The following is a 72,089-nucleotide window of genomic DNA, read 5'->3' on the forward strand; positions in this document are numbered from 1 at the left end:
CAAATGCTGGGAAAACAACTGGAAAGCTAGGAATCCATGTCAGAATTCCACTCACTCTCAGCCTCTAACAATTAAAGGATAAGGAGAGGAGCCCCATCAGCTCACCTGAGCTATCAATTCTTTCCCGTGGCACTACTGTACACAAGGAAACACATGAGGATGTGGCCAAGCATCTGTTGAAAACAATTCCCCAACATTCCACTGTAACTTCAACCTTCTTGCCAATCTTTTGCAATGGGAGCTTGTCTGCACCAACACCGATGAGTGTCTGAAGTGTGAGAAACTGCTTAACTCCAAGTGAACCCAAATATCAGTCCTGCAACAGACAAGATACCCCTGCTATTCTTTTTGCTCCAGTTTTAAAAAAAAATCTTTGTAACTTCTGCAAAGCTCTTCATCCTCATCCAAGAATTTCTCCCAGAAGGGATTTCCAATGAGCAGTGTTTACCAGCATACTGTTTTCTCCAAGCTCAGCTCCTAGAGATAATAATACTAGTAATGATGGTTACCAAAGTGGTTGGGCCATGCGGAAATGGGAACACACACACACACACACACACACACACACGTACACACATGCATACACACACAAAACTCAAAGGCGCGCTCCTCTCACCATGGAATAGAACCAGCTCATAAGCCCAGGGCACTGGCCTGAAGTGCAAGTGTTCTAGCAAATTCAGAGACAAACCACAGAGACTAAGCTCTCAGAATGGCTGCCCATAGTCCCTTGTCTAACCCCACCTGTTTCAACAACTGAGTAGCTACGCAGACAACACCTGGCCCTACCAGTTAGGTTCTAAGGGGGAGATCCAAACAGAAAGGGGGCACAGTTTTACTCATAATATCTTGAGGCAAACACCAGACCCAACTGTCCCCACTCCACCCAAGAAGTAAAAAGCTGAATGGATCTAATACACAGTTGTAGAAAAGTTAAAACTTTTCTCTAGGAAACACAAGAAAATCTTGTTGTACACTTAAAATCGACAACTTTTACTGTATGTAAATTACAACTCAATAAAAACTAGTCAGCCCTGAAAAATGAACCTTGCTCCCTTCTACCCCTACCCCTCCATTCCCTTCCAACTCCCAGCTTTTTCCTACTAGATCTGGCCTCTGGCATCCTTTACTTTGCCTCTGAAGCACGTATTATTTGTAATCAAGGACACGTGTGTCTGTTTCTTTACCACATGGCCCTCTCTTTAGGTGTATCTCCATGGGAGATTGCTTGCGCATCACTGATGAGCCCAGTATGCTACCTCTCACCCTGTCCTTGGAAGGTGAAAAGCAGAGGACTCTGAACAAATCCTGGTCTGGCATTTGGGTCAGTTCCCAGAAGGGTCTGTGTTGTCCTTGAGACTCAGGTCTTCTAAGCCCGTCAAGGGGATTTGACAAACTCTGTTTGCCTTCAAAGGATGTATTCATTCACACATTTACTCAAATGTACACAGTGAGGTAGCCCATACCACAGTCAATAAACAGATGTTTCCATCACTTCAAAAAAATTCCCTTGTATCCGTTTGCAATCAATCCCCTTCCTCTGGATCCCCCTTGATCTAGGCCACACTGATCTGCTTTCCGACACTATAATTTTGTCTCTTCTTGACGTTTATGTAAATAGAATCATACAGTATGTAGTCTTTTGCGTCTGACTTCTTTCATTTAGCATAAAGCCTTGGAGAGTCCATCATGTTTTTCTGTGTACTGGTTGTTCATTTCTTTGTGTTGCTGTGTAGTATTCCACAGTGTGGAATGGATGTACCACAATGTGATTATCCATTTACCAACTGATACACATTTGGGCTGCTTCCAGTTTTTGGATATTACCCATAAAGACACTATGAACACACCCGTCTTTGTGTAGACATGTTTTCTCAGGGCTGGGACTAGCTTGAGGCAAGGAAGTCATCTAAGGTACAAAATTTAAGGAGACACCGACTCTTAGGTCCTACTAGTGCAACCCCGAGAGTTAAATTTTGCTTTCTGGGTTCCGATGTTGCTTCACATAATCTCAGCCTTGTTTTTCATTTCCTTAGGACTGTTGAGTCAATATCTAAGAATAGAACACTGAGTCGTGTGGTTAAGTGTACATTTAAAATTACAAGAAATTGCCAAACAAATTCCCAAAGTGGATGTGCCATTTTCACTACCTCCAGCAATGTGGGAGAATTCTAGTTGCTCTAAATCCTCTCCAACAATTGGTATTTTCAGTCTTCTTGTGTTAGCCATGGTAGGGTTGTGTAGTGGTATCTCAGTGTGATTTTCATTTTCATTGCCCTAATGATAAATGATGTTAAGCACTTTTCCACCTTTCATGTGCTTCTTTGCAATTTGTCCTTTAGTGAAGTGTCTTTCAAATTATTTGCTCATTTTTTTAGAGGTTGTTCATCACTGGTTTCCTTGCCTCTCAGTATTCCCTCATTTTTGCCAGTTGCTCTGTCAGATTTGGACTCTGTTCTTCAAGCCCATCTGGCTTCAGCTTTTTACCAACAAGCTGTACAACGTTGGGGTATGAATTCAGTTTTTTTTAAAAAGATTCACAGTTCTAATTTTTTTGTATCTCTATCAATAACAGATTTCTCTTTGCTATACACCTACTTTTCTACGAGGCCCCTTGGTCTTTCTCTCATATGTATAGTCTAGCTGCCACCCAGGGATTTAGACAATTTATTTTGTGACTTGGATCTCACTCCTTCTAGATTGTCATGCTTCCAGATTTTTCCCCTTTAAACTTCCAGCTGCTTGACAGCCCTGAACTCTGATCTCTGGTACCTTTAGCTGGCAAGATGGTGGTTTCTCTTGATGACGTGTTCCATAGTCATAGCTGGGGAATGGGGCTGGGGAGGGGTGTTGGCAGTGCCCTTGGGGGCACTTCTCCCCTCCACTCTGATGACAAATTGAAATTATAATAAAGTAATCACAGTTCACACAAAAATGGAGTCAGGAGGCCATTGAGGATCTGGTGTCAGACACATCTCTGCACCACAGAGAACGTGAACTTTCTTTGAACTGTACCAGACCCAAGGACACCACCAGGGCATTCAGAACAACACCTGCCAGCTGCAACCTTATGGTCTCAAGATTTCCCCTTGTAACTATGCAACAATTTCGGACCCCAACCAATACTTGCTTAACCAGCACCCTTACTTCCTGCCGTCTTTGATTATAACTCTTGAGAACTCACGTAATTAACTGTAACCTTGCAGGTTTTGCCCTCATAAGCCTCCCCCATTTTGTAGTCCCATGGAACACAATTCAAGTACTTCTTGAATCTGTGTCTCCCGGGCTGCAGTTCTAACAAGCCCCCAATAAACACCTTTTTATTTCAGTCAGGTCTCCATTTCTAAAGTTTTGATTAACAACTCTTTCACAGCTTCTGCATCTACCAGCCCAGGCCCAGCATCTTGGTCTGAGGCTCTGAGAGGTGGAAGCCTTGGGAACGCAGGTTAAGCAGCTGCCAATACAGAAGGGTAAAGCCCCCCACTCCTCTTCCTGCTGCTGCATCTGATGCCATGGCCTCATGGTGAGTGACCTTGGAAACTGACAGCCTCCCCTCCTCAACCCAGCCTGCAGCTCTCTGTGTGCCCCGTTCCCAAAGCTGAGCTGAGGTCGGGGCAGGAGAGGAGCTCCTGGTGCCTGTGACTGATTAATAAACCAGCTTTTTCTCTCAAACCCAAACCTTCTATAAACTTCAGCTGTAGGCTAGGTAGGTTCCTCTTAGACAGACTTGGCTTTGCAGGGAACTAGCTGTATGACCTTGGACATTATCTCATCTTTCTGAGCCTCAATTTTCTCAGAATTTCAAAGAGTAGTATCTACCTGTTAGGATGGTTCTAAGGATTAAATGGAAGTAAAGCAATCAGCACAGAGCCTGGCACAGTGTAGTGCTCAAAAAAGGTTACCTACTAGTACCACTATTTTGAAGATAAACTTACATGGATGAGTAATACCTGATTATGAAACAGTGTCTTACATCAAATCCTGGCATCAGTCCTTTTTAGTTGGACTCACTCAGGCAATGTACTTAACCTCCCTGAGCCTCAGTTTCTTCATCTAAAAATAGGGATGACTCTGTCCCCTACCTCACAGGGTCTGCAAGGATAAAATGACATGTTACCTATAAAACACTTAGGAGAGGGCTTGGTACCTAATGAGAGCTAATAAATGTTAGCTATTATTACAGTTAATCCTCTCAAATCCTGCAAGGGTTTTTATCATTCCCCTATTATTGTTGAGGAAACAAAGGCTCAGAGCTTAAGTAACTTGTCCAAGGCCACCCAGCCAGTCACTGGTGAGTCCAGACTGTCTTCCTCATGTCCCCAGTGGAAATGCATCTCTCCAACTCCAAAGCTCTCTGTGCTTCCAGTATAAGACTTATTATAGTGCGACTAACACTGTGGTGACGCCATCGAGGGCAAGGCCTGGGCCTTACTCATCTTTTGTGTACCAGCACCTGACACCAGTCAGGCCCTGGCAGGTGATCAAGAATGTTTGCTGACTTGAGATGAAGTGAGGTGACTGGAGTTGGAGCGCTGGAAAAGGCAGGGCTGGATGTGAGCCTGTATCTGGGCTGTCGGAGGAAGGAGTCAAGATGACTCCAGGTTTCCAGCCTGGGTGGGTGGGAGAAGGGTGGACCTGTTAACTGAAAACCGGAAGTTGGGAGAGGCTGATGGCTTGGGTTTGAGAAGAAAGTGGGGAAAGGGGAGATGCAAAGGTCAGGCTTAGGCAGGTTGTGAGGGAGAGATGGGGACCCTTTAATTAGGATTCGGGGCTGTGAAAATCCACTGGCGGCTCCCCCACACCCTCCCCACATGGACTGGCTTGTGACCTGACGTCAAGGTCCCTGCCCTGGACTTGTTACTAATGGGAGACCCGAGACGCACCCAGGAAACCACAGTGCTTAGAACACTTACACAGCCACCTATCAGCGCCCAGGAGAGAAAAGGGTGTCTGGCCATTGTGGTCGGATTGAAGAAGAGCCTGGAATGAGGGGGTGTGGGGAGGTCAGTCTAGGAGAGCTTCCTGGAGGAGGAGGCTCAGCTTGGTCAGGAGGGCAGTTAGCTGCAAAGGAGGGAGACAGAATGTGGGGTGGGGGTGCTCACTGCAGGGAAGACAAGGCTTCCTGCCCTTGGCTGGGATTCTGGGCCTGGTCCCCTAAGCCGTCAGCAGGGGAGCTGGAGGAGGAATACATCACAGCTGTTGTGAGGGGGCCTGAAGGAGATCTCTAGGGAAACAGGACAAGAATAACCATTCTAATGCCCAGCACCACCCCATGCACTCTGCCTTCTCTCCTGCGGGGGCTTCGCTTTCTGCCACGTGGACACCCCTCTTTCTCACTCTCTCCTTCCTCCCTTCCCCATCTTCCCAGCCCAGCCGACTGTGAAGGGGGGAGGGCGGGACCACCAGTCCCAGCGCCTGGGGAAGAGTGGGCCTTGCCAGCTGTCTCCTCCCTCCCCTTAGCCCATCACGATCCCTTCCTCCTGGTTCTGACAGACAAATCCGGCACCCGCCCCTCCCTGTCTCCAAGCCCCCTCCCCCTCCCTCCACTGTCCGGCCAGCCGTCAGCCCCTCCCCTGAGCGGGATGACAGTGATGCAACCCCATACCCAGAAATGAAGGGGTGAACGAGGTCCCCTCTCCCTCCCTCTTGGGCTTCTGACCCTGTTCCCTGACGTCCCCCCAGCCCCTCTCTCACCCGGTCCCGCCCCAGCCCCTCCCCCCGGGCCCTCAGCCCCTCCCCCCGCCCCCGCCCCCACTCTGCTGTGGGAGGGCCCAGCAGCTCCCCGGCCTGGCCTGGCCGGGTGTGAGTCCCTGGAGGGCAGGGGAAGCTCGGCTTCTGGGACTTCCCCGGCCTCTGGCCAGCAGGAAGTCTTCCTCTGGAGAGGGGAAACCTTGCCCTTGGCCTCGGGCCAGCTGCTGAGCAAGACCAAGGTTCAGGGGAGAAGCCTGTTTCCCTGGTCAGCTGGGGACTCCCGCTGACCTCTGCTCTTCAGGTCTGGGGGTTTAGGCCTCAGAGGCCCAGAGAGCGCGGTCAGGGTGGGGGAAGAGGACGAAGGAGACGCTGGGGACAGTGGGGCAGAGAGACTCGGCGTCGACCCCCCCCTGCATCAGCCGTCCTGGCTTTCCCTCCCGTCCCCGGCCTGTGCAGCGGTGGGGTAGGGGCTCTCTGGACGTTTCTCCTCTCCCCGCTGGGTGTGTGTGCCAGGCGGGTGTGGCCTGGGCACAGGGCGTTGATAAGGGGCCGCGGCAGCACCGCCCGCCGCAGCCCTGCAGGACCCAGGGTGGCCTGGAGCAGAGCGGCGTGCGGGCACAGTCCACCCCGGCCTCGTCCTGACACATCGGGAACCGGGGGCAGGGAAGGAGGGTGCCTGGAAGTTTTTCTCCGGTGCCTCTGTCTCCGCCTCTCCGAGGCTGTGGAAGGCGATAAGCCCTGCGAGTGGGGCTGGGGGGGAGCGGCCTCCTTTCCCAGGGGCTCTGGCGGGCAGAGGCCCCGCTCTCCTCTCCGAATCTCGCCTCTGCCCTTACTCCCCGGTTGCCCTGTTCCCGGGCTCCAAATGAGCCCCTGGGGACCCCTCAGCAGCAAACACAACCGGGAGAGAGCAAGAGCCAGCCCCCGGGGAGCAGGGCAGACAACACTGGTGACCGTGCACATTCCACCCCGCCCCGCCCCGCCCTCAGCCACCCCCTCCTCATCTCCCACTCCTCCGCCCCTCAAAAGCCAGGCGGGGTCCCCTTCTCAGAGCTCTTCTTGGGGCTGGGCTGTCCCACCCGGTAGCTTGGGAAGGGGGGGGGGAGGGGGAGAGGGAGAAGGAGAGGCAGGGAGGTTGGTTGAGACAAAGGGGGCAAGCCTGGGTGGGAAGGAGCCGCTGCGTGGGCTGGAGGTGGGGACAGAGCCAGGTGGCGACAGCCCTGCGGAGCCAAGATCAGGGAGTTTCCGGGGACGAAGGGAGAAGCTGCGCGCTGGGCCAGCGCCCCCTGGTGGACAGTGCTGCAGCGGCAGCCACCCAGTCTCCCTGCCCTGCTGCTGTGGCCACCGGGGTGGTCTCTCCTGGACCGAGTGGAGAGCACAGCCCTGCACAGGACCCAGGCAAGGTCCTCACTAGCAAGACCTGGCTTTGAGAAACTGTACAGGAACCAAGTTCTATTCCAGTGCCCATCGACTCTGTCCACCTCATTTTCTCACCTGACCAGCAAGTGGTGGGTTATCATGCAGTCTTTGAGGCCCCTTCTGGCATGGGCACCCTGAGATTCCAGGTCAGGATGGATCTGATCTGGCTCCTCGTTACCTCTCTGATCTCAGAATCTCCTTCCCCTCTTGCCTACACTCACATCTGCTCCAGCCACGGTGGCCTCCTGTTCCTGGAACACACCAGGCACGGTCCCCCGTGAGGGCCACTACAAGGGTTGTCACCTCCACCAAGAAAGCTATTCCTTAACATGTCCACTCTGTCACCTCCTCCCAGTCTTTTCTCAAAAGTCTTCTCTTTATGTGACAGGGTGAGAGAGTGTCATGGACATATATACACTACCAAATGTACAATAGATAGCTAGTGGGAAGCAGCCGCATAGCACAGGGAGATCAGCTCGGTGCTTTGTGACCACCTAGAGGGGTGGGATGGGGAGGGTGGGAGGGAGGGAGATGCAAGAGGGAAGAGATATGGGAACATATGTATATGTATAACTGATTCACTTTGTTATAAAGCAGAAACTAACACACCATTGTAAAGCAATTATACTTCAATAAAGATGTTTAAAAAAAATAATAATACTCTAAAAAAAAAAAAAAAGTCTTCTCTTTGATGAAGCCTGTTCTGACCTTCTGATGTAAAATTAAAACCACTCTCCCAGGTCTGGATCCGCCCTACCCTGCTTTTCCCAGAGCCCTTATCACCTTCTAACACACTATACCACTTCCTTATTTATCATGACTATTGTAGTGTCTTCTCCTTCTAACAGCATAACAAAGGTAGAGGGTTTGTTGGATACATTCATGGGTGTATCCTAAGCACCTGGAGCAGTGACTGGCACACAGTAGGAGCTCATTAATATTTGTGGAAGGAACGAGTGTGCCACTGAGGAGGGTCTGGGCTGGGGGCAGACGGGTCTACCTCAACCAGCTCATGTTCAGTGCAGAGATGTGGTTGTGCTACTGGCAATAAAATGGGGTTTCATAGAAAGGACCGCACTGCTGATGAGCTGCCATAGGTGGGGAGATGGAGAGGAAGGTGAGGGCTCGTGGGGAGAACAGAGCATAGCTTGGCTCCTGCACTCACTGTACCACAAACTGGCACCCAGTTTACCTACATCAGAAGTTCTCAGTGTGCTCCATGGACCATCAGTTCTGAGAAATGCTCCTCAAAAGGGGGATGGGGCACAAATTCAGAGAAATTTAGGAAATGTAGAGACTGATCCCTTCTGAGATATTCATAGCCCCTACTCCAGTGGGAACACTAATTTAAATTCTTCAGTCTGGTATTTCACAACATATATGACCATGGGATTCTGCGTTGCCTCTTATTTTTTCAAGCCAAAGCCCTGAGCTTCTACTAAATTAGTATCTGGATCATGACATGCTTTGGGAAATGCAGACTAACACGATAAAGCTTAACTCTGAGCATGACATCCAAGCCTAGTCTCAAACGTGCGCAACGTTTCACCCATTCCATGCAGTTCTCTATTTGCTCATAGTTCTTTCAGCTTCCCCCGCCCCCATCCCCCCCCTCCACACTCCTTCCTGGCCCAGCTCAAGTGCTCGTTTCCCCAACGCTGCCTGTGTGTATTGTCTACCCTCCATCACCATGTGTGTTCCATCCAGCCCTGTGTCTCAGTTGTCTTGTTTTCTTTTGTCTGGACCTGCTCCTCTCAGGCAGATATGATGTCTGCTCACTGCATCCCCAGGGCCTGTCCCATGAGCTGCTTCAGGGGACACAGGATGCGCGGAGCCAAACAGAAAGGATTCTCACAGCTCTGCGTCTGCAGCCTGGGGAAGGGCCACCAGCTGCTCCCTCCGGTGACCCCCACCCCTTTGGTATCTTTAGTATCTTCCTCTCCATGGACACCTCTCTGCCTTCAAACTGCTCTGAGTCAGCATCCTAAACATGACTGGATTTGCTTAATGAATAATTTTCAAAGATATGTATAAATAGTTCAGAAAATAAAAATACAAGCAGTTAATGAACATTTGGGCACATGTTTGAACTTACCTGTGCTTGTAGAAATGAAAATGTAATGTGTATCAAGAACTAGAAAACTTTCATGCCATCTGCTTCATTACCCATATCTGGGAATAAATCCTAAGGAAAAAACACCAAAAATATTGGAAACACTTTATGCTCCAAAGTTGCTCACAGTATTCTTTGTTAAAGACCTTCTTAATTGTCAAAAACAACATAGAAAGAACATAACAATTAATGTATAGCTTAATAAAGAAACACCCAACATCAGCACCACGGGTCATGAGATGGCACACCCCAGCACCACAAAGGTCTCTGTGTGTGACTTACAAATCACAAGGTCCTCCTCCCCAGAGATAAGCACTTCCTTGCTTTTCTCCAAAGTCTGACCACCTCAGCAGGCATTCACAAATGTGATGGTTTACCTTGCCTGTTTTGGGGTCCACACAAGTGAAGGCAGAGTTTGTGTTCTCTCCTCTCTGGCTTCTTTCACCCAACATTACAAGAGCCTTTTTCTCATGCCTCTTGGAGGCAGGTGCATGCGTTTGTTTAGACCAGGTAGTTAGGATCCGAATCAGAGTTATAGGGATCGCATGGAAGAACGTATATAAGCTCCTGTCACAGTGGCCTGCACGTGGTGGAGACTTAATACAGTTTCATTCTTTCCCCTCCCTCTATGACATGGGCCCAACTGCATTTTGAAGCAGGATTCTATCTGCTCCCATCCTCAGTACTGATCTGCTTCCCATCCTGCTACCACCACTTCTTACCACCACCCTGAAATTGAATTCTGTCCCCCTGGCCACCAGGGACAGAGCTGTGTCAGCATTTTACCCTCTGTGGTTCACACAGTTCCCACCCTGTGAGGGTTCCTTCAGGTTTTCTTCCAGGAACAGGACAAAGCCGACCCAGGCAGAACCCACCCCCCTGTCTCCCACTCCTCATTCTTCACTAATATCCTTCATCGACAAGACGGTGTTGCTTCACATTTCAGCAAAAATTGTAATGATTTAATGTAGTGATTAAATTTAAATGATTTAATTAAATCATTAAGTAGTAATGATTTAATCTGTATTTCAGAGGAAGAGAATACTCAGGCTTTCGGGACATTTTTTCAAAGAAGTGGAGGCAAGAGAAAAAAATCTGGAAAGTGGAACCAGGTGAATGTGTAGAGGTGAGGCGCAGGGGAGGTGAGGAAGCAGGGAAGCTGCCTGGCTGGGGAGGGGCACTGGTGGGCAGGGTGGGGCCTGGAGAAACAGCCCTGGTGCCTTTGATTCTCTGTCCTTTAAGAAAATCACCGTTGTGTCCCTACTGCTCAGTTTCCAGGGTCTTGTGCCCTTTTGCAAGGTGGGTCTTTTGTGATTGCCACTATTGTATACCAGGTCTCAGGAAGAATTCCTGAAAATTCCTGTGGGTTAGGGAGCAGGCTTTATCATGGAAACTTAGCAAGAGAGGTTGGCAAGAAGGGGAGAGGAAGTGACCCTGGTTCTCTCATCATCACATGGAAAAGAGTGGCCAGGCCTCAGAAATTTGCTGAACACACAGATTGGGGCTGTGCTCCAGAGGAAGGACCCTGAGTCATGTCATTCTCCCTTCTTACAGGGCAAAGGGTGAGAGCAGCCTTGACAGTGAGGGGATAGGCAGTAAGAGTCTAGGTTAGGTGCCAGAAATTTATAAGAGTTTTCTGGGATTGCAGGAAGCCCAGCACCAGTGACTTGGGGGATGTGGGACTTTTGTAAGCCCTCTGCCCCAGGGATAGAGCTAAGGACCTCATGGGATGTTGAGTGTGGGTGCAGACTGTCCAACTGCAAGTTCAGATTGTCATCTGTGCTTCTGACCAACTGGCTAGAAATTGGAAGATCCCATGACCCACTCTTTGGATTCAATTAATTTGTGAGTGGCTCACAAAACTCAGAGAAACATTCTAATTACTAGATTACCAGTTTATTATAGAAAGCTATAACTCAGAATCAGCCAGGTGGAAGAGATGCACAGGGCAAGGTATGTGGGAAGGATGCATGGAGTTTCCATGATCTTGCTGGGCATGCCACTCACCCTGATTTCAATGTGTTCGCCAACCCAGGAGCTCTCTGAACAAGTTTTATTTTGTTTTGTTTTTAGTGGAAGCTTCATCACGTAGTCATAATTGATTAAATCATTGGCCATTGGCAATTGATTCAACCTCCAGTCCCTCTCCCCTCCCCCGATGTTGGGGGGTGGGACTGAAAGTCTCAATGCTTTAATCATATGGTTGGCTCCCCTGGAAATCAGCCCCATACTTAGGTGCTTTCTAAAAGTCACCCCATTAACATAAAACGCCTTCAAAGCTCTCCATACTTAGGAAATTCCAAGGGTTTTAGGAGCTCTGTGCCTGGAATGGGGATGAAGATTAAATATGTACTTAAGTATGTATTATAAATCATAATATCACAGTAATACATCAATACAACAGAATGAAACTAGTATCAATCTGAAGTACAAAAACACATGATCATCTCAATAAATTCAGAAAAAAGCATTTTACAAAATCCAACAGCCTTTCATGGTAAATACACCCAACAAACGAGGAATAGAAAGAAATCCCTCAACCTGATGAAGTGCATCTATGAAAAATCCACAGCTAACATCATACTTAATGATGAAAGACTGGATGATTTCCCCCTACAGTCAAGAACAAGATAAGGATATCTACTCTCACCACTTCTATTCAACATTGTCCTAGAGGTTCTAGCCAGGGCAATTTGGCAAGGAAAAGAAATATAAAGCATCATAAAGGAAGAAGTAAAACTATCACTATTTGCAGATAACATGATTTTCTATACAAAAAAATCGTAAACACTCCACTTAACTATTATAACTAATAAACGAGTTCAGCAAGGTCAGAGAATGCAAGATCAATACACAAAAATTGTGTCTCTATACACTAGTGATGAATAATCCAGAAATGAAATTAGAAAAAATTTAATTCACAATAGCGTCAAGATGAATAAAACACTTAGAAATAAATTTAACAGAACAAGTGCAAAACTTATATCCTGAAAACTACAAATACTGTTGAAAAAGTTAAAGATCTAAATAATGGAAACATGTTCATGTATCAGATGTATATTGTTGTATATTCATGTATATTGTTACGATGGCTATACTCCCCAAACCGATCAACAGATTCAGTGCAATCTTTATGAGAATCCCAGCTGACTTCTCTGTAGCAATTGACAAGCTGATTCTGAATTAGTATAGAATGCCAAGGGACACAGGATAGCCAAAATAATCCTGAAAAATAGGAGTAAGTAGGAGAACTCACACTTTCAGATTTCAAAACTTATAACAAAGCAACAGTAATGAAGATACATGGTACCAGCACAAGGATAGACATATAGATCAATGGAATAAACTGAGAGTCCAGAAAAAAACCCACACATCTATGGTTGACTAATTTTAACAAGGGTGCCAAGACCATTCAGTGGGGAATGAATAATCTTTCCAACAAATAGTGCTGAAACAATTGGAAAGTTTTATGAAAAAGAATGAAGTTGGACCCTTACCTCACACCATGTACAAACATTAACTCAAAATGGTCAAAGACTTAATTTATGAGCAAAACTATCAAATACTTAGAAAACTTAGAGGTAAAATTTTATGATCTTAAATTTGGCAATTGATTCCTAGTTATAGCACCAAAAGCACAAACAATAAAACAAAAATAGATAAATTGGACTTCATTCAAATTCAGAATCATGATGAGATACCACTTCATACCCACAGGGATGGCTAGGAAAAAAGTCACATAACAACCAGCGTTGGAGAAGATCTAGAGAACTTGCAACCCTCATACATGGCTGTATGAGATGTAAAATGGTGCAGCTGTTTTAAAATGCAGTCTGGCAGTTCCTTAAATGATTTCTATGATGAACATAGAGTTACCCTGTAACCCAGCAATTCCACTTCTGGGTAGGTACCTAAGAGAAGTGAAAATACATGTTCTCCAAAACTTGTACATGAATGTTTATAGCAGCATTATTCATAATAACTAAAAGGTGGAAACAACCCAAATATCAAACAATGGACAAATGGATAAACAAAATGTTACATACTCTCTCTCTCTCTCTCACACACACACACACACACACACACACACACTTTGCCACTGCTACCCACCATCTCTAAGTCCTAGAAACTCCAAGGGCTTAGAGATAGTTGGGGGGATGCATGGCAACCTAAATAATTCAACACAGCAAACATAACCACCCGGAAGTCAGCTAGAGACTGAAGAAGAATGAGGAGGTGGACCCCTCTGTTTGGGGTTCTGCACACCCTGGTGGGATGCATCCAGCTTGGCTAAGGACAGGTCTCTCTGGCTGAGTTCTTCACAGACACTCCCATGACACATTTCACAGACCTTGAGCGATAGCTTCATTTCAGTTGGAACAAAGCAGCTTCTTTATGGGGGAGCTGTAGAGGAAATCAATCATTCAAATATATTTTTTAAAGTCCATTCTCACTGAAGGCTTATTTTTATTTACCACATCATCTGAAAAAGAAGTCTCTTAATCAGTTAAACATATTACTCTTGAATATGTAATTCCTGCCTGTGTACACTTTAAATAATCTCTTCCGAATAATTTGCTTACAGCCGTCAGTCTTATTGAAGGACCTCAAAAATGTGTTTCTTGAGGAAACATATGGACTCCTTTTGCCAATGTCAAACTGACCACAAGAGGACATTTCCAGCCCTTTCCCAGCAAAATATTATAGGTGCTGGAGGTATAGTGGTAAACAGAACAGACAGGCATATTCACAGCAACACAAAGAAAGGGAAGAAAATCTAAACTGGAGAAAAATGCAGTGATATGACATATTTTAAGATGGGCCTTAAAAGAAAGCGAATTTGCCATATTATTCTCAAGAGAGTTATGATTTATAATGCACTTTTTAAATTTGCTTTATAGGTTTGCAAAAATATACAGAAAAAATTCTGCTTCACCTCTGCTGAGTGTTCAACAAAAACCAGCTTTAAATTCTAGCATCAAATTCAATTTCAGAAATTATGGGTTTCAGCCTTGGAAGTGTAGGAAGTTCAGCCTACCTGCTTGCATCTTCTATTAAAAAGGGGAATTATATGCACTTTCTGTGACAGGCGAGAGTCTCCTCCTCTTGATTCAGAAAGGGGGTTTGACATCACAAGAAGTTTTTGCTATACTTTTCCCCAAATTCCCCTTAGGCTTGTGCTCAGAAAGAAGGAGCCTCTCTTGGCCTTCTATTCCCCTTTCCAATGGCCCTAGAATCTTTGTCCTTTACATTTTGGTGGTGACCAGCTGCTGAGTTTCCTGTGCATCTTTGTGAAGGCAGGAAACACAGAGGAGGTGCCTTGGAGACTGAGTGGCATGGCCTCTGATCCACCCCACCCAGCCCTCTGCCAAGGGCACTGGGGCAGCCTTGTGACCAAACGTGGTCCTCAGACACACAAAAATCTTCCTTCACACTGTCTTCTTTAAGCTAGTGCTCTCAACCAAGGGAGTTTCACAAAACATCTTCAGCTTTTAATTGCCTTGTTGTGTTCTTAGCCATGGTCTCAAATGAAATAGCAGAAGGTATGAACGTATCTGTTAAAAATTAGTTTGGTTGTATATAGCAGAAATACCTCCAATGATAGTGGCTTACACATAATAGAAGTTTAGTTTTTGCTCAGACAAAACAAAACAAACCCAAGATGTTGTATATCCATACAGTGGAATATTATTTAGTCATAAAAAGGAATGAAATACTGACACATGACATAGCATGGATGAACCTTGCAACATTATACTACGTGAAAGAAGCCAGTTCACAAAAGACAACGTACTATGAGATTCCTGTCAAATGAAAGTCCAGAATAGGAAACTCTATAGAGACGGTAAGTAGATGAACAGTTGCTTAGGGTTTGGAGAGGGTAGAGAAAAGAGGGGAAAGGAGTGATAGCTGAAGAGTGCCAAGTTTCCTTTTGGGGTGATGAAAATGTTCTAAAATTGACACTTCTGATGGCTGCACGTATCTAAGAATATACTCAAAATCACTGAATTGTGTCGTTTAAGTGGGTGAAATGTATATCTCAGTTTTTAAAAAGTGATTGTATTGGAAGTATAGAACAAGAACAAGTGCTTTGGAATCAGGCTGACCTGGGTTTGAATCCTTACTCTGCTATATATCAGCCTTGGATTGTGGACAAGTCATTCTACTCCTCTCAGCCTCACTTTTCTCATCTGTAAAGTGGATATAATGATCGTACTTACCTCATAGACCTGTTTGAGGATTAATGAGATAATGCATAACAAGAGCTTAGCCTCAGTGCCTTGTACATAGGAAGACCTCAATAAATATCAACTGCCTGAAATATATCAGGGAGCACCTGGGCAGGGGAAAACACGTAGAGCAGCTGTCTGAGGCTTACAAGGCCTATTCAGACACCTGAAAATAATCTTTGTTAGAACAGCAGATTTTAGCCTTTAGTGTGGACAGCTATAGGAAATGGGTCAAAAATATCTCAAGGCCCAAAATGTAGTGACACCCAGGCAGAGAAGTTAGAGGTAAATATTTTTCCCAGGTGGAGGTGGGGAAGCTGCTATATTGTTCAGATTCTAATAAACGGGTCTCCCTAGATCTGCCAGCCCTACAGAGAATGAGGAGAGTGAGTTGCCCCACTCCTGCACACATTTCCTAAGCAGAAGGCTCAGGGGGAAAGGAAGGGTGAACAGAACAGCAGAATTATTACATTAATGGAATATGCAGAGGCTAGTTGTCCTTCCAGATCTTGATGAAAATCAGAGGAAGATCTAAGTCAACAGATGGGTTTAGCCTATGGGACAGCCATCTCTGGGAAAGAGAGGTTCTTCCATCACCCATGTGGAGAGATTTTGAGGAGTCTGGCACTAGATACCAACATCATTTGTGGGGTCCCATGGACTCTGAGGGCCAATGGAGAAGAAAGCATTCACTTCTTGATGGAGCTGGTATCAGGTGGTGGTAGAAACAAGACTTCTCTCTCTAAACGAATCCCCAAGTGGGATGGAGTGGACTCTGCCTCATTATTAGTCTATTTTTCTCTGATTGTTGTTTCAGATGGTGAGGCCGGGGGGAAGTATGCATTCACTTAAAACTCTATACCAGAGACTGCAACCCTACAGGCAAGCATATCTTCCATTACCACATTTTTTCTACTGTACATGTGAAACCATTGCAATTCTTGTTTTGTCACCTGTTTATCCCCATCCTTTGACCACAAATATACAGACACATCTTGTTTTATTGCACTTCACTTCATTGCATTTTGCAGGTACTGTGTTTTTTACAAGTTGAAGATTTGTGGCAGCCCTGTATTAAGCAAGTCTATTGGAGCCATTTTCCCAATAGCATTATTTTTTAAATTAATGTATGTACATTGTTTTTAAAGATGTAATGCTATTGAACCTTAATAGGCTACAGTATAGTGTAAACATAACTTTTATACACACTGGAAAACCGAAAAATTTGTGTGACTTGCTTTCTTGAGATATTGGATAGTTGCTTTATTGCAGTGGTCTGATACCTAACCCGCAATATCTCCAAGGTATGCCTGTATAATTCATTTTGCTTATCCATTTGCAAATGTTTAATAGCATTTCTTTCTGGTGAGTGAAGAATCCAGTGTTTGGGAGAGCAAGTGAGTTATTGATACATATCTACATTTTTATTTCATTGTAAACAACTTTCAGTGGCTCAAATTTAAAATGTAGAAATGAGTTGGTGAAAAAATTAGTATCTATCCTCAGTTATTTTCTATCCCCAAGGACAGTCTTACTTTTTAAAAGAAAATTAGAAAAATGTAGTGCCACAAGAGGGCGCTCCTGGAAACCTGGTCTAGTGGTAAAGCCAACCATTCATAAGAGGAAGTATCTCCGGCAGAATGGATTCTGGACAGTAGGCGTGTTTCTTGAGCATTTATGGTCTCACTGGGCACATGCACAGGATCCCACTTACTAAACCCAGAGACTCCTGAAGTAGGAACACACCCCCAATGCTTTGACAGCTCACGGGCTCAGAAAAGTTCAGATATTTATCCAGAGCCACTCAGGTAATAAGTAAATAAGATGAGATTCAGACCTAATGAGTAAATAAGACGTGGCACTGGCTCATCAGGGAGGATTTATAACCTCAAGAACAATGGTCAGCACTGAAACAATACTGGTCACTGTGTGTCCTCAGAATCAGGGTCACAGCAACCTGCCCACCAGCCAGGTGTTTCCAGTTGGGTCAGGAAGTTTCAGGAAGTTCCTGAATGTGGGAGAATAACCCCCACCCTGACCATCGTGGGGTCTTGTCCAGCAAGCCCCCTTGTTGTTAGGGAGAGACCTTGTTAATGGGAAGGGGATATCTAGGGTCCCTGGTTTGACACCCATCCCCAGACTAGGGAGTCTTTTATTACAAATAAATAACTTGGCATTTTATTCTACATATCATCCTTAACATAATACTGTCAGCATGAGTGTATCACCAAGAGTCTGAATGTTATTGAAATACTGTTGCACATGATGCAACCGACAAGGGATTAATTTCCAAAATATACAAACAGCTCATACAGCTCAATATCAAAAAAACAAACAACCCAATCAAACAAATGGGCAGAGGATCTAAATAGACATTTCTCCAAAGAAGACATCCATGTGGCCAAACAGGTACATGAAAAAAATTAGCGGTGCTCAACACCGCTAATTATTAGAGAAATGCATATCAAAACTACAATGAGGTATCACCTCACTCTGGCCAGAATGGCCATCATCAAAAAGTCTACAAATAATAAATGCTGGAGAGGGTGTGGAGAGAAAGAAACCCTCCTACACTGTAGGTGGGAATGTAAATTGGTGCAGCCACTATAGAGAACAATATGGAGGTTCCTTTAAAAATTAAAAATAGAGCTACCATATGATCCTGCAATCCCACTCCTGGGTAAATATCCAGAGACAACTATAATTTGAAAAGATACATGCACCCCAATATTCACTGCAGCACTATTTACAAAAGCCAAGACATAGAAGCAAACTAAATGTTCATCAACAGAAGAATGGATAAAGAAGATGTGGTATATATATACAATGGAATACTACTCAGCTATAAAAAAGTATGAACTAATACCATTTGCAGCAACATGCACGGACCTGGAGATTATCATACTAAGTGAAGTAAGCCAGACAAAGACAAATATAATATTATATCACTTATATGTGGAATCTAAAAAAAAAAGATACAAATGAACTATTTACAAAACAGAAATAGACCCACAGACATAGAAAACAAATTTATGGTTACCAAAGGGAAAAGGAGGGCAGGGATAAATTAGGAAGTTGGGATTAACATATACACACTGCTATATATAAAATAGATAACCAACAAGGAACTACTGTATAACACAGGGAACTATACTCAATATTTTGTAATAACCTATAAGGGAAAAGAATGTGAAAAAGAATATATATATCTATCTGATTCACTGTGCTGTACACCTGAAACTAACACAAAATTGTAAATCAACTATACTTCAATAAAAAATTATATATATGGGTTTCCCTGGTGGCCTAGTGGTTGAGAATCTGCCTGCCAACGCAGGGGACACAGGTTCGAGCCCTGGTCTGGGAAGATCCCACATGCCGCGGAGCAACTGGGCCCGTGAGTCACAATTACTGAACCTGCACATCTGGAGCCTGTGCTCCGCAACGAGAGGTCACGATAGTGAGACGCCCGCGCACCGCGATGAAGAGTGGCCCCCGCTTGCCACAACTAGAAGGAAGACATCGCACGGAAACGAAGACGCAACACAGCCATAAATAAATAAATAAATAATTTTTTAAAAAAAATTATATATATATAGAAAATAAAGAAATATTCTAAAAATTTAGAGTTTGGGGGCATGAAGTACTGAGGATAAGACTGTGGACTTTGAGATTTCCGCCTTAAGAGGTGAGGATCTTTAGAGAAATTAGGCAACATTCCTGAAAACAGCGTTGAGAAAATGTGGCTGGGGAACCACCAAGGAGTTATAAGAGGCAGTGAGATGATATTTATTAGGATCTGGGAAGGGGGGCAGGAAGAGGGGTCAAGAGCAAGGAGAAGGGCAACAAACACTTATAAGTATTTATCTAATGACACAGAAATCATTATGCCCATTTTACAGATGAGGAAACTGAGGCTTAAGAAGCTAAATAAGTTGCCGAAGGTCAAGCAGCTAATATCTGGCAAAACCGTTACCTGATCCTGGTGCAAGTGCCCCATGTCCTTCCATGATACCAGGCAGCCTCTCGGAAACCGTGGTCTTGATTCTCAGCGGACCCCCACCAACCCTTCCCTTCTCTAAGCAGTTTCTCTCAAATCCAGGAACAGCTGCATGCCTTTTGGGCAATTCTAAGCTCAGCTGGTTGTTGATCATTTGTGATGGGACCAGGTCACAGGCTCTTGCCTCCCCCTCTTCTGATGCAGGCCGCAGGCCCTGTGAACAGGGGAGGCAAGGAGACCCCACTCTCAGGCTGGTGCAAGTGCCAGGTCAGCACCTGAGAGTGGGTGTCCTGTTGACTCACCCTGGTCCCAGCCCTCCTAGGAGGACACTGGGGTGTCACGTATGCTCTTGAACAAGACAGGCAGCTCTCAGCTAAGCTGCACATGGCAGCCATGACTGGTTTCCACACAGCAAATATTGACTGAGCACACCTGTGTCTCGGCACAGCCAGGGCCCTCCTTTCCTGTCCAGCCACCATCTGCTGCGGTCACTGAGCCCCGAGATGAGCATCACGTGTGTGCCCTCCCTCCGCAGCTAACCCCACAGCCACTCTGCCCCGTGTGGGCGCCCCACCTCTTCAGGGCCTGGGCAGAGTCCATCACGGGCTGGGTCCAAAGACACAGTCTGTGTTCGCCATCTTGCTTCCAGTGCAGACACAGCTTATGCATGTTTTCTACTCAAAGTCTGTTATTTGCTCTCAGTAGCAATAAAGAAGAGAGAGGAAAATAGCAACTTAAATTGTGCAGCGATTCCACTCTAGGAGAATCTACTCTCTTCACAAACTGAAGGCCTGGAGTGAGCTTGAGATGGAAGCTGTAAATCCATGGGTTCCCTTGGGTCCCTTGGTCCATCTCTCTGCTCCCACCCACCTTCCCCGGGGGCAGGGCTGTGTCAGGAACTGTTTAACAGCTGGCTCTTCAGGAGGACAAGGCCCTGGTCTCTAGCATTTGCCAATCCCTGTGGTGTGGATGCTCCCTCCATGGCTCATTTCAAACCACCACCGTGATGACCCTGAGCACAGACTTGGGAAAAGACGCGTAAAACCAGCTCTCACAAGCCAGCTCCAGGTGTTTCCAGCACATCCCTGTCTGGGGGGGAATCTAACATTTCAATCTGCAGACATACTTTCATGTAGCCTTGCTCGGAAACACAGCCAACTGTCTACCAGGAGGAAAAGGCAGTCTCTTCCAAAGCAGGAGGACAAGTTGCTGAGGGTGATACGCAGAGAGCACCTAAGTCATCTGGGGCAGATGGGGCAGGCTCCCAGGGGGCCATCTGAGCTGCATCTGGAAGCGTCATCGGGCATTGGATGGGAGGGAAGGGTCTTACTCCAGGGAGTGGGAGCTGGTGTGAAGGCTGGAGGCTGATGGGGGTTCTTTCTTAGGCCCATAAGGGATGGGGATTGACCCCTAAAGTGGGGAGGTTTTCCCAGTTATCTGTTCCTCCTGGAGCTCTCCCTCCCTTCTGTGCTCCCAATGGGAGGGTCTTAAAGGTCAGTGGGCACGTTGTCAGGGGTCATGAGTGGGGACCTATCTCTTCCCTGTGGGGAGGTGGGTGTACCCTGAGCCCCTGGGGTGGGTAGAAGGTTGTGCTGGATGTTTTGCTCTGTCTAAACCCTGTTGGTTGCAAGAGAGATGCTGAGAACTTGTCCGGCCAAGAACCACAAGGGAAACCAGTGACAAAGGAAGCCCAGCAGAAAGAGGCCGACCGATGTGGCTGGGGAGAGAGTCACCCACAAACTGAGGTTGGGCAGGAGCCATGCATGGGGGCTGGGCACAAGCTCAGGGTAGGAGCAGTCCCTCCACCAGGGGGGCTTCTCCAGCTTTAAAAAGTAATGTACTTGGCGTGACTGATGGGATGGTTAAGACTAAGGTGAAAAGACCCTGTGAAAGCTGGACCATGAAACTCCCTAGGAGGACAGTTCACTGCCCCAGGAAGAAGGGCAGGTCCACCAGCCTGCAGCTCACAGACAGTGAGGGTCCCCGGGCCCTGCTGGGAGACCAGCTGAGGCTTCCCAGGCCAGCAGCCTTTGCAGGTCTGGGTTGCGGCTGGGGGTGCACGCCTGTTTGTGACACACTGAGTGCAGGGGGAGGCGGCTGTGGTTGACCAAAGGTCACCTTGATCTCAGAGGCTGCTGAGATGCAGCCATAGGTCTTAGCATCAAAGATGGAGCCGCAGAGTGGTGAAGGGTGCAGGAAAAAGGCTCCTGAATGGCCTCAGTGTGACCCCGACAGCCAGAACCCACATCACATACAGGTCCTGGGTGTGCTCTTGACAGGGGAAAATCTTTGGTGTTTGTGAGTGATGGATGTTCCCACCTTTGGGTCACTTCCTCACTGACTTCCACCTCTTCTGATCTCTGGTGGTCCTGCAGACCTCTCACACTCAGGCCCCCAGGCTGGGCTCCCCTTCCTGCCCAGGGTCTCTAAAGGCCCAGCATCCTCTCCACTGGACAGCTGGGTTCCTTCTTGCCTTCACCCCTCACACCCAGTCCTTTGCCAAGTGATTCTACCGCAGCCGTGTCTCTCTATCCTGTCATCTTTGCCCTCCATCACTGCCCTGACTTAGCCCCTCATCTCTTGCCTGGATTTTGCAATGTCTCCTGTCTGGCCCTGTGCCTCCAGTGTCTCCCGATAAGCCATGCTGCCCTGATTAATCCACTTAAAGCATCCTCTGATCCTGCCTCTCTCTTGTTCAAAGAGCTTCACTGATTTCCAATTATCCACAGAATTTACTTCAGATGCCTCAGCCTGGCCTTTAGCATCATATATGGGCCTGCTACTCAGAGTGTGGTCCTCAGACCTGAGGCTTCGGCATCACCCAGGAGCTTGTACGAAATGCAGACTCTCAGCCCACCCAGAGCTACTGAGTCAGAACCTGCTATTGAACAAGATTGCCAAGTGAATCATGTGCATGTTCAAGTTGGACAAGTGCTGCTTTATGGTCTGGTTCTTTTTAATATATATGTAATCATGTATATATTATGTATATTATATGTATAGCATCAGTATATATATCATCAAGTCATACATATATACGGTTTTTAAAAACATACTGAGAAGTCTGTCTCCTGCTGGCCCCAATTCCTCTCCCCAGAGGCAACCACTTCTATTATTTCTGATTTTAGTTTTTCTGTGGTTATTTCTGTGTCTCTAGGTAATGCATCTGATGATTTCTGGAGTTTTCAAACTGAAACATCACCTAATGACTTCCTGTTAATCTAACAGGAAGATTTAACTCACCGCTTCCCCCTCCCTCCCCAACCTGCCTCCTGTTCCACCTGCCAGTAGTTGGAATTGATGCTCATGCTGTTGGCTTTCCTCATGTGTCTGGTGGATCCTTGGTTTTCCTCTTATGTTTAAAAAGGAGCCAGGCAGCTCTGTGGGCAATCAGGCTTCACCTTAGGGTGGGGGCAGGGAGCTGACCTTTATGCTGGGGGACCCTAAATGTCAGAATAAGGAGGCCTTCCTGAGGCCCCAGTATCCACACAAGATGTCAAGTTTTCTCCAGGCCACTCATTCAGGGTTTTGGGGTTTTGTTTTTGTTTTAGAAGAGCCTTCTTGGCAGTGAGGCCCATAGCTGGTTTGCTGGAATTGTGGCAATCAGAGCTCCTAGCACATCACAATCATGTCTAGTATGACCTATAACTGAGGGGCTGTCATGGCCACAAAGGAAAGAACTGTGTGGCCATTGCTTCTGACAGGCTCTTCGGGATCCAGGCCCAGATGGTGACCACAGAATTTCAGAAGATCTTTCCCACAGGCGACCCACTGTACATCTGCCTGGCCAGTCTTGGCACCAATGTCCAGACAGCTGCCAGGTGCCTCAAGTTCTAGCTGAACCTGTATGAGCTGAAGGAAGGTCAGCAGATCAAGCCTTACACCCTCATGAGCATGGTGGCCAACCTCTTGTATGAGAGACGGTTTGGGCCCTACTACACTGAGCTGGTCATTGCCAGGTTAGACCTGAAGACCTCTAAGCCCTTCATTTGCTCTCTAGAACTTATCTGCTGCCCCATGGTGACTGATGACTTTGTGGTCAGTGGCACCTGCACTGAACAAATGTGCGGGACATGTGAGTCTCTCTGCGAGCCCAACATGCATTGAAACCATCTCACAAGCCATGCTGCATGCTGTGGACAGGGAGGCAGTGTCAGGCATGGGAGCCATTGTCCACATCATTGAGAAGGACAAAATCAGCATGAGGGGCTTCCCTGGTGACGCAGTGGTTGAGAATCTGCCTGCCCATGCAGGGGACACGGGTTCGAGCCCTGGTCTGGGAAGATCCCACGTGCCGCGGAGCAGCTGGGCCCGTGAGCCACAATTACTGAGCCTGCGCGTCTGGAGCCTGTGCTCCGCAACAAGAGAGGCCGCGATAGTGAGAGGCCCGCACACCGCGATGAAGAGTGGCCCCCGCTCGCCGCAACTAGAGAAAGCCCTCGCACAGAAACGAAGACCCACCACAGCCATAAATTAATTAATTAATTAATTTTTTTAAAAAAATCACCATGAGGACACTGAAGACCTAAATGGACTAACTCTGTTCCCAGAGTCCTTTTTTTTTTAAATAAAATATTTTCTTTCACTCCTGAAAAAAAAAAAAAAAAGAAGAGCCTTCCTTTGTTGACATCCAAGAAAAAAATGCCTGGCCCCTGGATGGTCATGCCTGGGCTGGGTAAGTGTTGGGAGTTGACTATTTCATGCCCAGACCCTCCAGCAGGCTCCCTGTTTCAGCCCTGTTCTCACCCCACCCTCCTTCCTACCTGGCCGTCTGAGTTCAGAGACCCTGCGGTTCCTCTGGGCAGATGGCTCCATCCTCCGCTGTGCCCCTAGGTGTGTGTTCTAGGTCATTGGTTCTCAAACTTGGCTGCACGTTGGGCTCAGCTGGGTCATTAACAAAGTCCTGTCCCCTGGGCAAGACCCCAGAGATTCTGATGTAATTGGTCTGGGGTCTGGCTCTGCCTTACTAGGCAGCCCTCTTCCTTTTCTCTCTGAGATTCCAGGCATCTCTGGTCTGCTGATTAGTTGCCTCCCTGTCTCTCTTTGATGTGATTGATACACTTAAACAAAATACATTTACTATAGTTTTAAGGTTCCAGGGAAGGAGAGGACACACATGCATTTACTTGGTTCATGAACATCTTGAACAAGAAGTGCAAAACCTAATTTCAATCTACGTGTCCAACTTCATCTCCAGCCTCTCCTTTGCACTCTGTAGTTTAGCAAATACAAACAAACTCCAAAACCATTCCCTTTCACCCATCTTCACGCTGCTCTTTCCCACATCTGTGACATCACTCATGCTGCTCCCCTGGTAACATCTAAGCCCAGAGACAAGCTGTGGATCAGCCTCTGCATCTCCTGATCTTCCCTCTCCTCTGAAATAGTTTCAAGCTCCTCATTCTCACACAGCCACAATCAGAGGCAAGAGCCAGTGGGCAGCGAGAGTTTCTCCTCTCCCTCCTTCCTCTTGTCAGGTGGAAGTCATTCTCAGAAGCTCCCAGGAAACTTTTCTTACCTATCATTGGCCAGAATAGGTCCACATGCCCACCACCAGAGAGCAGGGGAATATCCCCACCTACATCCCTGATCCAGGTATCTCGTCTTGACAGCAGAAGCAGTCAGGGCTCTGTTAGTAAGAAGAGGGGAGGCTCTGGGAGAGGAAGTGGATGCTGTTGATCACAGTATTTTATTTCTCTGTTCCTTCTGTGTCCTCTTTGGGGAACTAGTTATCTACATGTTTGGTCCCCATTGTCAGTCCATTTTGCTCTAATTGCTTCCCTCTTGTTTTCTACGTTATTTCCTCACCCTGTCTTTCCCATCACTGATGGAGTTTTCTGTAGTGTTGATTCTGTTCTTTGTATTTTAAGTTCTGCAAAAGAATTAATTTTCTCCTCGATTATTTTCTTAGATGCCCCACCCCCAACCCCCATGATATTCTGATATTTTCTTTCACCTCTGGTTTCATCAGTCTTTTGCAAACTGCTGTTTCTTTCCTTTATTTTGGAAGGCCAAATATTTGTGTAGGTCTCGTTCGGTTTTTTTTTTCCTGCTTTTTCATCTTTGATTGGAGTCTTTCTATCTGTTCTGCTATTTGCCTCAGCAAACCTGTGTATTTGGATTCCTTTTGACTTTGCTTTCTGTCGGGACCCTGAAGTCTGAGCACATGAGTTAGGGAACTAGATGTGATGCCTTGTATTCTTTGCTTGGTCTCTCAGCTGCCTGGGGAGGGTGGGAAGAGAGCTTGGGCTCTGGGCAATGGGAGCTGGAGAACCCTGTCTGCTCTACCTGCTCCAGTCCTGTGAACACCACAGAGAAACAGTTTCCTCTGAGTGGGGTCTTCCTGTTCCACGAGGAGCGCCCTGTGGGATTGCATTCCCTTCCCCTCCACCCCTTCTGCCTGGGCCGGCCGTGTGGTGTGGCATCGTGTGGTTCATGAGCTTTCCGTCCCCTCACCCCTCCTGCCCCTTTGTCTGCTGCCTTTCCCATCTGGGTCCATTGCTCCTGGGATGGTGTTTCTCAGCCTGGTGTGCTTTGTAGTCTCGGGGTCCTGCAGGTGCTCTGTTAGAATGTTTACATTTCATGCCTTCATTTCAATAATAATCTGACAGTTAATAATCTGGTAATTCATTCTGTGCATATTTGGATCCTACAGGTGCCCACCTTATAACAAAGGCATTTTCAGGGCTGCGTTTGCTTTTGTGTTACAGCATCTTCACGGGGGGACCAGATAACGGCACAGAGCATCGTCCTGATGGGGACCACCTGGTGCAGGGTTTATGTGGAGGAGACAGGTGGGAGGACCGGCCATCAGGCAGGACAGGGCAGAGTGACAATAATAACCTGTGCTTTTGTTGCCGGCCCCGCTCTGAGTGCTGTGAGTGTGTTAAGTCAGTGACTCTGCCGACAGCTCTGTGAGGGAAGACCCTGACTACTGCCCTCTCACAGCTGAGGAGACGGAGGCGCTGGGAGGTCAAGGCCCTGCTTGAGAGTCTGCAGCCGGTAAGTGGACTGAGGGTTTGACGCGGGCAGCTGGGCCCCAAAGCCTAATTTCTTAGCCATTAAGCTGTAAGGCTCACGTACGTTCAACCAAAGGTTAATTCAGCTAAAACCAGTTTGCTGAAAGACAGTTTAGCTAAAAATCCATTTTCTAAATGGGTAAACCACTGAACAACCAATTTGCTGAATTTGATAAATTTATAAAATATTTATTTCTATCAATTCTTGATAAAATTTACAATGCTTTGAGTCAGATGGGTTACCAGAGCCTGTGAGGACTTTGGGGAGCAAAGGCCCCCAGGATCTGGCTTCAGACTGCCTCCCTGGCCTCAGGCCCCCTCCCTCTGCCTGTCAGTCTCCTCATTTCTCTGCCCTCCAGTCTCCCCTCTCAGGCCGTCTTGTGAACTGACTTCTCTTTCTGTCTCCAGCAGGGAGCTGGGTAGAGAGACATGGAACATTGCTTTAGGTGCTCTTAGGAAGAAATAATGAAACCTGTCTACTAAAATGACAGAAATCTTCAAAAGCTGTTAAACCATTTATCCAAAATGAATTGCTTTAAACTTTATACGTAGTTAAAAGAAAGAAGTTTCTGGTACATGGATAGATTTGATAATTTCGATGACTTGATCGATCATTCACTGAATTGGCATTTGGCAAATTGACCGCCTTCCGCCCCTCAGCACCTCTCAAACAGGCATGTCATGTTCAAAAGTTCCTGCCCTATAGCTGTCAGGGGCGTATCTGACTTGTAAGCAGAGGTATGGGATTCTATCCCTGTAGCACCAACTTATAAAAATTTATTAGCAGTAATGTAGTAAATACCCACTATAGGTGCAAATACCCAATGAACAACTTTCTTGTTGTATGATTCCAGTAATAAGTAGATCAGTATTTATTCAATGGAGATTTTAATAATGGTGCAATGTTATTTTTTTTCAGGTCAATAAAGCAATTTACAGATGTATCAATTGTCACCTGGTTGAGTTTTGGTTAAAATGAGCTTGACTATTTTGAATTAGTGAACAAAGACTTTAATCAAGTGTTGTACAACAAATGTATATGAGGTAGCATTCTTTGTATTAAAGTTAAAAAGTAAATTAAACATATAACCTGATGTGAAGCTACAGTTTTTTCCGCCTAACCCCAGCATCAGTGATTTAATTTCAGCAAAACAAAAACACCCATCTCATTACATTGGAGTTGTGCTTGTCTTTTCTCCCTCAAACTCCCAGAAGAGGAATACATTCCAAGAGGGAGAAAGTATGAAGACTCTGGGGTCACCAGACCTCAGAGCATGTTCTACTCTCTGTTTGGGGTGTCCTTTCTTTTCCATTCTCACAACAGCCCTATGAAGTAGATACAATTATTATCTATACTATAGAAAGGCTACAAAAATTAAGTAAGCTGTCCAGGGTCACACAGCCAGCGTGTGGTGAAGTCCACTGCAGTGTAAGTTCCTTGAGGGCAGGGGCTTATCTTATTTTTCACTGAGCCTTCCCCCCATCACCAGCACCTAGTAGGCACTCAATCCAAATGTGATGGTTGAATGCTGAGTTAGTGAGAAACTGAGAAGGAAGATACTGTTCAGAGGAGAACCCCATGTGAGCAAGCAGAGGTCAGGAGGGCATTGGTGGGATGGGGCAGTTGAACTGGTAATTGCACCTCTTTTTTTTTTTTTTTAATTTTATTGGAGTATAGTTGATTTACAATGTGTTAGCTTCAGGTGTACAGCAAAGTCAATCAGTTATACATACACATATATCCACTCTTTTTAGATTCTTTTCCCATATAGGCCATTACAGAGTATTGAATAGAGTTCCTTGTGCTATACAGTAGATCCTTATTAGTTATATATTTTATACATAGTAGTGTGTATATGTCAATCCCAGCCTCCCAGTTTATCCTTCCCTCCCGTCCCCCGCAGTGGAAACCATAAGTTTGTTTTCTACATCCGTGATTCTATTTCTGTTTTGTAAATAAGTTCATTTGTACCATATGATCTTTGTCTTTGTCTGACTGCACCTCCTTTTTAACATCAGTTGTTCCTGCTCTGTAGCCCTCAGGATAGTAGGGGATTTGGTATTTTATGACACCAGGGCCTGGAGTTCTTTCGTAAGGGTTCCCACCCCTGTAACCTACCCAGTACAGTCCCTTTATGAAGCTGAGGTGATGCTCTAGGCTGATGGGGAAGGGTGGTAACTGGGTGTAGTGACCGCAGGTTCTCACGCTGCTCAGAGGAGGGCTGAACTGTGGTTTATGTACTCAGAGGTGGTAGCCATCCTTTGAATGGGCAAGTCTGGTATGCAGCAAAAAATGGGCATCTATCAGCCTGAACGTGCTATGCAAGTCCTGCCCATCCAGGGTTGGGGCCAGAGTCTGGGGCACAGGAGAAGTCCAGGGCTGGGGGCAGGGTACCCTGAGTTCCTCAGTCTTTACTCCTCGAAACCTTCTCCTCCCCTGCTTGGATTCTTATGTGTAATTCAGCCTCCCAGGCTCCTTGATGCTGGGAAAGGGGGTGCACACAAGCCAGTCCCACATTTGTGTTCTGGGTGACGCATTGGTCTCCATATATTGGTCCAACTTCTGGACTTGCAGGTTTGAAGACTACAATGAGACTATGGCCATTCACTGAGGTGGGGACTTTTTGGTTGCATCACATAAACTGCCTTAAAATGTTCCTCAGTCCCCCTGTTTTCCCCAAGTCCTCCCAGTCTTGCTCTCCCCTAGTCTCAGCTGGCCCATTTTCATCACCTTCCTTAGCAGATCGCACTCACCCCTCCGTGGACAGATGTCCTCCAGGTGTAAGGTTGCGTTCTTCTCATCCGCGGGGTTGCTGACCACACAGGTGAGGCGGCTGTTGAAGTGGCTGAGGGGCAGGCTCAGGCTCAGGTTCCTGGAGCTGGGGGCTGGCCCCAGCGTCCCTCTCTGCTCCAGCTCCCTGGGGAGGCCCTGGCTCAGCCAGGTCACTGTCAGGTTCCCTGTGTTTCCTGGGGTCCCACACTCTAGACTGACATTGCACCAGCCTGATGTGTTAGATGATGAATGAATCTGGATCCTGGGGTGGGAGATGCGCTCTGGGGTGAGAGGGGACAGAAGGGGAACTGAGCTTCAAGGTTAGAGACTCATCCAAGTATATCACCTCTCTCACCTATGTGATGCAGCTCTGGGAGGTTTCTAACTACAGACCTGGGGAAGGAACCTACGCTCCCTGCCCTAAGAGGTTCTAACACCCAGCCCACAGCCAGATGGTTGAGTCCCTTCCATGCTTAGTCCAGATAATTAAATAATCATGATTTATATAAAAATTATATAATTTTACATATACATGAAAATTATATATGGCAATTATATAATGTATATAATATGATGTATATAATAACCACAACATGGGATGGGTTGAGAATATAGTGGAAATATATGTTTAAGTTCTTGTTTTGTACAAAGGAAAAACATAATACTGATTATCTTTAAATGTTGAAGTAAAAATTGAAGTTTAGTAACCAGTAGGGTAAAAATACAAGGTGGTATTATTTACAAACTACTAGAGAAGTTTGTGTTGAAGAAAACACTATTAATCTAACAAAAGGCAAGAAAAAAAAGAAGACACTATGGTAAGTAGAAAACATTTTTTAAAAGTCTATTAGGTACCTACATGTAAAAACGGAAATATTTTAATGAATTTCATCCCCCTATTAAAAGGCCAAGATTCTCAGATTAGGTAAAGTCAGCCGTATGCTATTTACATGATCTAATGACACAGAAGGATTACAAGAAAGAGAAGGGAAAATATAGACTAGGAAAATTATCTGTTACAGTTCTTATCCTTAATTTGGGTGCCCATCTCAGGAAAATACAATTCTCCTAGTTAACCTCTTAGTGCTTGGCAGAACTAAAATTTGGATAGTCAGCTAAATAAAGACGTTTTCTGTCTCTGGAGGGTTCTAAGGCCATTCCTCTACACACAGGTTCATGTGACAGAAAGAGGCAATATAATACGTATTTTACTAATTCATATGAAGGAGGGGTCACTGAGCCTTGAGGCGGACTTTGAACTGTTATGCAGAGAGGTTTTTGCACCTTCAGTGCTCAGTCACCTCAAGGGTGAGCTTTTGTTAAGAGCTCAAGTAAAAAAGATTCTGCACAAGTCATTTACAACAGGACTGAAAGCAGTTTCCTCTAAATTTTTGAAAATAAACATAAAATCCTTGAAGCCAAAGCTATTGGATGAATATGAAAATAAACAATCAATAGACCTTCATGAGTGCAGTGAATGAGCCTGGCCTCACATGACATTTTGTTTATAAATTACAGAGTGTAGAAATGATACATGTTGGCTAAAATAATTAAAAGCACCTTCACTGTGAAACAAGTTTCACCACATAGAAAGTAAAGTACACTCGTTCCCTTTATTGTCTAGATATAAAACTCTCAATGCTGGGCTCATAGAAATCATAGGTTTAAATTTTGTTTTAGAGGAAATGTTCCATTCTCTCTTCAGATACAACTTTTAGGTTTGTAGAACAATTGAATTTATGCCAGTAGTTTGGAGCATCTATGTCTGTAGTAGAAAGACAGCACTGTTGTTTGAGCTCAGCATTTGTATTTGGGTCAATAAAATTGTTGGTGAGTCCACTTAAGAAAAAAAAAAGATAGACTAGGAAAATGTCAACAAAATGATTACAGGTGTCGCAATAGTGACTACAGACCAAATAAAATTTAAGAATCTTGTGGCTTTGTATTATTTGTTTTCTAAGTCATATCTTTTTCCCCTCAATTCCTTCAATACAGCTTTCTTTCACGTTTGACTAATTTTTTTCTAGTGTACCATTTTGATTTCATTTAATTGCCCTTTCTATACATTTTTAGTTATTCTCCTAGTGCTTGCCCTGGGGAAAAAGTAAACATTCAAAATATTAACACCCTAAATTTATAATAGTATAAATTGGTAGATTTATAGCATCTTAGCTTCAATAGCATGCATTAATTCTGTTCCTGTCCAGTTCCATCAACTACTTTATTTTGTTATTGTCATGAATTACAGCTTTATACACTGTGTGCTCATTAACATAGGTTTATAATTTTGTTTTATGCATTTTCTTATATATCACATAGCAAACAAAAAGAGGAGCTACATATCAAAAATACAATAACACTAGCTTCTATATTTAACAATACAGTTAAATATAGAAAAGATCACTTTTACTGGTGATCTTTATTTCCTCCTGTGGCTTCTAGTGCCCTTTTGTTTCAACCTGAAGGATCTACTAGCGTTGAGTTCCCTCAACTTTGGTTTATCTGGGAATTTCTTAATTTCTCCTTCATTTTTGGATAGTATTGTAGATAATAAAATTCTTGTTTGGCTATAATTTTACCTTCAGAACTTTAACTATATCATCCCACTATCTTTTGACCTACATGGTTTCTTACGACAAATGAGCTGCTCGTCTTATTGAGGAGCCTTGTAAATATATGTATGTGACAAGTCAGTTCTTTCTTGCTGCTTTCAAGATTCTCTATTTGTCTCTGGTTTTCGATAGTTTGATTATAACATGTCTTGATGTAGGTCTCTGAGTTTATCCTATTTGGAGTTCTTTCAGCTTCTTGGATGTGTAGATGCATGTCTTTCATCACATTTGGGAAGTTCTTGGCTGTTGTTTCTTCAAATATTTGCCTTTTTCTCTCTCTTCTCCTTCTGGGACTCTCAAATGCATATGTTGGTACACTTGGTGATGTTCCACATGGCCCTTAGGCTCTGTTCATTATTTTTTTCATTCTTTTTTCTTTCTGCTCCAGTTTGGGTAATTTCAATTGCCTTATCTTCAAGTTTGCTGATCCTTTCTTCCACCTGCTCAAATTATTGTTGAACCCCTCCAGTGAGTTTTTATTTCAGCCATTGTACTTTTCAACTTCAGAATTTCTGTTTCCTTTCATTTTATAATTTCGATCTCTTTATTGATATTCCCTATTTTTCATACATAGTTCCCTTGGGTTCCCTTAGTTTTTTCATAGTTTCTTTCAGCTCTTTGAGGATATTTAAAACAGCTAATTTAAAGTTGTTGTTTAGTGAGTCCAGGGTCTGGGCTTCCTCAGGGATGTTTTCTGTCAATTTTTTTTTTCTGTGAACAGTCCCACTTTCCTAAGTCTTTGTATGCTTTGTAACTTTTTTGAAAACTGGGCATTTTTAATGCTGTAATTGGGTAATTCTGGAAAGCAGATTCCACCCCTTCCCCAGGGATTGCTGTTGTTGCTTGATGAAAGCTGCAACTGTATGTTTGTTTAGTGAGTTTTCCAAACTATTTTTTCAAATATTTTTTCCATTCCATTATTTCTGTAGGCATCTGGTGACATGACAAAGATTTCCTTAAATGCATGGATCCAATAAAAAAGGAGGGTGGAAAGGTGTTTTGTTTCTTTAAAGCCCCTCAATGGAAGTCACTAGGAAATCTGATTTGGCCTTGCAGGGGTTGAAACTATGGCCAGCTTCTATGATACCACTCAGAAATCTACCAGACAGATTAAAAAATGCAACCAGGAGGACAGTTTCCTGTTGCCCACACTGGCACCAGCAAGTCTCATCAGGAATGTGTATCATGTCCTTATGGCTGCCTGCCATGGGATTTTGGAGTGGGAGATGGTAGCCACTAAAAAACACTAAAATTTACCAGCTTCTTTCTTTATCCCTCCCATGAATGCTGCGTGTTTGACTAGACTTCACAGTTTTTAAAATAGCTATTCACAGAGTTCTTGTCATACAGACAGTTCTTGTCAGCTAAATAGATTTTTTCTGTGTGTGTGTGTAAGGTCCAATTTCTGAGTTCCTACGCTGCCATCTTTTGTGATACCACTCCAAGTGCATGTCTTCTTAATTTAAAACATTCTATACAGATTTGGTGAGTATGAGTTATTTTGTTATTGTCAAAAATTACAGCTTTGTACACTGTGTGCCCATTAACATAGGTCTATAATTCTCACTTTTTATTCCTTTTTCCTCTACCTTTTGAATATATTCTATCCACATGCAAAGAAAATGTACACATAATTGCCCTCCTTCTTTACACAAATTCTAACATACTATGTACTCTTTTTCTTGTGACTTCTTTTTGCCTTAATAATGTAGCTTAGCAATTATTTCATAACCTCACATAAAGAACTACCTTAATCTTTTGTATGGTTACATAGAATTCTACTGTATATCAATATCATACTGATCCTCTATTGTCTCCAATGAACATTTAAGTAATTTCCATATTTTTTGCATTTTAATATCTTTCATAATTTCTGATTTTTTTGTATATATAGCCAATTTTGCCATGAAGAAAAAATTTTTAGTTTTATTTTGTTAAATATATCAAACTTTTCTGGTTTCAGAGGTTTTTGATTGTCTGTGCTTTTGTTTTTCTCATAGTTAAGCTTTTCCTACTCTTGGATATTAAAAATATCATTCTGTGATTTTTTTTTCATTTTTTACATTAAAAATTTTTGTGTGTGTGGTGTATTTTTTATTGTGGAAAAATATATGTAACATAAAATTTGACATTTTACCCATTTTAGGTGTACAATTCAGTGACATTAAGTATATTCACAATGTTGTGCAATCATCAGCACTATCTATTTCCAAACACATTTAAATCATTCTTCTTTGTGAAATTTATTTTGGTATGAAGCATGTTGTGTGAATTCAATTTTTTTTCTTGATGGCTAGCCAATTATCTCAAAACAATTATTGTGTCTTTTCTTGGACTTTCTATGTCTATTCAAGTGTTGATACCATGCTACTTTAATCATTGTAGTTTCATGGTAAGTTTTAATTTCTTAGGACTAGTCTCCTGCTTATGCTTATTTTTTAGAATGTCTTTGAATGGTCTTGCCTCTTATATTTTCATATAAAAAAACCTGCTTGAAAATTATAAGACACTGATGAAAGAAATTAAAGATGATACAAATAGATGGAGAGATATACAATGTTCTTGGATTGGAAGAATCAACATTGTGAAAATGACTATACTACCCAAAGCAATCTACAGATTCAATGCAATCCCTATCAAACTACCACTGGCATTTTTCACAGAACAAGAACTAGAACAAAAAATTTCACAATTTGTATGGAAACACAAAAGACCCTGAATAGCCAAAGCAATCTTGAGAAAGAAAAATGGAGCTGGAGGAATCGGGCTCCCTGACTTCAGATTATACTACAAAGCTACAGTAATCAAGACAGTATGGTACTGGCACAAAAGCAGAAACATAGATCAATGGAACAGGATAGAAAGCCCAGAGATAAACCCACACACATATGGTCACCTTATCTTTGATAAAGGAGGCAAGCATATACAGTGGAGAAAAGACAGCCTCTTCAATAAGTGGTGCTGGGAAAACTGGACAGGTACATGTAAAAGTATGAATTTAGAACACTGTCTAACACCATACACAAAAATAAACTCAAAATGGATTAAAGACCTAAATGTAAGGCCAGACACTATCAAACTCTTAGAGGAAAACATAGGCAGAACACTGTATGACACAAATCACAGCAAGATCCTTTTTGACCCAGCTCCTAGAGAAATGGAAATAAAAACAAAAATAAACAAATGGGACCTAATGAAACTTAAAAGCTTTTGCACAGCAAAGGAAACCATAAACAAGACCAAAGACAACCCTCAGAATGGGAGAAAATATTTGCAAATGAAGCAACTGACAAAGGATTAATCTCCAAAATTTACAAGCAGCTCATACAGCTCAATAACAAAAAACAAACAACCCAATCCAAAAATGGACAGAAGACCTAAATAGACATTTCTCCAAAGAAGATATACAGATTGCCAACAGACACATGAAAGAATGCTCAACATCATTAATCATTAGAGAAATGCAAATCAAAACTACAGTGAGATATCATCTCACACCGGTCAGAATGGCCATCATCAAAAAAGCTAGAAACAATAAATGCTGGAGAGGGTGTGGAGAAAAGGGAACCCTCTTGCACTGTTGGTGGAAATGTAAATTGATACAGCCACTCTGGAGAACAGTATGGAGGTTCCTTAAAAAACTAAAAATAGAACTACCATATGACCCAGCAATCCCACTACTGGGCATATACCCTAAGAAAACCATAATTCAGAAAGAGTCATGTACCAAAATATTCATTGCAGCTCTGTTTACAATAGCCAGGACATGGAAGCAACCTAAGTGTCCATCATTGGATGAATGGATAAAGAAGGTGTGGCACATGTATACAATGGAATATTACTCAGCCATAAAAAGAAACAAAATGGAGTTATTTGTAGTGAGGTGGATGGAGTTAGAGTCTGTCATACAGAGTGAAGTAAGTCAGAAAGAGAAAAACAAATACAGTATGCTAACACATATATATGGAATCTAAGGGGGAAAAAAAAGGTCATGAAGAACCTAGTGGCAAGACGGGAATAAAGACACAGACCTACTAGAGAATGGACTTGAGGATATGGGGATGGGGAAGGTTAAGATATGACAAAGTGAGAGAGTGGCATGGACATATATACACTACCAAACGTAAAATAGATAGCTAGTGGGAAGCAACTGCATAGCACAGGGAGATCAGCTCTGTGCTTTGTGACCCCCTAGAGGGGTGGGATAGGGAGGGTGGGAGGGAGGGAGATGCAAGAGGGAAGAGATATGGGAACATATGTATATGTATAGCTGATTCACTTTGTTATAAAGCAGAAACTAACACACCATTGTAAAGCAATTATACTCCAATAAAGATGTTAAAAAAAAACTAGCAGAAAAGATCTTCTACAACTAAAGATACAAGGAAGGAACCACAGTGAGATGGGTTGGAGGTGTGGATATGTGGTATAGTCAAGACCCACACCCCTGGGTGAGTGACCCACAAAAGGGCGGATAATGACAATTGCAGAGGTCCTCCTCAAGAAGCAAGTGGTTGGAGTGAAACTGAGCAGGACCCTGCAGGCCCTTCCTGGGAACAGACCCCCTGTGTTCCCTGCCTCTTGTTAGTAGAAAAGCTTTAGACTCCTAGGCCTTCCCTAAATTCCAAAGAACAAATGTAATCAGAAAAATAAGAAACAAAGGAAAACAGTTATGCAAGACAAAATAATTTAGCCATAAACAAAGTCAAGGACATTCAGTTTCTCCTCAAGGGCTATAGATAATATTCTGAGTCACATCCTTGAGTTGTTTTGCAGATATTAAAACCCCCATTACGTGGAAGAAGTTAACTGCTGACCAGCAACACCTAGACTCCAGACTGGTTAGAATCAGAAAGTTGATGATGTTGACTCCTGAGATACCACCTGTTACCTTACCACCAACAAATCAGAAGAATGTCCACTATCTGATCAGGCACCCTGCAATGATCTCCCTAACCTTGCCATTAAAAACCCTTCTCCAAAATCCATTGGGGAGTTTGGATCATTTGAGCATGAAGTGCCTGTTCTCCTTGCTTGGCCCCGTGCTGGTTGCCTTGTAATAAGCACTGTATTTTCCTTCACTGCTTCTCAGTGTCAGTAGATTGGCTTTGCTGTGTGTTGGGCAAGTGGACCTAAGTTTGGTTTGGTAACAAGAGCCCCACTTCAGGCTACCCAGTCTGGGGGTCCTGCACCAGAAAGACAAGCCCATAACATTTGGCTTTGAAGGCCAGCAAGGCTTATTTTCAGGAGAGCCAGAGGGCTGTAGGAAACAGAGACTCCACTCTTAAAGGGTGCACACAAAATCTCACACACTCTAAGACCCAGGACAGGGTAGTAATTTGAAAGGAGCCTGGGTTGGAACTACCTATTGAGCTTGGAGAGCCACTGGGAGAGGCAGGAGACAACTTGAGCTCACCCTGGGGACATTGATGTTGGCAGAAACCTTTTTGAGAGCTCGTTCTTCCATGAGGACATTGGTGCTGGCAAACACCATTTTGGAATCCTCCCTCTAGCTTATTAGTGCAGGGACCCAGCACCACCTACAATCTTGTTGGCCCCAGTACCATCCTGGGATGCCTTAGACCAAGCAGCTAGCTGTGGGGAGAGGAGTTCACAGCCCTACCCACCAGCAGGCCAGCTGCCTTAGGTCAGCTGTTCTCTGGAGGGCCCAGGAGCTGAGCCTGCCAACCAGTGTGCTGGCACTAGCCCTGGGACCGCCTTGTTCTTGGCCTTGTCTGGGCCGTGGCCCCTCCCACCAATAAAAAGACACCAACTCTGGGACACCCAGGGCCCTGCAGCCAGAGACCCTGAGACCTGGCTCTGCCCACCAGTGGCCAGCAAAGCCCAGGAACCCACTGTACCCCAACACCCAACACCAGTGGGCTGACGCCAGCTCTAGGAGCTCCAGGACCCTGTAGCCAGAAACCTGGAATCAGGCTTTGCCTACCAGTAAGCCAGCACCAACCCCCCAACTCCCTTGGTTCCATCACTGCTTACCAGTGAACCAACACCAGCTCCAGTACCCACCAGCCCTGCAGCCAGAGATACCAGTAATCAAAGCAATATGGTATTGGCATAAAACAGACACATAGATCAGTAGAACAGAATAGAGAGCCCAGAAATGAACCCACACTTATATGGGCAATTAATCTATGACAAAGGAGGCAAAATATACAATGGGGAAAAGACAGCCTTTTCAATAAATGATATTGGGAAAACTGGACAGCTACATGCAAAAGAATCAAACTGGACTACTTTCTCACACCAAATACAAAAATAAATTCAAAATGGATTAAAGACTTAAATGTAAGACCTCAAAGCATAAAACTTCCAGAAGAACACATAGGCAGTATTGCAGTATTCTCTTTGACATCATTCTCAGTAATTTTTTTTGATTTGTCTGCTCAAGAAAGGGAAACAAAAAATAAACAAATGGGACTACATCAAACTAAAAATCTTTTGCATAGCAAAGAAAACTATCAACAAAATGAAAAGGCCTATTGAATGGGAGAAGATATTTGCAAATGATAATATCCAGTAAGGGGTTAATATCCAAAATAGACAAAGAATTCATAGAACTCAACATCAGAAAACACAAAAAAAAAAACCCAATTAAAAATGGGCAGAGAATCTGAATAGATGTTTTTCCAAAGAAGACATGCAAATGGTCAACAAGCACAAGAAAAGATGCTCAACATCATTAATAATCAGGGAAATGCAAATTAAAATCACAATGAGATCTCACCTCACACCTGTTAGAATAGCTATTATCAGTAAGACAAGAAATCAGTGTTGGTGAGGAAGTAGAGAATATGGAACTCTCGTGCACTGTTGTTGGGAATATAAATTGGTGCAGGCACTATGAAAAACTATATGAGATTCCCAAAAATTTAAAAATAGAACTACCATACAATCCAGCAATTCCATTCCTGGGCATTTATCAGAAGAAAATGAAAACACTAATTCAAAAAAATATATGTACCTCTATGTTCATTGCAGCATTATTTATAGTAGTCAAAACATGGATGTGACCTAAAGTGCCCATTAATAGATAAATGGATAAAGAAGATGTAGTATACATATACAATAGAATATTATTCAGACATGAAAAAGAATGAAACCTTTCCATTTGCTATAACATGGATGGACCTGAGTGGTATTATGCTAAGTGAAAAAAGTCAGACAGAGAAAGACAAATACTGTATGATTTCACTTATATGTGGAATCTAAAAAAACATAAGAAATAACCAAAACAACTAAAGAGAAACAGAATTGTAGATACAGAGTACAGTGGTTGCCAGAAGGGAGAGTGGTAGCAGGAGGAGAGAAATAGATGAGGGAGATTAAAAGGTGCAAACTTCCAGTTGCAAAACAAATGAGTCATGGGTATCAAATGTACAGTGGTCGATGTAGTAAATAATTATGTAATGTATTTGTTTGGTGACAGGTCATACCTAGATTATAGTGGTGATCATTTTGAAATGTTTAGAACTACTGAATCACTATGTTGTGTAACATGAACTAACATAGTGTTGTAGGGCAATTATACTTCAAAAACAAACAAACAAACAAACTTACAGAAAAAGAGATCAGCTTTCTGGTTGTCAGAGATGGCGTGTGGGGCTGGAGGAACTGGATGAAGGCAGTCAAAAGATTCAGTCTCGTTTATAAGGTAAACAAGTACTAGGGGTATAATGCACAAAATGATAAATGCAATTAACACTGCTGCATATTGTATACAAAAGTTGTTAAGAGAGCAAATCCTTAGTTCTCATCACAAGGAAAAAATCTTTTTTTTTTATTTCTTTAATTTTGTATGTTTATGAGATAATGGATGTTCACTAAATGTAATAATTTCATGATGTATGTAAGTCATATCTTTATGCTGTACACCTTAAACTTACACATTTCTATATGTCAATCATATCTCAATAAAACGGGAAGGAAAAAATTAATGTTTTGTAGAATTTATCTCTGAAGCTGTCTGGTCTTGGATTTTTGTTTGTTGGGAGTTTCTAAATAAAATTCTCAATTCAATTTCATTACTTGTAATTATTCTGTTCATACTTTCTATTTCTTTCTGATTCAGTCTTGGGATATTATATGTTTCAAGGAATTTATCCATTTCTTCTAGGTTTCTATTTTATTGGTGTATATTGTTCACAGTAAATTCTTATGATCCTTTGTATTTCTGTGATGTCAATTTTAACCTCTCGTTCATTTCTTATTTTACTTATCTGGGCCCTTGGTTTTTTTTTTTTGGTTTTTGGTTTTTTTTTTGATGCGTCTGGCTAAATGTTTATCAATTTTGTTCATCTTTTCAATGAAATAACTCTTTGTTTCATTGATCTTTTCTATAGTTTTTAGGCTCTAGTTCATGTGTTTCTGCTCTGATTTTATGATTTCTTTCCTTTATTAAATTTGGATTTTGTTTATTCTTCTTTTTCTAGTTCTTTTAGGTGTAAGGTTAGGTTGTTTGAGATTTTTTTCTTGTTTCCTGAAGTAGGCTTGTATTATTATAAACTTCTCTCTTAGAACTACATTTACTGTGTTTCATAGATTTTGGATCATTGTTTTTATTTGACTCAGGTATTTTTTGATTTTCCCTTTGACTTCCTCAGTGACCCACTGGTTATTTAGTAGCATATTGTTCATCCCCCACATTTTTGTGTTTTTTGCAGTTTTTTTTCTTATGGATGATTTCTAGTCTCATAGTGTTGTGTTCAGAAAAGATACTTGATATGATTTCAATCTTTTTAAGTATATTGAGACTTGTTTGGGGGCCTAGCATGTGACCTATCCTGGAGAATGTTCCATGTGCACTTGAAAAGAATGTGTTATGCTGCTTTTCAAGGGTATATTCTATTAATATCTAATATGTCATTTAATTTCAGTGTTTCCTTATTGATTTTCTGTGTGGATGATCTGTCCATTGATGAAAGTGGATGTTAATGTCCCCTACTATAATTGTGTTACTGCCAATTTCTCCCTATATATTTGTAATATTTGCTTTATGTATTTAAATATTCCTATGTTGGGTACATATATAGCATCTATATTTACAATTGTTATATCTTCTTGTTGCATTGATCTTTTTATCATTACATAATGTCCTTCTTTATCTCTTGTTACAGGCTTTGTTTTAAAGTCTATTTTGTCTGATATATGTATTGCTACACAAGCTTTGTATGTCTGAATTTGTCCTTCAAAGGACAGTTTTGCTGGATAGTCAATATATGTTTGAAATTTTTTTTCTCTCAAAACTTTGAATTTGTCATCCCAGGGCTTTCTGGCCTTCATGGTTTCTGAAAGCAGATGCTAATCTTTTTTTCTTCTTTCTTTTTTAACATCTTTATTGGAGAATAATTGCTTTACAAAGGTGTGTTAGTTTCTGCTTTATAACAAAGTGAATCAGTTATACATATACATATTGGGGATTCTTTATGAGATGAGTAACTTTATTTCTTTTCAAGATTCTCCATCTTGCTCTTTTAATAATCTAATTATATGACTAGATGTGGATATCTTTGAGTTTAACCTGGTTGAATTTCATTGACTGTGTATTGTTTTTTAAAAAAATAAATTTTAGGAAATGCACTGCCAATATTTTTTCACAATTTTTCCTCTTTCTCCTCTATTTCTAGAAATCCATTATGTGCATCTTGATATGATTGTTGGTGTCCTATAGGTCTCTGAATGTCTTTCTATTTTTTCTTCATTATTTTTTCTTTCTCTATTTCAGTTTGGATAATCTAAGTTGCATATCTTCAAGTTCACTGATTACTTTTATTTCTACTCATATCTGTTGTTGAGCTCCTCCAGTGAATTTTTCACTTCAGTTATTGGATTCTTCAACTCCAGAATTTCTACTTGGTTCTTTGTTATAATTTTTATATCTTTATTAATATTCTCTGCTTCGTGATTCATTGATCTTATATTTTTCTATAGTTCTTCACACATGATTTTCTTTCGTTCTTTGAAGATATTTAAAATAGCCAATTTTAAGTTTTTTCAGTAAATCCAATATTTATGCTTCTTCAGGGATATTGTATTTTTATCTTTGGGAATGGATCACATATTCTTGGTTCTCTGCATATCTTATAAGTTTTTGTTGAAAACTGGTCATTTAAAATAATATAATATGGCAACTCTGGAAATCAGATTCTCCCCCTTTCTAGGGCTTGTTGCTGTTGTTTATTGTACTTTTTCTTGTTTGCTTAGTTACATTTCTGAAGTAATTCTGTTCATTCGCATTCTTTGTTGTGTTTGACTACTGAAGTTTCTGTTTGTTTAGCTTAGTAGTCAGCTAATGTTAGGTAGAGATTTTTTTTTTTTTTTGGTCGGGCTGCGTGGCTTGCAAAATCTTAGTTCCCCAACCAGGTATCGGACCCCAGCCCCCCTGCAGTGGAAGCTCGGAATCCTAACCACTGGACCACCAGGGAATTCCCAAGATTTTTTTTTCAATGCCTGGACTCTTATCTTCTTTGCTGAGAATCTCTGTGTGCATATTGGCTTTATCTTCCATACTCATCCAGGTCTTTGACAACTGTGCCTTTAGGCTTCAATTTGTGCTTGCACAGAGGCCCAATGTTAGCCAGGGCCTTCTCAGGCCTCTTTGCAAATGCATACAGCCATATTCATATGCCTATATTTCTAGATTCCCAGAAATATATCAGAACTTTTCAAAACCCCCTCATTCCCCAGCTCTCCCTTATAAGATTTTAATTAGTCTATAGTTTGCATGAACTATTATTCAATACTGTAGGCAGCCCAAAATTAAACAATTGCCTGTAATTGCTTTTGTCAAACAGTAGGAGAATTCCATGTTAGGTCAAATACAGATTTTGTTGAAGTGGGGTCTTCAGAGGTACCACCAGATATGTCAAATCATGACAAATTTATTGGGAATGAGGCTTTGAAATGGCTTTCTCTGGTGGCTGCAAGGTTGCTGGTGTTCACCAAGAATACAGGCTATTGTTTTTCAGGTGTATTGTGCTGTTGGAGAGCAGAGACTTAAGTAGGGAAAGTTAAAACACCACAAACCTTCCTGTCCTTATTGTAATTCAGCTGTTTTTCTTGAATAAATGCCTGTCAGGTTACTGTGTGTCATAGTTATTTTCCAGAGTTCTGAAAAAGTTCTCTGAAATGGAAGCCGCTTCTCTCACTGATTTTAGAAAGGAGAGAATTTTTGAAGGTTCTTACTCTGACATTTAATACCCTTCACATTTTAACATGCATGTTAAATTATTATGACTATAGTTGCTCAGTATTTACCTACTTTTCACTGAATGACTCATTGAAACCACCCATCATCCTCTTATTATTTTTTAAAATTTTATTTTTGCTTATTTTTCATTAAAAATATTAAATGTATTTTTTTAACTGGCAAATTATTAGTTCTATTACAAAGGAAGAGGAGAGGAAGAGAGGAAGAATAGTTATGGCTAGTCTGCACCTGCTGCTGTCTGCTTCTCCCTCCAGCCCAGCTCTGGGTCTTCTCTGCTGCTCTGCAGTAAACCACGCATGGCTGGCTTGGTGGCTCTAGTCTTTCACCCAAGAAGGGTGATCATGGAAAAGACCATAATTCAGATCCTCTCCCCCCAATTTTTCTTTACCTAAGCACCTAACACTCCTCCCAGGCCTGCAGTTTCTTCTCACGTAAGGCAACAGTCAACTTCTATCTCCCCAGGCCTTTCACAGTCATGACTTAAGTTTCTCAGAAACTATATTCTCTTGAGCATGTCCATGGCTGGGCTGATGTGGAAGCTTGTAAGCATCTTGCCAGTTACTTAAAATACAACCTTGAGCAAGTTATTTAATCTCTTTGTACTTTCAAGATGATCCTTCATTAGATGCATGTAATGCTTAGGAAATATCATGTTTTAAGGATTTAATTAAGCATATATTGTAGATTAATTGAAAGAACACATAGAACAGATATTCAATAAATGTATTCTTCACATAACTAAGCACTCCACTGGGATATTTTGCTCTTTGGAATTCAAATAAAATAGATATGACCACCCCTAAAGTCCCTTGGACATCCAGAGAGTTCCCGACAATTTCTGTGCATTCTCGGGAGCTTACTTTCTCCTGGTCACCTCTCAGATCTCCTCTTCCTGGACTCTCCATATCACTGGACTCTACATTTCTCTCCTATCTGACCTTCCTGACACACACATTATGGTGCTGTAGATCCAGGCCTGCCTTCCTTCAATTCCCCAAAGATTCCTGGCACCAAGTGTTTGTGTTTGGTAAACCCTTTCCAAAGTTTCTGCAGTTGGCGTGTGTACTTGTTTATGTGTTATGCCTTAGCACAGGATGGTTGGTATGTTGAAAATGAGATAGATTTTTTAGAAGTCCCAGCTGTTTTGCCAGCATGTAAAATCTACTGTCTGGCTTTCTCCCAGTGTCCCTGGTCTGCACCACATTGCTGGTTCCCTCTCTCTAGGCTCCTCCTCCCCACTGCCCTTAAGCAAATGATCTTCAAAAACCAAACAGTTCTCACACAAAAATTGCTCACAAGAGGTGCAGGGACATGGGGAAGGGGGACATACCAGACTTGTTTCCCATCACCCTGAGGGTGGCCAGTGGGTGAGCTGCCTGTATGTTGACTCCATACAGAAGTGTCTGACCACAGGATTCATTACCTTTTGAGGTAATTCCCCCATTACTAGATGGGGTTGGAGGGAATAAGCCAGTGCTAGATATTCTCTCATCTGAGATGCTGCAGAGCACTTTAAGGGAGCACAGAATGGACTCATGTGAGTTGTTTGAGGCCACAGAGTGGGATGGGACATTGGCTGTAATATTGGGAAAATTTTTTCTAGAGTTTGTTGTTGAGAGTCCAGACCCTACACTTGCTTCACTGTGTGACTTTTTGCAGGTCATGCAGCCACTCTTGGTCTCAGGTTTCACACCCATAAAATGGATTTAATATGCAGCACCCTGAATGCCTTGAGTGCATGGTCGTGGGGCCAGTCTTGCGGATGCAGCATTGGGGTCTGGGCAGCTGAGGAGAAAGCCTCAGTGGGCAGGAGAAGGAGGCACGGACCAGTAGTTAGGTAGATGGTGCTGATTCTGTAGGGTGTGGGCCCAAGAGTTCTCCGATGTTGTGGGGTATTCAGTCTGGTGAGAAGAGGCCAGAGCCTGAGCCTCAGGAGGTGGGAGTGAGTCTGAGGCAGCTGAGGCTGTGGCCAGGAGGGGTGTGTAGATATCTATCCCTGCCCCTCTGTGATAGCAGGAGCAGGCCTGGCAGTGGCTTAAAGGGAAATGGTGGGTGTGATGCAGACAAGAGTCTATCAGATACTGTGGGGGTCTGGCTTTGCCCTGTGTGTAGGGCGGATAACTGGTACTAGTGGCAGCTAAGAAAGCCAAAAGAGTGCAAGCAATTGATAAATGCCAATATTTGTACTTGGCATGTGGTGAGTTGACACTTTCCACAATGGGCTTTATTTTTTTGCTAACAGCTTCTTACTTAGGCAATGGACAGTTGAAGTTTACAGAAAATCAAGAAGGAAATATATCTCATTAAATGGTGTAAAGACAGAGGACAATCGACCAAAGCAGGAGAGGTCTTGCCCACCTTGGCTGTAATAGTGTGACTTCTGTGTCCGACCATAGGCTGACATTTGTGAGCAAGGCTGCCTGGGCTGAGCTGTTAACCAGGGGAAACTAGTAAAGGGATTACAATGGGTGCAGGGGTAAGGAGTTGAGATCACCACACTAGCATGACCACAGAAATGGGGCCTCTCCAACATAGTACAGGCATATCATAGAGTGGGGTTGTTTATATATTTTATTCTGCAATTGTTTATTGAAGTCCTACTGCAGGTTCTGGGGATAATATGAAACATCTGAATGGCTTATTCTAGACCTGTGAGCTGACATCCCAGAACTAACATACTAGCCCCACCCTTAGGGTAGGGAAGAGCCCAAGAGCTCTCAGGAGTGAAGCTTTTCCTCCCCCTCTTGCTCTTGCCTCTTAGATGTTTCCTTTGCAGCTGAACAGACTGGCAGGCAGCATTGATGGGGCCCTGCTCAGAAGACCCCACCTCTGCTGGGCCTCCTGGTCCCTGGGATTCGCCAGCCTCCTCCTCAGTGAGTAGCCTGGCTCTCTGGGGGTGGGCAAGCCAAGATACAGGGTCTCCCTCTCTGTCTGATGTCTTAGGTTGTGTTGAGGCTGGGAACCCTGAGTGGAGGCAGCCTTGGCTAGAGTAAGGGATCCGTTACTAGGGAGATGAGGTAGCTACAGCTGCAATAACAGGGAAACCAGGAGAGTCTGGAGCCACTTGGGGAGAGGGATGGAGAGAGATATAGAAGCCAGCTCCTGGGGGCCGAGGGAGTGAGAACAAGGCTCCCCTGACCTGACAGAGGTGACCTGACAGCCTCTGCCACTGTCCTACAGAGAAAGGGGCGGACCTAGAACCCTGTGTCTGAGCTGAAGGAAGCAACTCTAGTCTGGTTTTCTTGGGCAGGATGCAAGATATTGAATACAATAAAATTCTCATTTTGTAAAAGGAGGGGCAGCCTCCAAAATTTAAGTGTGTCTGTAGAGCCACATGTCATAAAAGTATGGAGAAACCATGGAAGGAGCAGTAGACTGCTAAGTGGGCTCCAGGAGGGGGTGAACTTGGGGAAGAGAGAAGGGAGGGTGAAGCAGAGAGGACTGGGGATTAAGCAAAAAGGGAACTTAAAGAAAGACTATCCTAAGGAAGGCGGTACACCTCATTTATGACTTCATCAGAGATTATATGTTTATAATGAAATGAAATAAAAACTAATAAGAAGATAGGAAGACCTAGGGAATTATGAATTCTGAAGAAAGCTTGGAAAGCTTTTACAGTTTTAATTTTTGGTTTTAGTATCCCAGCCAGTATATGAACTTGTAGGAGTTATATAAAATTCAGTGGATTAGAGAACATTTGTAAACAGATGTCTTGAAATAACAATGAGCTTTGCATGGTATTACATCCCATTTAACTAGGTACCTTTGTGTCAACAGTAAAATGTAAGCTTTCTCTTGTCTTCAACTTTATTTAACTAGAGAGATATGTTAGAGTTTTTTTCTATAGTTCCTGGGGTTCAAAGATTACATGAGAAGGACAGACAGACAGACAGACATGGAGAGAGAGAGAGAGAGACTTCTCTCTTTCTTCTTCTTCTTACTATATAGGCACTAATCTCTTCATGAGGACCCAAAATCGAGATGGCATAAAAGAACAGAAATTTATTGTTTCAGTTCTGGAGTCCAGAAGTCGAAAATCAAAGGGTCAGCAGGACTATGTTCTCTCTAAAACCTGTAGGGCTGTGTTACTCAACTTGGGCTTCCAAAACAAGATACCATAGACTGGGTGACTTAACAACAGAAATTTGTTTTCCCTTAGTTCTGGAGGCTAGAATCCAAACTCAAGTTTTGGGCCAATTCTGTTTCTGGTGAGAGAGGGATAGAGCGCTGTGTCATGGGGACCTGCTGGTCATGGCATTTGTGTCCTGACTTGTTTAGAGGGACCTGGTAGCGCAGTCTCATCCAGCTCTTCTCAGTCGACCTTCTGTGGGCTATGTCGGGGAGTCCATCCTGCACCCCAGGGTGTGTGCTCTACAGGACAATGTGTCATCTGCACCAGACCTCATCCTGCACTAGGGTCTCAGAGGGGAGTGTGGTGTGGAAAGAAGGGACAGAAGAAGAGCTGTGAGGGGCCAGACAGGAGACGGATGAGTGAATACCTTTTACTCTCGTGGACCACTGCCCCCACTGCTATAGGTCATGAAGGCTTTTGGCTCGGGGCTAAAAGGCTGTTAAGCTCAGTGTGAGGGTCACAGTCCTGTGAGGGGAGCTGAAGGAACTGGGGTGAAGGCCTCACCCCGAGGAGATGCCTGATTAAATGAGTTGGTGATTAAACGAATACAAAGAAATATCTGCAACACTTGTGCATATGAACACTGGCACGAGCTATTCTCTGCTTCCAGTGAGAGCCAGGAATGGGTATAAGTACAGCAGGAGAAAAGCAGGCTTGAAATGAGAACTTACTGACTTGGAAAGAGGACTGGGTTCCCAGCAGGCAGAGGCCGACCCTGGAGAATCCTGACCTGCTGGAAGAAGGAAATTGTTTTTCCTTTCAGGAGAAAGTCATTCTGTGGCACTTTCCCTGGTCCTGTTCTGTCCTACCCTGGTCCCCAAAAGGACAGAGGGTATCAGGTCCTTGGAGCTTAAGCCTCAAGGGGGAAGATGGGCTCTGGAGGAGGTGGCCCTGAGGGGAATGTGCCCACTGGCCACAGCTCTGCAGGAAAGTGACCAAGGAAGGCCCATTGCAGCCTCTCGGGGCCTGGCTAGGGAAGTGCTGTCTTGGTGGCAGGGACAGCAGAGCTCACTAAATGATCACACTTCCCCTCATATTCTAGTCCCTGGCAGTTAGTCAGAGCCTTGTGACAGTGCTGGCCAAAAAACATGAGAGGAGATCACGCTAATTCTGGACAGATGCAGTGAAACTCCCTGTGTGATTCTCCTGTCTCCCCTCCCTGCTGCGGGGCTGGGAGCCTGTGAGGATGCTGTGAGTTCCATGGGTGCAGCTACAAGGAGGTAGAACCTCTGCCATGTGTGACAGGACCCCCTCCTCACTGTCTCATGGAACCTGTGGTGGGGGATATAAACTCCCCTTGTTCTAAGATCCTGAGGTATTGTAACTGTTTGTTATGCAGCACAGCCTAGCCTGTCCTGCCTACTACACTGCCTAGGAGCAGGAAAGAGAGCAGCCTTCATATCTGTATTAGATATCTACTGCTGTGTAACCTGTCACCCCAAAACTTAGTGCCTAAATATCACCAGGTATGGTCTCACAGTTTCTGTGGGTCAGGGCCCAGGGGTGAATCAGCTGAGTCCTCTGGCTCAGGGTCTCCTAGCCTGAAATCAAGGTCTTGGCTGGGGCTGCAGCAGCTCAGGGTCAGCTGGGCAGGATCTGCTTCCAAGCCTACTCATGTGATTGCTGATGGGAAGCAGTTCCTGTGTCTGCTGGACTGAGGGTCCCTGTTCCTCCCTGGATGTTGGCCAGAGGCTCCCCGGTTCCTTGTCACATGGGCTCCTCCTTAGGACAGCTGACAACACGGCAGGTGTGTTTCTCAGAGCGAGCAAGAGAGAGAGTGAAGGAGAGAGAGAGAGAGAGAGCAAGAGGGAAGTCACAGTCTCCTATAACCTAGTATCACTGAGTGACATTCATCAAGTCTGCTGTGGTCCATTCCTTAGAAGCCAGTCACTAGGTGCAGCCCACCCTCTAGGGGAGGGCATTACACAAGGAGATGAACGTGAGGAGACACGTAAGAAGCTCCTCCTACAGTTATGCATTTAATATATACCTGAAAATCTGATTTAGACACATGATCTCATATAATTCACACCATCATTATCAGGCAAGTAAGGAAAATGTAAGTTAGCAAGTTTAAGTAACCTGTTCGAGGTTATGCTCTCCCAGAACCAGGACGTGATCCCAGAATTACTTCAAATTCATTGCATTTATGTTCCAAGAATCGAGGGAGTATATTGGATGGATGGATTTCATGAAAAAGATGGGTTCTGTTGTTTTCTCCTTTATTCTTAACTGAGAAAACACTCACATTTCCTGTCTCTAATGTCCTAGGCGTCTGCTGCACTGGGGTCAAGAGTTCTGGGACACATGGTTCTGGAGTTCAGGATTCTGGAGCCCATGTTCATCTGCACAGGGTTCGAGGAGGTTCTGTGTTGTTTCATGTGATCAGGAAGCAAGAAGCTAACCTGGAGGAGGTCACATGGGGCTTTGGCCCTGACTCAAACTACAGAGTCCTGCTGCGAGTCTATGCTGGGGTAGACACTCCCACTTGGGTCAGCCTCCAGGACAAGTATCAGCAGAGGGTCCATGTGCCCAACATCTTGTCCCTGAAGATTGAGAACCTGACCTCTGAGGACAGTGGACTGTACCGGGCTCGAGCCAGCTTCACTGGAGGAATAGAACTTAACCAAGTTTTTCCTCTCACTGTCTATGGTAAGTGACAGCACCTGACTCCATCCCATGGCTTACCTCCTTCTTTTGTCCTAGGAGTGTCACATAGGTCCCATTTTTCAGGATTACTTCCAGACACCAGCCTTCATATCCTATTTTCTCCTTCAAAATTAGGGTAAGTAGTTTCACCACAAATGGTGAGCAGAGCTGAGATTCATACCAGGGATAATTTTGGGAGAGGAGAATGAAAATTTGAGGGAAATGTATTTGTCATAATAATTATTGTTCTTTATAGGACTTAGTTTACTTGATTTGTGTATTAGTTTTCTATTGCTGCTATAAAAAATTACTATAATCTTAGTGGCTTAAAACACAAAAGTATTATTTTACATTTCTGGAGGTCAGAAGTCAGACACAGGTCTCACTGGGCTAAAGTCAAGGTGTTGGCAGGGCTGTGTTCCTTCCTGGAGGTTCCAGAGGGAAAAACATTTTCTTTTCCCTCATACCTTCTAGTGGCTGCCTGAATTCTTTGGCTCATGGTCACATTTCTCCATCTTCAGAGCCAGCAATGGAGGGAATGAATCCTTCTCACATTGCATCCCTCTGACCTCCTCCTCTTCTTCCTTCTTCTACTTTTAAGGACCCTTGTGATTACACTGGTCCCATCCAGATAATCTGGAATAATCTCCCTATTTGAAGGTCAGCTAATAAATATCCTTAATTCCATCTGTTACCTTAATTCCCCTTTGTCAGGTAACCTAACATATTCACAGGTTCTGGCGATTGGGATGTGGACACCTCTGGAGGGGGTCATTATTCACCTACCACAATTTGGAAATCCAGATGTAGGTGGTCCTCCCTGCCCTCTCTCTTCTTACCAACCAGAGACAGCATCACTCACAAAGACTCCCCAAATCTAGCTCCCAAATCCTGGATAGATATAGGAGAAAATTTACACTGCAGTACTTCTTAAGAACCTCATTTAGTCAACACTTTGTTTCCCTAAAATTCCTGTTGCATAGGGAAATATCTGCTATAAGAGAGTGACTTTGACAGTCTTAGGTCCCCATGTGCTTTCTACCACAGACTTGTTAATCAGTGACTTCCTGTATGGACCTCTCAAGTTTAGTATCACGTTCTAACCACACTTGGAGTTGTCCTTCCTGGGCACTACCACTGCATCTCTCAGAAATGTCTCTACTTTTGGCATCCCAGCACAGGCCAGATGTCAATCCTCCACAAGGGCTGTGCAGTCCCAGGCATCCTCTGAGCAGGATAAACAGGGCAAGGTCCTGGAACAGGACAAGTCCTTCATTCCCAGGCTTCTTCTCCTTCTAGGAAACATCCCAACTTCTTATATATAATGGGTTCTAGAAGATGAGGTCTAGCATTTACATTTTTATGAAATAATTTTAAGGCTTGCTAATCTAGTGAGATCACATAGGGCTTACCTCAGTGGTTCCCTTCCTTACTGTCATTGCTACATATTTGGGTTTTGGGAAAATTGTGTGTCTTCTGGAAAATGTGTTTACCACCCTGAGAGGGAGGATGCCAGAGCTTTAATGAGATAATGGATAAGAAAACATGAACTGCAATGTTCTTCAATCATGTGAGGCTCCATTGTTTTGTCCCTCCTGCCCCAGATCCTGTTTCCTTTCCCCAGATCCTGGTCCGCTCACCATTCATCACACCAGGCTGGTGCAGTGTCACTCTGGAGTGCAGGGCCTCAGGGGACACGAAGGACCTGAAGGTGACCTGGGAGAGCAAGGGCCTTCCCAGGGAACTGGAGTGGAGAGGGACACCGGGACCAGCCCCCAATTCCTGGACCCTGACTGTGAACCTGTCCCTGAGCCAGCCCAATGCCAGTCTCACCTGTGTGGTCAGCAATCAGGTGGACCAGAAAACTGCCACCTTAGACCTTGGGGAAGTCTGTGTCCATGGTGAGTGTACCTGCCAGAGGGGAGGGGCATTCTCAGAGCTCAGGTGCACTGGGATGAGGGTTCTGGGCTTTTCTCCCCACTGTGTCATGAGCACCACCTTCCATCGGGTCACCCCATACAAGAGCCTGGGAAGCACATCCAATTTGCTTCTGCTTTTAAATGTCTCTCACATCTACGCTCTCCTTTCCACCCCTTACCATGGCTGGTCCATGCAGCAGACTTCCAGTACCTCTCCCCACACTCATTCATCATTCATTGTGTGTCTAGAGTGGTCTTTAGGAAAAGCAAATTGGATTGTGTCAATCGTCTGTGTCATCTGAGGGATTTGACCTCCAGTGGCTCCCTGTAGGATTCAGGGCTCAGATGCTCCTCTGCCCAAGTTTCTTGCCTCACACACTTCACACTGAACTGTTTGCCTAGAGTCCCTGAATGTGTCCTGCTATTGCAAGCTTTTGAGCCTCCGGAAATACTGTTTACTCTACCATCAGCCCTCCCAAGTCAAGAGCCCCTCACTTTCTTACCTACTCCTGTTAAAGGATGTCTCTCAGTTAAGGCCAACTTCATGGGTGTGTGATCAATACAGTTACACAGGGCCCTCTGCTTAGTTATGGTCCTGCTTTTAATAAATTTTGACCAAAAGGGACCTCAATCTCATTTTGCAGAGGGCCCTGCAGGTGCTGTAACCTTCCAGCTCAGGCATTACCTTTTTTAAGGAGTGTTCCAGTGGCCACCCCACGCTAAGTAGCAATGCTCTGTTTGTGGATTTGTCTCCTGTGTAACCTGAAACACCTTGGGGGCAAAGGCCGTGTCTTGTCTTCTTTGAATACATGTCCCAAGCAGAGCTTCTGGCAAAGTTGGCTCACATTCAGTGTTTCATTGAATCATGAATGATCTGGTGTGCAGCTCGCCCCTCTAACCCATCCTCCACTGCGGAGACCTGCAGGGGGGATCTGATGTGTCAGCATCACTTAAACCCCCTACTACCCTCCCCTCAGCCCCATCCTGGAGTCTCAGATGAAGTTCAACAGTCAGCATGACCCACAAGAGCCTCAAGAAAGACACTCTTCTCCCTCTGATCCTCCTCGCCTGGCTCCTCCCTGCCCTGTCCCTCTCCTTCCTGCTGCAGTTGGGGTGATGGCAACCCCCGGGGCTGACGATTTGACACAGCCATTACCTGAACATGGTGCTACTCCTTCCTGAAATGCTGTGCTCACCCTGAATATCTGGGAAACTCCTATTCCTCCTTCCAGATTCAGTTTATGCATCACCTCTTCTGCAAAACCCTCCCTGAAGACCTGTGTGCAAGGTGTGTACTGCAGTCCCTCTGGCGAGCCGACTTTGATATTTTCTCAGTTCGTTCATGAATGAACCTGCTGTACTCCTTCCTCTTCAGCTTCTAAACCAGGACGTCAGATTTCTCTTTCTATCTGTTCCCATCTGTTCTCTATCTGTTTCCATCTGTTCTCTCTCTAGCTCCCCTTGGCAATGGGTATTTAAAATTCTGTCTTTCCTTAACCTTTCTTAACCTTTCTTCACCCTCTCTGTGTGAGGGAAATAGGTTCACATGGACAGGCCATTAATGGTCCTCTTGGAGGCATCCTATGGGCCGTCGTGGTTGTGCTAGTCTTCCTGGGAACTGGACTGTACCTTTGGAAGACATGTAAGAAGAAAAAGAACATGGAGACTGGAAGAGGCAGGTTGCCCTTCTCCTTCCTCCTCAGATACCTCCTGTCTTCCACTGGAGCCTAGGCTCCCTTTCTTCTTCATTTTGCTGCTCAGGGATTGCCCCTGTGGAGGGGCTTGTAGGTGTGAACACTGGGGTTCATAACAGTGGAAGTGGGTACAGGTTTTTGAGACTGAGATTCAAGCTCCACTCTGTGTATGACTCAGGAACAACATTGCAGAAGGACCACAGGGACCATGATGATGGCATCGACTGGGCAGAGCTGAGCCAAGAAGTGTATCAAGAAGGCATGTACAAGGTGAGAGTTGGGAGCTGTGCCCAGCCTGGGCTGTCCCGGGTCCCTCCTTGCCTGCACTCGTGCTTGTCAAACCCAGTTACTGCTGTTTCTGGCCCCACTGCCTATTTTATTCTTTCTGGACAATCAATGGTATTAACTAGGAAAATTTATACGTGAGGCCAGTGTAGTGCTGGGTGCTTTGGGGAAATACATAAACAGTGCATGTCAGCAGCATTGGTTCCATGTGGGTCCCTCTGGGTCTACTCTACACTTCATCTGCTTTAAGAATGCTTTGTCTTTCATTCCTAGGGTATCAGTGAGCAACATCTGGAAGAAGACTGGCCTCTTAGCACTGTCTACTCTAAGATCCATAACACAGGCCACGGCATGAAGATAATTTAATTGGAGGAAACAGGAGAATCTTGGGACATCTCCACCCTGATCCTGACATTCTTCAGACACCTGCTTCTCTAATTTTGTTTCAGCTCCAGCTGCCCCTGGTCTCTTTTACTCTGACCCATGTGACCTCAGCTCAACAGGGGTGGAGCTGGACTTTCAGAGCCTATAATGGGTCAGGTTTTGTCCTGGGCACTTTACATATGTCCTGGGCATATTATCTCTTCCAATTCTTTCAAGGACCCTCTAGGGTAAGTATCATGTTCTTTATTTTACAGAACAGTAACCTTTGTCTCCAAGCTAGCTGGTGGCAGAGGAAAGCCTTAAATCCAACTGGGTGACTCCAGCTTTCATATCTTACCCTTTCTCTATATGGTCACTGAAGACCTTGGAATCCTGGAGTATTCAGATGGGAATATCCTTCATTTGTTCCTCTCCCAAGGACCTAGCCTCTGATGCTGGTGCCCTAATATGGACTGAGTTCATTTTTGATGGATCAGCTGATGGCTGAAAGAGAAATTACCCTTTAATTGGACAATGGGGACTTGGTATGTGGGAGACATGGAAAGAGGGAGCTTGCCCTCTGTGCAGAGGACACATTCTGAGAGGACATGCTTCTCACTTTTGGGTCTTATAAGAGTTCTTCCTGTCTTTACAAGGTGTGTCGTGGATTTCAGCATCCCAGTCTTCAAACCAGCTCCCCTTACATTGTTATTCAAAAGTCCACTCAATAGGCTTTACATGAGTTTTTCATTTAAACCTTCAGCAGTTCTGTGAGGCAGAAGTTCCCACTGCACAAGTGGAAAAATAAAATTTACAGATGTTAAATACCACATTTAAGTTCCCCAAGTGATGTGTCTGATTTGGATCCACAGAGGATCATAATTTCACTCATTTTGACTCCTTTTGCTCCATCATTCGAGACCCCCAACCAATCACCATCTTCCGTTGGGTTATCCTTCAAAATGCTTTTTGTAGTCCATCCTCCCCTCATCCTTTCATTCCTATCTTCCACCTGCAGTGTCACCTTTTCTACATTTCCACCAGCAATATATGAGGATTTCTGCACATAACTCTTGTAAATTTTTTATTGTAGCCCTCCTAGTGCGTGTGATGTAGTATCTCATTGTGGTTTTGAATTGCATTTCCCTAATGATTAATGAAGTTGAACATCTTTTCATGTGTATTGACCATTTGTATACCTTGTTTGAATTAATCCATTTCTCTCTCTGAGTATCTCTCGTCATGCTTTGCTCCCACCACACCAAAAGAACTGCTCTTGTTCAGGTCACCAGGAAACTTCATGTCATTAAATCTGATAGACATTCTGTTTCCTCTCCCTTGAATCTCAGCAGCAATGGACCTGTCCGTGCTTGAATCACTGTATCACTTTGCACTCCACAATCACCATTCTTTCCCTCCTATACAGTGGTAGCTCCCTAGTTGCCTTGACTAGTTTCTTTCTCATCTCTCCAATCTCTAAATTCTGGAATCTCCCAGGGTTCAGACCCAGACCAATCAGATGACCTCTCTTCACTATCTACACTCATTATTTTCTGATGTTATGCCCATGCAATAATCCCCAAACGTGTGACTGTGTGAATTTACCTGGCAAGAACGTCTTCCAGATGTGATCAAGGTTAAGGCCCTTGAGATTGGGAGATTACCCCAGATTGTCTAGGTGGGCCCATTTTATTCATGGGAGTCCACAAATGTGGAAGAAGAGGGAGCAAAGTGGGTCTGAGAGATATGACATGAGAATTTGACATACCATTGCTGTCTTTGAAGATGGAGTAAGAGGGCCATAAGTCCAGGACATGTGGTGGTCTCTAGAAGCTAGGAAAGGCCTTAATTAACAACCAGATGAAAATGAGGACTTCAGTCTTATAACTGCCAAGAACTGAATTCGGACAATAACAAGAGCAAGCAGAAAATGGATTCTCCTGTTGAGACGCTAGAGAAGATCATAGCCTGAGGACACCTCAATTTAATGCCAATGAGACTCACACCAGACTTCTGATCTTCAGAACTGTGAGATAATAAATTTGTGTTAAGCAACTACACTTGCAGTGATTTCTTATGGCAGCAATAGAAAACCAATATAGGTATCGTACCATCTCATGGTTTTAAATACACTGACTGCTCCAAAATTTCTGGTCTGGATTGCTCCAATGGAGTCCACATTGTAAATATCCAACCCTTTACTTGACATCTCCACTTGGATGTATGATAGGCACCTCCAACTTGATATGTCTATGTTTAAACTCCCTAATCATGTTCTCGTAGAGTTTTCCAGTCCCAATAAATGTCACCTCCATACTTCCATTTGTTTTGGCCACATAACTTTGCTGCCATCCTTGATTTCATTCATTTTCTCATAACCCACATTCTATCAGCAAATAGTGTTATCTTTTCTATCTGTCTATATATCTAATCTATCTTCTACTTATCTATCATCTGTCTATATTGATAATATAACTACCTCTTACCACCTACCAAATCCAATATGACCACCAGTTTTCACCTGGACTATTTCAGTAGCCTCACGGTGAGTCTCCCTGTCTCTGTACCCCCTTAAGCTTATTCTCAAATAGCATTCAGAGTAGTCCTTTCAAATAATAAGTTACATCATATAGGCAGGGTGGGTTTAACAGCACATGTCAGGTTGTCTTGGTATTATAAATAGATATTCATATATGTTTATGTGGGCCACAGGGAATACAAAAGTTGACATGTGAAGTTGTTAACAGTGGTTATCTTCTGGGGTCTGTCTCTTTTTCTGTATCATCACATTTTCCATAAAACTTATCAGAAAAAAACATCATCTATTTAAATTTTGGGGCATGGGAGCAACATGACCAGAGCTGATATTTGGAATAATAAAGCCACATACATACTGAGAGGAAGTTTATCATTTTGAAAAATGCTGTTATGGACTGAATTGTGTCCCCTCAAAATTCATATGTTGAAGCTGAATCCCCAATGTGACTGGATTTTGAGATATGGCCTTTATGGAGGTAATTAAGGCTCAGTGAGGTCATAGGGAGTGGGCACTAATTTGATAGAAGTTATGAGAAGAGAAAGAGCTCTCTCTCTGTCCTGACAGAGAAAGAGCCACACGGGTGCATGGTAAGAAGTTGCTGTCTACAAGCCTAGGAGAGAGGCATCACCAGAACCCAACCTTTATTGCACCTCGTTCTTGGACTTTGAGCCTTCAGAAATATGAGAAAATAAATTTCTGGTGCTTAAACCTTGCAGTCTGTGATATTCTACTATGGCAGCCACAGAAGACTAATACATCAGTTCAAGTATTTATTCTCATGTTCTTACCTTTTACTTTCTATTGTGTTCAAATGGCTCCTTCAGTGTCTTTATTGAAATCACCCATAAACATACTTGGATCTGTATAGACAGTACAGGTAAACATGAACATTTTGTTCTAATTGATGCTAATGGAAAATCATTATTAATTGCTCACAACTCTGGCTGTTCTTCAGATCACCTACAGAGCTTTCAAAAACACAGTTGCCTGGAACCCCTACCCAAACTACGAATCGTCTGTGTTTTAAAAAAAACCTGAATAGATGATTATGAAGCATTATGGGTGTTAAGAATTGAAAACCTTTGGTCTATACAGAGTCTTCATAAAGTTCAAATGGGAAGGCAAAGAGAGGTTGCCTTCCAAGATGGTGCTTAATGTGTGTGCTCAGCACAAAGTGCAGTAAATATTGGTTGAGTGAAGGAATGAGTGAATGATGAGGCTCCTCAAATTGGCATTATTTGGGTGTGTTCACCAAGGTTTAGAGAGTCTGACCCTTAGGCTCAGCCTGAGTCCAGAAGCTCCATCTCATCATTGGCCCAGAAAACTGATTAACTTGGAGATGAACAATCTTGATAACAAACATCATCAGAGAGTGATAGACAAAATCATATTCCTTATTTATAAAGTAACAGTAAAAATTATACTTGTCGATTGGGCTGGATATTCCTGTTAGGGCATCCTCTTCCCAAAAAAGGCCACATGGGAAACCAGGGTACCACTGAGCTGCTTGGGGAGCTCTGAGTCAGAGTAGGCAAGCAGATGCTGCTGGCATGGATCCCAGTGGCCTTCTCATCTGAGCTCTCCATCTCCATGGTAGGACTTACCTGACCAGGGTATGAGATTCTCCTGCCAGCCTGACGGTGCACTTCATTTGTCTTTGTCCCTCATCTCTATTTATGCTGCTTTTCTTTTTAACCATCTATCTGATTAACATATTCTTTCTTCGGTTATGTGCATATGTGAGATTAAGTCTTGCTCTGGTCTGAAATGGAATCTCTATACTTCTCATGGAATCCAGATATGTGGCATTTTATTTAACTTTTAAACAACAACAACATGAAACATTTTTTTTTGAAAAACCCTAAAAATACCCACCAGCCCTATTTACTTATTTCCAAGTTCTTAGTAGAGAGTATGGAAAGAGAGGACACCTTCTCAATACACCACATACCACCAGCTGAACCACCAGTGTGATTTTGCACACAGACCTCACAGAAATGTTGTGAACTGGTTAATGAACACTGCAACTCTCAAGTTTGGAATCTTCACCTATTTTATCACTTAACCTTTCAGTAAGGTCTTCTCATATTTAAAACAGCAAAATACAACACGACAACAACAACAGAACCCTAAGAGAATGTAATGTATAATTAATATCTATTAAATTAAAAAGCTTCATGATGGGCAATTTCTGGAAAAATATAAATCACTAAAATTTATTTATGTGTGTGGATCAATCTCAGAAAACCAACACAGAAATTACTGTAAAACTTATAAGTACATAGTTCTCCTTTGAGGGAGTAAGGGCCAAATTCTATTACCAGTGAGTTCCTTCAAATCTTTAGAGAGGGGCTAACTTTTATGTTAACAAATATGTCTTAAAGCTCAGCAGATGATTGAAAGCTTTCATTTACGATTCTGAAGACTTGACAAGGCACTAATAAGAAAATTAAGTCCCAACCCATTTCTCAAGGTTGCCTGGGCACCTCTCACTTTTCTTCTTCTGAAAGAAAAGAAGCTCACCTCTTCTTATGAGCTAAACTTTCAGCTTCCCAAGGAGCCCAAGGAGCAGAAAGCCCTTCAGCAGCTTCATCCACAGTCATGGTAATACGAATAGAATTCTGGTCTCTATTGGGTAGAAACAGAGCAGGAAGAAACAAGCTTCTGGATGACGGATACCGGACTGGCCGCGCTCCCTGCAGTGGGCTGGCTCAATGTCAGGAACTCTACTCCATTTGATGGTTATGGGGAAATGGGGACTTTGGGATCAGAATTATCCTATGTTATTTTGGTAAAGAGAGTTTCCAAGAATCTAAGGCTGTCTCATTGGAAGTAAACTCACCACGGAGTTCTACCCCATCCTGTGCTTTATAACTACCCATCAACTGACTGAGCCTGTGGTTATGATCTACCAGTGATGGGCGCTCACTGCGTCCCAAAGCATCCATTCCATTTTTGTGTGACTCTGACTATAGAAAGCTCTCCTCTAATGTTGTAAGTCAAAACCTGTCTCCCTCTATCTTCTTCCTCTCATGCTAGTTTCAGTCTTGAGGTTGTTCATTACAAATATGGTTTCTTGTCGACTCAAGGGTCCTTCAAGGGGGACTTCGAGCAGAGACAAACATCAGTGTCCAGTATAGTTGTTTCTTCTTTCTAAAAATCCTGACTTTTTCCCCGCCCACTAGTTTCCTGGGGCTCACAGTAGCCTCTCCTGTCTCTGGTATCCCACTCAGTGTTTTGCCAAGGCCTGGGGAGATTGGGTATCACATTTCCTGGGGATGGTGAGTGTCTCCTGGGAAAGGAGTGTGCGCTGAAGCGGGCACCATCACCTGCCTGGACACTTTCTTGATCCTAAAAGATTCCCAGGGTCCAACGGGGCAGTTTTCTTGTCCCTGGAGTTCTGACCACACAGGTGGGGCTGGTGTTGGGAAGGCCCTGAGGTTGGCTCACAGCCAGGATCCTAAAGCTGGTGCTGGCCCCAGGTCCCTCTCTTCTTCAGCTCCCTGGGGTGACCCTAGCTTTCCCAGGTCAGGTTCAGGTTCCTTGAGGCCCCTGTGGCCCTGCCCTCTACAGTTAGTTTGCCCCAGCCTGGTGTAATGGAGAGTAAACACAGGATCTGGGGAATGGGTTTGGGATCTGGGGCAGGAGGTAACAAATGAATGCTAGTGGATGAAAGGGCAGAGCACAGAGGTTGTTTTGTGTGTGTTTGTTTGTTTGGTTTTGGTGTGCATGTAGTTAAAATACTATGTATGATACTATGATAGTAAGCACATGTCATTTTACATTTGTCCAAACCCATAGAATGTATAATACCAAGAATGAACTGCAGTGTCAACTATGAACTTTAGGTGATAATGATGTGTTAATGTAGGTTCATTGATTGTAACAAATATACAACTCTGACTAGGGATTTTGATAATGGGGGAGGCTATGCATGTGCTGAGGCAGGAGGTATATAGGAACTTTTTGTACTTTCTGTTGGGTTTTGCTGTGAACCTAAAACCTAAAACTGCTCAAAAATAAAGTTTATCAAATAAATATACCCAAAGTCCATATAAATAAAAAAATATAAGAAAAAATATATATATAAGAATGTACATATAACAAGAAAACTAATGAAAAAAGGGACTCTAACAGCTATTTCACAGGACTATTTTGAGGATTCATTTAGGTAATTTATTTCAACTGTCTCATATAGTACCTAAAACAACAGAGTGGGCACTTCAAGAGTGTTTTTTTGAATAAATGATGAAAGATATTTACTATCATTAATAACAATAGTAACAATCAGAAAACAAATTGAGAACATCAGACAGTGCTTCATTTGTGCTGAGTTTTTTTTAAAATATTTTAATTTTGTTGCTGTTGTTTTCTAAGCCTTTAAGCCCATTGGTCATAGCGTATAAAACTGCATCTCTTCTTAGTATCTTCATTCTTTCAAAGAGTAGGGAAGGATGATGGTTACCACTGTTGTATTCTATATTGCTTTTTTCCAGAATTTTCTGGTTCTATTTTCTTAGCAATCCTATAAATGTCTACAGCAACCAAAGCTCCTCTTTGGAGCAGCAACATCTCACCTAAAAAAGAATTATTTTTGCATCTGTAGAGCACATTGCTCCTCCGTTACCTTGTTTAGTTTCAGAGCACCCTGCTAGGAAGGCAGGACATTTCACAGAAATGAAGAAACAGAGGCTTGGAGAGTAAAGCATTTTTGCCCAAAGTCATATAATGAGAAAGGGATACAGAATCTCAGTTTTAGAGAAGGAAAAGGGACTAGAGTCTCTCAGCTCCCCCCGCCATGCATTATCTCCTGCCCACACCACACAAACAGCTGAATTCACCACTTGGCCTCTACACATATCGCCAGATCCTTAATGAGACCCATAGCTCTTGGGAAGGTAAAATCAAATCTCTTGAGAAAATACCTCCATATGCAGAATTTGCATATGAGTGTATGAAAAGTGGTTTGAGACTCTTAAGCTCTCACATATACTGAAGGCATAAAAAAGTAGGATTGGACATAAGGGAAAAGGAAATCTATTTGGAGAGAGCTATGTTGCGGTTCCCCTGCTCCCCTCCAAGGGTGCCCAAAAACTACAAGCTGGCGAGACTGAGCTTTAATGCGACTAGTCAGAGAGCTTGAGGTGTCTCCTGCACTTTGAGGATGCACTGGACAGATGACTGTCTCACACTTGAGAAAGCCAAAGGGAGAGATGCCACTGAGACAGCCTATACTACCTCCCGTAGTGAGATCTGTGCCCTCTGATCTTCCCTTTTCTCATCTCAGGCATATTCTGCCACATGGCCTCTCTCAGCCCTTCCTTCCTCCTAGTGGGACCCATGAGAACCTTGAGTCTCTCCATCACTGTGCAAAGGTTGATGGGAACTTGTAGCACTTTAGAGGTTCTTCTTATGCTGAAACTCACCGTGCCTTGATTTCTACCCATGAGGACTTCGTGGGAGAGGGCACTACTATCCCAGGTGAATTATGAAAGGCACTGAAGCCCCTGCTCCTGTGCTCCCTCTGTCTGGAGTTTCTATCACCCGGCTTGTTCCACATCTCAGCCCCTCAGCTTGCCTGGCATTTTTTTAGTTTGTTATTTTTTGAAAGATATCTTTCCTCCGAATCTACAATCCTTGGTTTGGGGAAACACAAATCTCTCTCTCTCTTAATCAATAAAATATGGTCTTGGCATATTCTGGAAGTCAAAAGATGACATGGAGTTTCACCTTCTTAGTGGGGCTCTAGCCTCTGCCTGGAGTATGGCTGCTTCAGCCCCAAGTGTTGGAAGCTGTGGGGAACAAGGATTACAGGAGTGGAAAAATACTTTGGAATCCTCCAGACAAGTCACGTGAACTGACTCAGGAGCCCCTCCTCAAACTCTGACTATACGGTAATGCTTGATAGCTATATAATAAAAAGTGTTTTAATTATGTAACTTACGTTCGGGAAACTCCAGTTACAGAAACAAGAGAGAACTCAGTGTTAAAGGGGTGAGTGAGATTTAAAGTTTTGGTATCCCAAGGGATTGTCAGAACCTTATATGTACCTTAGAGGCCAATGTCATATGTCCCTAAGGAGGGATGGAGTCTAAGTGCGACCTTGACTTTTAGAGATGCTGCACAAAGCCAGATAAGGGGCTGGGGTGAATATAGGGTGAGAAAGTGTCTGCCTTGTGGGAAATCAGCTTGAGGGCTGCCACCTGCCTTGCACCATGGGAGGAATCTGGGAGAAATCTGTGAGAAACTGGCATCCAAGACTGCACTATGTACAACTGTGAGTGTGATTTATCACAATGCACTGGAACTCAAAAACTGCCTTAAAATAGGGCCTATAGGGCCTTGATAGGAGCAAACACTAAACAGACCAGTGAGGAGACTTCCACATCAGGGCACATGTGTGGACTCATAGAGAACAATTACTGCTGAATACATGATAACAGTAAAAAAGTTACCAACATGTTAGGAAATGTATATGTCTCTGAGAGAGAGTCAGCAGAGGCCACCAACAGGCCACCTCAGCCTAAAAACCATAGTTAACTGAGGAATCTGCAAGGGAACTTCAGAGAACTATGTTTACACTTTTCAAAAGGTATGGAAAGGAATTAAGCCTATAATGCAGAACCAAAAAAGTTTGAAGAAAGAACAGAGAGGAAGGGATTAGGAAGGAGAAATTTAGAGCAAAATAATAGGTAAAAGACATTGGTAAATCTGAGTTAGTATTGATAAGATACATGTAAAATCAAATAATATTACAATAAGATTTCACTTATCTGCAGACTGCTCTCCAGTGAAGTGTCTGTGTGAGTCAATCCAGGGTCATTACCCTTGGAGCCCAAGACATAACCAATCCAAGTTATAACCTAGGGAGCTTGTGCCTGTTTGGAGTGACCTCCTTGACTGAGTAGTATTACACTAAGGGCCACTGCAGGATCATACTGCCTCCAATTCACTGGGGTAGGAGGTGCTCCAGCCTCCACCAGTGGTGCTCCTTCCACAAGTGGTGAAAGCAGTGTGCTGTTTATGCTAGGTAACTTGCTCTAGGCAACAGGTGCCCCAGTTTCCCCAGTGGCTTCTTAATCCTTTCCTGTACACATCACGTTTACTGTAGGCATTGAATATAACATAGTCTGTGTTCATTTTGTTCTTTTAAATTTATTAAGTGGTCTAACTCTATTAGACTCTCATTTGGTACTAAATTTGCCTAGACTTGGGGCATTTTTCCACCTAATCAAATTGCGTTAAAGCTTAGCACACACCATGAACAAAGATAAAATTTTATAATAGTCAGAGGTAGAAAAGACAGATAATCTACAAAGAAATGACAGCACAGCAGTAATGTTTAATGTATAATATCTTCCAAGAGCTTTAGAAAATAATTTTCAGATTACAGTTGTATACAGACTAAACTATCATTCAAGAAAAGATTAAAATAAAGACACTTCCAGTTCAAATTAAAACTGAGAATGTTTACCACCAATAATCACTAAAGATTACGTCATTAAAAAATGACCTAGTAGAGAAGTTTGGAAACAAAAAGGAATGGTGAGCAGAGAAAGCAGTAAACAGGGAGTAGACCTTAACACTGATTGTATAAAAATAATAAGAATTTAAATTTTTTTAAAGTAATTTTTATTGGAGTATAGTTGATTTACAATGTTGTGTTAGTTTCTGCTGTACAGCAAAGTGAATCAGTTATACATATACATATATCCACTCTTTTTTAGATTCTTTTCCCATATAGGTCATTACACACTTATATGGGAAAGTAGAGTTCCCTGTGCTATACAGTAGGTTCTTATTAGTTATCTATTTTATGTATGGTAGTGTGTATATGTCAATCCCAATCTCCCAATTTATCCCTTCCCCTTCTTTCCCCCTTGGTAACCATAAATTGGTTTTCTACATCTGTGACTCTATTTCTGTTTTGTAAATAAGTTCATTTGTAGCCTTTTTTTAGATTCTACATATAAATGATATCATATGATATTTGTATTTCTCTGTCTGACTTACTTCACTCAGTATGACAATCTCTAGGTCCATCCATATTGCTGAAAATGACATTATTTTGTTCTTTTTTATGGCTGAGTAATATTGCATTGTATATATGTACCACATCTTCTTTACCCATTCCTCTGTTAATGGACATTTAGGTTGCTTCCATGTCCTGGCTATTGTAAATAGTGCTGAAATGAACATTGGGGTGCATACATATTTTTGAATTATGGTTTTCTCTGGATATATGTCCAGGAGGGGGATTACAGGATCATATGGTAGCTCTATTTTAGCTTTTTAAGGAACCTCCATACTGTTCTCCATAGTGGCTGTACCAATTTACATTCCCACCAACAGTTTGGAGGGTTCCCTTTCCTCCACACCCTCTCCAGCATTTATTGTTTGTATATTTTTTGATGATGGCCATTCTGACTGGTGTGAGGTGATACCTCATTATAGTTTTGATTTGCATTTCTCTAATAATTAGTGATGTTGATCATCTTTTCATGTGCTTCTTAGCCATATGTATATCTTCTTTGAAAAAATATCTATTTAGGTCTTCTGCCCATTTTTTGAGTGGGTTGTTTGTTTTTTGATATTGAGCTACATGAGCTGTTTGTATATTTTGGAGATTCATCCCTTGTTGATTAATCTCCAATTTTGCAAATATTTGTAAATCTCCCATTTGCAATATTTTCTCCCATTCTGAGGGTTGTCTTTTTGTTTTGTTTATGGTTTCTTTTGCTGTGCAAAAGCTTTTAAGTTTAATTAGGTCCCATTTGTTTATTTTTATTCTTATTTTCATCACTCTAGGAGGTGGATGGAAAAAAACCTGCTGCAATTTATGTCATAGAGTGTTCTGCCTATGATTTCCTCTGAGACTTTTATAGTGTCTGGCCTTACATTTTGGTCTTTAATCCATTTTGAGTTTATTTTTGTGTATGGTGCTAGGAAGTGTTCTAATTTCATCCTTTTACATGTAGCTCTCCAGTTTTCCCAGCACCATTTTTTTTTTTTTTAATTTATTTACTTATTTATTTGGCTGTGTTCAGTCTTCGTTTCTGTGCGAGGGCTTTCTCTAGTTGTGGCGAGCGGGGGCCACTCTTCATTGCAGTGCACGGGCTTCTCACTGTCGCGGCCTCTCTTGTTGCGGAGCACAAGCCCCAGACGTGCAGGCTCAGTAGTTGTGGCTCACGGGCCCAGTTGCTCTGCGGCATGTGGGATCTTCCCAGACCAGGGCTCGAACCCGTGTCCCGTGCATTGGCAGGTGGATTCTCAACCACTGCGCCACCAAGGAAGCCCTCCCAGCACCACTTATTGAAGAGACTGTCTTTTCTCCATTGTATATTCTTACCTCTTTTGTCATAGATTAGGTGACCATAGGTGCATGAGTTTATCTCTGGACTTTCTATCCTGTTCCATTGTCTATATTTCTGCTTTTGTGCCAGTACCATACTGTTCTGGTTACTGTAGCTTTGTAGTATAGTCTGAAGTCAGGGAGCCTGATTCTTCCAGCTGCATTTTTCTTTCTCAAGATTGCTTTGGTTATTCAGGGTCTTTTGTGTTTCCATACAAATTGTAAAAATTTTTGTTCTAATTCTGTGAAGAATGCCATTGGTAGTTTGATAGGGATTGCACTGAATCTGTAGATTGCTTTAGTAGTATAGTCATTTTCACAATATTGATTCTTCCAGTCCAAGAACACGGTATATCTTTCCAACTGTTTGTGTCATCTTTGATTTCTTTCATCAGTATCTTATAGTTTTCTGAGTACAGGTCTTTTACCTCTTTAGGTAGGTTTATTCCTGGGTATTTTATTCTTTTTGATGCAACGGTAAATGGGATTGTTTCCTTAATTTCTCTTTCTGATTTTTTTCTTGTTAGTGTATAGGAATATATGAGATTTCTGTGCATTAATTTTGTATCCTGCAACCTTACCAAATTCATTGATTAGTTCTAGTAGTTTTCTGGTGGCATCTTTAGGATTTTCTATGTATAGTATCATGTCATCTGCAAACAGTGACACTTTTACTTCTTCTTTTCCAATTTGTATTCTTCTTATTTCTTTTTCTTCTCTGATTGCCATGGCTAGGACTTCCAAAGCTCTTTTGAATAATAGTGGTGAGAGTGAACATCCTTGTCTTGTTCCCGATCTTAGTGGAAATGCTTTCAGTTTTTCACCATTGAGAATGATGTTTGTTGTGGGTTTGTTGTATATGGTCTTTATTATGTTGAGGTAGGTTCCCCCTATGCCCACTTTATGGAGAGTTTTTATCATAAATGGGTGTTGAATTTTGTCAAAAGCTTTTTCTGCATCTATTGAGATTATCATATGGTTTTTACCTTTCAGTTTGTTAATATGGTGTATCACATTGATTGATTTGCATATACTGAAGAATCTTTGCATTCCTGGGATAAAAACCACTTGATCATGGTGTATGATCATTTTAATGTTGTTGGATTCTGTTTGCTAGTATTTTGTTGAGGATCTCTGCATCTATGTTCATCAGTGATACTGGTCTGTAATTTTCTTTTTTTGTGATATCTTTGCCTGGTTTTGGTATCAGGGTGATGGTGGCCTTGTAGAACGAATTTGGCAGTGTTCCTCCCTCTGCAATTTTTTGAAAGAGCTTGAGAAGGATAGGTGTTAGCTCTTCTCTAAATGTTTGATAGAATTCTCCTGTGAAGCTTTCTGGTCCTGGACTTTTGTTTGTTGGAAGATTTTTAATTACGGTTTCAATTTCATTACTTGTGATAGGTCTGTTTATATTTTCTAATTCTTCCTGGTTCAGTCTTGCAAAATTGTACCTTTCCAAGAATTTGTCCATTTCTTCGAGGGTGTCCATTTTATTGACATATAGTTGTTTGTAGTAGTCTCTTGTAATACTTTGTAATTCTGCGGTGTCAGTTGTGATTTCTCCATTTTCATTTCTAATTTTATTGATTTGCATCCTCTCCCTTTTTTTTCTTTATGGGTCTGGCTAATGGTTTATCAATTTAGTTTATCTTCTCAAAGAACCAACTTTTAGTTTTATTGATCTTTGCTGTTGTTTTCTTCATTTCTATTTCATTTATTTCTGCTCTGATCTTTATGATTTCTTTCCTTCTACTGACTTTGGGTTTTCTTTGTTCTTCTTTCTCTAGTTTCTTTAGGTGTATGGTTAGATTGTTTATGTAAGATTTTTCTTCTTTCTTGAGGTGAGATTGAATTGCTATAAAATTCCATCTTAGAACTGCTTTTGCTGCATCCCATAGGTTTTGGGTCATTGTGTTTTCATTGTCATTTGTTTCTATGTATTTTTTTATTTCTTCTTTGATTTCTTCAGTGATCTCTTGTTTATTGAGTAATACACTGTTTAGCCTCCACGTGTTTGTGTTTTTTACAGTTTTTTTCCTGTAATTGTTTTCTAATCTCATAACATTGTGGTCAGAAAAGATGCTTGATATGATTTCAATTTTCTTAAGTTTTCCAAGGCTTGATTTGTGACCCAAGATGTGATCTATCCTGGAGAATGTTCCATGTGCACTTGAGAAGAAAGTGTATTCTGCCACTTTTGGGTGAAATGTCCTATAAATATCAATTAAATCTATCTGGTCTATTGTGTCATTTAAAGCTTGTTTTTCCTTATTTATTTTCATTTTGGATGACCTGTTCATTGGTGTATGTGGGGTGCTAAAGTCCCTTACTATTACTGTGTTACTGTCGATTTCCTCTTTTATGATTGTTAGCATTTGCCTTATGTATTGAGGTGCTCCTATGTTGGGTGCATAAATACTTATAATTGTTATATCTTCTTCTTGGATTGATCCCTTGATCATTATGTAGTGTACTTTGTTATCTCTTGTAACAGTCTTTATTTTAAAGTCTATTTTATCTGATATGTGTATTGCTACTCCAGCTTTCTTTTGATTTCCATTTGCATGGAATATCTTTTTCCATCCCTTCACTTTCCGTCTGTATGTGTCCCTAGGTCTGAAGTGGGTCCCTTGTAGACAGCATATATATGGGTCTTGTTTTTGTATCCATTCAGCCAGTCTGTGTCTTTTGGTTGGAGCATTTACTCCATTTATATTTAAGGTTATTATTGATATGTATATTCCTATTACCATTTTCTTAATTGTTTTGGGTTTGTTTTTGTGGGTCTTTTTCTCCTCTTGTGTTTCCCTCCTAGAGAAGTTCCTTTAGCATTTGCTGTAAAGCTGGTTTGGTGGTGCTGAATTCTCTTAGCTTTTGCTTGTTTGTAAAGCTTTTGATTTCTCCATCAAATCTGAATGAGATCCTTGCTGGGTAGAGTAATCTTGGTTGTAGGTTTTTCTCTTTCATCACTTTAAGTATATCCTGTCACTCCCTTCTGGCCTGCAGAGTTTCTGCTGAAAAATCAGCTGATAAATTTATAGGGATTCCTTTGTATGTTATTTGTTGCTTTTCCCTTGTTGCTTTTAATATTTTTTCTTTGAATTTAATTTTTGTTAGTTTGATTAATATGTGTCTTGGTGTGTTTTTCCTAGGGTTTGTTCTATATGGGACTCTCTGTGATTCCTGGACTGGGGTGACTGTTTCCTTTCCTATGTTAGGGAAGTTTTCAACTATAATCTCTTCAAATATTTTCTCAGACTGTTTTTCTTTCTCTTCTTCTTCTGAGAGCCTTATAATTCAAATGTTGGTGTGTTTAATGTTGTCCCAGAGGTCTCTGAGACTGTCCTCATTTCTTTTCATTCTTTTTTCTTTATTCTGCTCCTCAGCAGTTATTTCCATCATTCTATCACCCAGCTCACTTATTTGTTCTTCTGTCACAGTTATTCTGCTATTGATTCCTTCTAGTGTATTTTTCAATTCAGTTATTGTGTTGTTCATCTCTGTTCCTTAGTTCTTCTAGATCTTTGTTAAACATTTCTTGTATTTACTCAGTCCTTGCCTCCATTCTATTTACGAGATTCTGGATCATCCTTACTATCATTACTCTGAATTCTTTTTCAAGTAGATTGCCTATTTCCTCTTCATTTGTTTGGTCTTGTAGGTTTTTACCTTGCTCCTTCATCTGTGACATATTTTTTTGTCATCTCATTTATTTTTCTTTTGATGGGTGGGATTGTGTTCCTGTCTTACTTGTTGTTTGGCCTGAGGTTTCCAGCACTGGAGTTTGTAGGCTTTTGGGTAGAGCTGGGTCTTGGTGAAGAGATGAGGACCTCTGGGAGACCTCAGTCTGATGTATATTTCCTTGGGTCTGAGGTTCTCTGTTAATCCAGTGGTTTGGACTCAGAGCTCCCACCACAGGTGCTCATGCCTGACCCCTGGCTCATGAACCAAGATCCTGTGAGCCATGCAGGGTGGCAAAAAAAAAAAAAAAAGAAAGAAAGAAAGAAAGGAGCAGAACAATAACAAAGAGTAAAAAATAAAATAAGATTAGAAAACTAACAGATATATTAGAAAAAATTTTTTAAATAAAAATATAAATGAAATAACAACTGGAAGGTAAAATAGAACCATGATAGCAAAAAAGAGGAGGGGGAAAAAAAGCCAGAAAAGGCCTTGGCTGTGGGGAACAGGGCTTAGGCAGGGGAGGGGTTTAGGCGGTGAGCAGGGGGCCTATGCTTAGGACCCACAGGGCCAGAAAAGGCTCTGGGGGGGTGGGGGGGTGGGGCTTAGGCTCAACACAGCAGGAGGGACCCAGGAGTGACTCTGGCCTTGGAGGGCAGAGAACCATATCCGGGACCCCAGCAGGCTCCCTGGTCCCAAGTGGGTGGGGGAAACGCTAGGCACATTCCCCCGATCCTCTGATCCTGGAGCGTTCCTCCCTGTTGGCCTCTCTTTTTTCCCCTACCTCCCTCTTATGCCCCTAGGACCCACAAGGCAGGGGACCAGACCCGGAAGCCCAACATGCTTCCCAGGGCCGAGTGCGCAGGGGAAATGTCCCACAACACTTCCCCTGATCCTCTGGTCCTAGAGGGTCCCCCCCCATCCGTCTCTCTTCCTCTTCCCCCCCTCCTCCCTCCCTCCTATGTCCCTAGGATCCACGAGGCCGAAGGGGGCCCAGAGAATGGAGGACCAGACCTGGGAACCCAGCAGGCTTCCCGGGGCTGATTGGGCAGGGGAAACACTAGTACGTTCCTCCCTGATCCTCCGAGCCCCCAAGGGTCCCTCCAGGCATGGGAACCCCTCCCCTCTCCCAGCCACCCCTCAAGGGCACCAGTTCTGACCAGCTTCCACTTCTCCTCCCCCCTCACTCCCCCCCACATCCTACCCAGTTGCTCAGGGGGTTCCTCACATCTCCTTGGGTGTCAAGGTCCCCCACCAGCATCTGGCAGGTGCCCTAATTGTGGGGAGGCACAAACCCCACGTCCTCCTGTGCCGCCATCTTGGCTCTGCCCCATCATGTGGTTTGTATTCTTCAATTTGTTAATATGGTGTATCACAATGATTGGTTTGCATATATTGAAGGATCCTTGCATCCCTGTGATAAATCCCACTTGATCATGGTGTATGATCCTTTTAATGTGTTGTTGGATTCAGTTTGTTAGCATTTTGTTGAGGATTTTTGCGTCTATGTTCATCAGTGATATTGATCTGTAATTTTCTTTTTTGTGATATCTTTGTCTGGTTTTGGTATCAGGGTTATGGTGGCCTCACAGAATGAGTTGGGAGTGAAGAATTTATAATTGTTGTAATGAAAATACAGAACACAAACACTGGATAAAAATAATATTTAGGACTAGAGAGAGAAGAGAAGAATGAAAGTGCTCTAAGGTCCTTTTCAGTTTCAGGAGGTGGGCAGAGGTATTGATTTAGGATTTGGATCAGGTGTGCATGTTATAATATTAAGTCAAATCTCAAAATGAATAAAAATGAAGTGGGGGGGAGGAGGAGACAATGGAAAAAACTTCCAATTTAATTACATGAAAGAAATAAGAAACCTAGACAAAACAAAACAAATAAAAGGACATAAGAAGATGATAGAAATAATGCCATATATACCAGTAATCACAATACCAAATGGAAAAATACTTCACTCCTCAGACATTGGACAGGGACAGCCTGGATAGAAAACATAATGCAACTGAACTCAGTCCAGCTATTTATATATGTAAATCCAGTGTTTCCAAGAGACATTATTAGGGAGATGGGGGATCATATGACAATTCTAAGTATACTGTCAATCTGTGAAAATGTTGTCAATAATATAACTTGATAATATAAAAAGCAAAATTTACATAACTTAAAGAAAAATAGACAAATTCATTTTCACTGTAAGAAATCTTGGTACAACTATCACAGTAATTGAAAAAGTATACAGAAAAAAATTCATATGGAGAGAGATTTAACAACACAATTGACTAATTTGATGTAATATTTGAATATAAAATCTAATATTCAATAATTAGAGAATTCATATTATTTTCAAGTTCACATAGAACCTTGAAAAAACTTGACTGC

The 72,089-nt window shown here is 43.0% G+C and overlaps 1 pseudogene; it reads left to right on the forward strand.

The window, feature by feature from the left end:
• The first annotated feature begins 23,078 nt into the window (after positions 1-23,078).
• On the forward strand, positions 23,079-26,368 carry LOC133087052 (proteasome subunit beta type-3-like; annotated as a pseudogene).
• Positions 26,369-72,089: the final 45,721 nt, after the last annotated feature.

The sequence above is a fragment of the Eubalaena glacialis genome, chromosome 3, assembly GCF_028564815.1.
Source record: "Eubalaena glacialis isolate mEubGla1 chromosome 3, mEubGla1.1.hap2.+ XY, whole genome shotgun sequence".
In the NCBI taxonomy this organism is placed as follows: Eukaryota; Metazoa; Chordata; class Mammalia; order Artiodactyla; family Balaenidae; genus Eubalaena; species Eubalaena glacialis.